This window comes from Ctenopharyngodon idella, chromosome 11, assembly GCF_019924925.1.
Source record: "Ctenopharyngodon idella isolate HZGC_01 chromosome 11, HZGC01, whole genome shotgun sequence".
Taxonomy (NCBI): Eukaryota; Metazoa; Chordata; class Actinopteri; order Cypriniformes; family Xenocyprididae; genus Ctenopharyngodon; species Ctenopharyngodon idella.
Window position 1 is genome coordinate 3,075,841 of NC_067230.1, and position 72,089 is coordinate 3,147,929.

Consider the following 72,089-nt stretch of genomic DNA (forward strand, 5'->3'; position numbering starts at 1 on the left):
GTAGTCACTCAATCTTGTTCTTATTCAACACAATGCAAAAGTTATTTCCGTTAACACATACTAAAAATCTCTACAATAGATCAAACTTCAAGCTGTCCACCAGGGATTATGAATAAATATTTCAGACCTCTTCAGATGACAAATAACAGGATAATAAAAAAAAAACTATATTTTTGCTTCATTAAGTTAATATTGTACTATTTATTCATTTCTCTTTTTAACTAGCTCCACATTTCATGTATATAGTATGTTCTTTAACTTTTAACCTATCTGATACAATGCATAAAATAATAATAATAATAAATAAAAACTCTTCAGCAGAATTATCTAAATACAGTTGTACATACTGTATCACTACAAATTTGGAACACAATACTTTAAAGATAGCAGCACACTCGATCTAACACAGCTGGGACAGAACAGAGCAGAACAGGAATTGGTTCAAAACTATCTTCACCTCATCAAAGTGACTTGGAGGAAATAGTGGCCAATAGCCATTAGTTGAATTTGTAATCCTTTTTACAATCCAATCTCCTTAATGAGACGGACATCCATGTACAAAAATAATTGCTGATGTACTGCTCTGCTTCGACACCCATTCTGACAAGATCGATTTATGTAGGAAATTAAAAAAGTTATTTAGCGTTTTAGTGCCTTGCAAGGACTTCACTATACAATAGAATAGGTCATGACCGTATAACTTCATCATCCATTAGATAAAACACTCAAAGAAAATATGTGGCTAAACACAATGTTAATTAATTTTTTTTTTTTTTTTTTTTTTTTATACCCTACAATAAATTCTACAAATTTGTACAATTTAAATTTCTGCTTTCTGGATTTAGGCAAACTTCAAATTTCTTTTAATTTTAAAAATTTATGTATTATTGAACTCTGGATCTCAGTTTAATAAATGGATCTCAATTAGTAATCAAGCAAGGCCAGTCTCCTGTTATTGTAATTGCTGAGCCCTCAACAGAAGCTTCCGCCTTAACACGAGTTGACTAAACAGTCTTTCAATAACCTACAAACACAGTCCCACCCGAAAATTACACGGGGAAACAAACAGTAGATATTGATATCAAACAGCAGTCACCCTCGCACCAGAGCACTCCCTCATATATGCTCTCTGCCCGACTGACACAGAATACTCAGAATAAAATTCAATATGCACACCCATTATTCAATATTCAAAAATTCGGCAGAGGCCTGGACTCGTGGTTCTTTCTTTGTCTGCAGCCAAATTGAAAGACCACATCCACAGGCAGATAGCTTCAAGGCTCAAAGAATTCGAAAACAGTGGACCAAAAACAGAGGATATTACTCACCTCTATTTTAAACCTTGCCGTGCATCATCTAAAGCGATGGGTCGTGAAGAACCGGGCGGAAACACCAAAACTGATGCAAAAACTTGAGAAAATGAGATCCAGGCAGTCCAACAATGATTATGTCAGAGATCAAATTTGAATAAGGAATAACAAATTTATTAATTAGAAATTATAGAGACAAACAAATTAATTAGTTAATAAAATCTAGAGTATTGTAAAATCCAAAGTATTGTATAATCCAGAGTATTGTATCTAATAGATGAAGATCAGAATATACAGAAAGAAGGAACAAAATTAAGACATTTGCAGAATGAAATGAAAGATAGAAGAGAAGAAGCAGAAGAGCAAAGGAAAGCAAAGGAAAGCAAAGGAAAAAGCAAAGGAAAAGCAAAGGGAAAGGCAAAGGGAAAGACTAAACTATCAACGACTCAGTCCATTTTATACCATAAGCATAGGGAAATTTACATCCCACATAAACTTATGTTTTGTTCTAATGAGAAAAGGTCAAATGAATTTATCCATTATGTCATAGACTGGTCCAATGTCAAAAAAAAAAAAAAAAAAAAAAAAAGAGATGAAAATAGATATAGGGGATGTTTTGACCCCCTTAAGGGAATTTTGCAGATCTTACATTATCACATGTCAGCAGAAATAGAAATGGAAATATTTTGATACAAAAGGTACATCGAGTTCAAATGAGCAACTAATTCTGAAAACATCGCTTCTGCAGTACTTGGCAGGTGTCCAATATCTAACCACAAATGTGTCACATTGGAACACTTTGAAGAACAATTGAATATAGCAAGCATACATACTCTTAAATATAAAAGAATAATAACCATAAAGGGTACAATAAAGAGTAAATACTTGAAAATATGATGAGGATTAATATATGGAGTAGGAGTACATGAATATATGAAATCAAAAGTAATATTGATAAATCATAAGCCTTAAATGATTAACATAAAATATGAATAAAATGCATGAATATGAATATTGACCATTTTGGATCCAGCACTCTGGATCCATTCACACTGTGTGAATCACGGTTTGGGCAACGATATACCATAGCGCCATGCTATAAGCACAGAACAGAAGCTGTCCTACGAGCCCAGTCCTAGGAAGCTACTACTAGGGCCCTAGGAAACATAGGTTATCTAGTGAGGCTCAGTCCACAGGGCTGGAGCCTCAGCAAAGACACACCATCCTCTAGCCTTAGTATTCCTGAAGACATTGATTAGCTTGTTCAGGTGTGTTTGATTAGGGTTGGAACTAAACTCTGCAAGACAGTGGCTCTCCAGGACCGACGTTGCCTATCCCTGTGGAGCCCTCACTCCAATAGGGCATTCAGAGCCCAATGAAGCATAAGCTAGGGCTATAGCATTAACTATCCAGTGGGACTATCTCTGCTTCGTAACTGGCAGCCCTTTACATCAGACTCCGAAGCACACAAAAAGCTGCTCTGACTGCTGATACTGGCTAGAGTGCTTCACATAAGTTCTGAGGGCCAGGACCAGGCAAAGTAAGTTAGCACCCTGTTCGTCATCCGAGGTGGGGAGAGCTAACAGATGTAACATAGTAATGACCTAGTAGAGAGCACCGCACGTATCTATGCCTGGGTTTGAGGACGATCTTACAGTCATTAGGCCCAAACTCTAAACAGGAATAAACCGCTTGACCGACGCTAAAGCAGGGAGGCGGGTTAAGCCTCCTGGCTCCACCTCAAGAACTTGATGACTAAGTCATTCCTTCCTGACTGACTGGCTATGAGAAATGATTTGCTGTGATTGGCCACCACATATACTTTGAGTGTGGAAGGGGTACGCCCCTAATCTGTCATCATTTATACTACCAGTCAAAAGTTTGGAAACATTACTATTTGTAATGTTTTTGAACGAAGTCTCTTATGCTCATTAAGGCTGCATTAATTTCATATTAAATACAGAAAAAAACAATAATATTGTGAAATATTATTACAGTTTAAAATGATGGTTTTCTATTTTAATATACTTTAAAATAGAATTTATTTCTGTGATGCAAAGCTGAATTTTCAGCGTCATTACTCCAGTCTTCAGTGTCACATGATCCTTCAGAAATCATTCTAATATGCTGATTTATTATAAATGTTAAAAACAGTTGTGCTGCTTAATATTATTTTATAACCTGTGATACTTTTTCAGGATTCTTTGATGAATATCAGCATTTATTTAAAATATAAATCTTTTGTAACAATATACACTACCATTCAAAAGTTTGGGGTCAGTAATTTCTTTTCTTTCTTTTTTTTTAAAGAAATTAATACTTTTATTCAGCACGGATGTGTTAAATTGATAAAAAGTGATAGTAAAGATTTATATTGTTAAAAAAGATTTATATTTTGAATAAATGTTGTTATTTTTAACCTTTTATTCATCAATGAATCCTGAAAAAAGTATCACAGGATCCAAAAAAATATTAAGCAACACAACTGTTTTCAACATTGATAATAACTGAGCATCAAATCAGCATATTAGAATGATTTCTGAAGGATCATGTGACACTGAAGACTGGAGTAATGATGCTGAAAATTCAGCTTTGCATCACAGAAATAAATTATATTTTAAAGTATATTAAAAATAGAAAACTATAATTTTAAATTGTAATAGTATTTCACAATATTATTGTTTTTTTCTGTATTTATTATGAAATAAATGCTGCCTTAATAAGCATAAGAGACTTCGTTCAAAAACATTAAAAATAGTAATGTTTCCAAACTTTTGACTGGTAGTGTATAAGTGAAAGTTTTCACCTAATAATTGTCTATGAGTCCCTCAATTGTCCTCAGTGGGAGATGGATCTCAAAATCATGCATTCACTGTTGAAAAGGGTTTAAATATGCAGACGATGCTGGAAAAACAAAGAATATGAGGAACCTGGAAGATGTTTCTGAACAACTGTGCTCAGTTTAACTGTTCAGGAAAAACAAGGAACTCTCACAAAACATAAAAAACTATCGCTGATCATCAGGGAACAACTCACAATATTAAAATTCTGGTTTAACTGGTTAATTTGTGTAAATTAAAGTTATTTAGTTATTGTTTTGTCTTGTGGACAACATGTGTGAAACAGCTTATTCAGGACAGTTAAGTAAAACAATAACATGCCATTTTTTATGATCCCTCTTATTTTGTTAATATTATTAACATCTTGCATATTCTGCAAGGGCTATGTAAACTTTTGAGCAGAACTGTAGAAGAGAAGTGTGTGATTTCAGACAAAGCCCTGGGGCCAGTGTTGTTCAAAAAATTTAAACTGGATCAGAGTGATCTGGATTTGGAAATTCAATGTTTTGCTATTTTGCTATCCAGGTTCAGGTAATCCATCTTACTTTTGTGCTGGTTTTTCAAAGCAAAATTGGATTGGATCACCCTGATCCAGATACACAATTTTTCAGATTACCAAATCTGGATTACTAGTGCTCTACGAAGCCCCTAAAGGGACATGGTGTTAGAAAGAATATGAGATGGGGAAAAAAAAAGTTTTGTGTTTGCGTGCAAAGAACTTTTGCAAAGAACTTTTGACTGGTTCATCTCTTATGATTGTGCCAATGTAGTTCACAAAACACTTTGATTAAAAAACACTTTAAATATAATATTTTTGTTTGATATTTACAGCTGTTTGGGAATTATTTTATTGCACCAAAATCTCTTTTTTTCCTTTACAGTAGGTTACAGAAAGGCTAAATATGTAGCCTAATGTCTTACTTCTAATTTATTACTTTAACAGTTAAACTAATCAAGAACAAAATAAAAAATAAATGTGTATATTACATGATAAAAATGTTGTATTTTTTGACCAAAGTTTTATTACATTTTTGTTCCTGAAATCCACCCTTCTGATGCGATCAGTATAATCCAGATTTATCAAAGGACTTTATCCAGATCAAAACCAAGATTAGATTTTCTGATCTAATCTGATTTCAGAATCCTTTCACCATTTTCAAGATTTGATCCAATCGGATAGCCGAAATCCGATCAGATTACTCTAGAACAACTGTAGCTCAATGGCACAACCTAGTGGTCAGTGTGGAGGAAGTTGTGTGACGCTGTGGATTGAAGACATCCAGATATGGATAATAGACAGAAAGGAATTTTGATATGATGATAACTCTGAGGGCTCTCAACTAAAGTGGCACAAACAGAGACATACGAGACCAGAGAATAACTGGTGGGAGCTCAAGGATGCTGGCTGAGTATTTTACTGGCCTTTTGATTATACTGGTGGAGAACTGGCCACCATGGTGGAGCCTGTTTTCTCCCTGGTTTCTCCGTCAAATAGAGAAACCACAGTCACCTTTGGGTTGCACACTAGGGGATTTACTGCAAGAAAGACACAGGCAGAAGAAACAATAGCTGTGTCTGAAATCGCCCATTAATCCACTAATATAGTTCACTTGAAGTAGTGAATGAGAACAAGTGAGTGAAGTCAGACACTGAGTGCGCCAGAAGGGCTGCAGCTTTTACATAGTTTGTGCTTGCTGTTTAATAATCATTTGAACTTAGCAAACTGGCAGCTGCAGTACTAATGAAAACATGAACTCTGTCATGGAAAATATCCACAACCCTTAAATAAACAATGTAATGTTAAATCAAGTAAAAAGAAATTTAAACCTATATGATATTATGCTGTAGCCACATTTGGACCAGCGGTTTGGAAAATGGATGTCTGGATGATTCAGCTGTGGACGCCATCTTCTGGCAAGACACGGGAAATCATTCAGCACGACCCAGTGCATTATGGGTATTCTCTACCCATAAAGTTTATTGGTGTTTCTCAAAAAAAAACAAAATAACGACTTATATAGTGATGGCCGATTTCAAAACACTGCTTCAGGAAGCTTCGGAGCATAATGAATAAGCGTGTCGAATCAGCGGTTCGGAGCGCCAAAGTCACGTGATTTCAGCAGTTTGGCGGTTTGACATGCAATCCGAATCATGTTTCAATATGCTGATTCATTATGCTCCGAAGCTTGTAGTGTTTTGAAATCGGCCATCACTAAATAAGTCGTTATTTTGTTTTTTTGGCACACCAAAAATATTCTCGTTGCTTTATAATATTAATATTGAACCACTGTACTCACATGAACTGATTTAAATATGTTTTTAGTACCTTTATAGATCTTGAGAGAGGAAATGTCATTGCTTCCTATGTAGGCCTCACGGAGCCATCGGATTTCAACAAAAATATCTCAATTTGTGTTCCGAATTTTAACAAAGGTCTTACGGGTATGGAACGGCATGAGGGTGAGTAATAAATGACATTATTTTCATTTTCGGGTGAACTAACCCTTTAATATAAAGATTTGTAATACAAAGTATTTTTCCAAAATTAAGTGTTAATAGTATTTTCGTGCCGTGACTGTGGGGGCAGAAACGTGTGACGTAGCCATGCACACTTACTAGTCTTACCGTCTTATTCTAGCGTTTAATGATGAAAAGGACAAGCCTCAGAAGGACTGGACTAGGGAGAAAGCAGTCTCAGCAGAATGTAGCCTTCCTTTTGAGAAGCAACCTACATTGGTTGTACACTCGTTATTGCAGTGCATTATGGGATTTAACTATGGGAGTGCACTCGATAATGTCCACTATGGTTATGGACACCACTACAATGGCTGACCCCTCAAATAGTGCCCTATTTAAGGCTATAGGGGTCAATTTCGGACACAACCAGTGACTTGAGCTTAGTGGTTAATAAAGAACAGCAGTGCTATAAACTAAACTCACTGAGAGAAGTGGATATCTCACAGGACTTTCGAAAATAATATGGCCACCAGCTCTGCAGACAAGCAGATGGTTGTTCATTCTATGCTGTTGCTTCAAGGACGTTAAGTGGAAAGTGAAGCTGCAAAACTGTAGAGCATACTCTGAAATGGAGCGCTTACCTTGACAGAGACAATAAAGCTGCTTATTTACGGATTGAAAATGGGCAAGGAAAGCTTCAACGATAGGATCAATGGTGGATGATGAAGCGGTCTGCAATGAGTGCATGATGTGAATCTGGTCTTTTGCTACTGGCCACACAGAGGCAGGATGACAGTGAACCCAATCACCAGGGCCCAGTTTTGCTATCCAGGATCACCTAATCCATCTTACTTTTATGCCAGTTTTTTAAAGGAACATTGAATCGGATCACTGTGATCCAAATACCAAATTTCAGGATTACCAAATCCTGTTTACCAGAGCCTTAAATGGAACCAACAGTGTAGCCTACTGGCTTAGCAAAGAACAACAGGTAGGCAAAATACTGGTGGCCACAAATAGCCATTGTTTGTTTTAATTGTAAGAAACAGAAACACTGTAATAAAGAAACATTTTACATTCCGTATTGTGTTATAATGTTAAATAACAAAACAAAAACAATACTATCCAATAGTCAAAAATCATTTACAGGACAGATACCAGCTCTTTCCATCTCTGCCTTTAGGAGATGTATCTCCATCTGCACTTTTTTCTGCTGCAGTTGGGTAAGCAAGATTTGTTCTTTACCCAGTTCAATTCGTACTTCTGCTCTTTCAGTTTCCTGTTTCAGAAGCAACTCATAGCTGTCACCATCCTGGTTTGTAGCTGAGGAACGTTTGCGTTTTCTTGTAGGAACGTCTTGGACTGTCTTCATTACATCCACTGGGGATCTATCTTCCTCCTCAATCACTGTAGTTAAGTCCAGGACAAACATTTCCTCTGCAGGAGAATTTTGCTCGCATTCTTCTGAAGTCCTGTAATTGTGGCCTCTCCATCTGCTTCTATGCCTTCAATGCCATGCAGAGCCTCTGATTTTTCTCCTCCTATGATATCAAGGACCATATCAGTGAAATCACCCTTCTTATATGGCTTGTTACCTGTTTGGGGGTTCTTGGCTTCAGTTAGGTCTTTTTCGTTGCCTTGGCCCTAAGGTTCTTCCATTGCAACATAACTTGTTTTATGGTCCTCTTTTGGCCAGACCCCATGGCATTGACATGATTGGTTATGTCCTCCCAAATGTTGTGTTTTCCTTTTTTGGTCAATTCTCCACCCTTTGCCGAGCTGAAACCTCCTACTATCGAGGCAAAATTGGCCCGAACACCCTCCAGCAGTGCACAGGTTTCTGCCACATTGAAATTAGGCCCTTTTGGGTCCATGGTTCCAACACTTTGGTGTAGCCAACACTGATCTTAAAAGCCTTGAGCATCATTGCTTTGGCTTGTGCTCAATTAGGCTTACACCAATCAGCTTATTGCTGGTTAATGGGTGACACCATTTAAACACATCATGTCTTTGCACCCATTTCTCTTAGCCTACAGAGGCATCCACATAGCGGGTATTGTTCATCGTTACCGTAGGAGAAGGTACCGTCAAAGGGTGCATGCTGAGCGTGCCAAACCACTCGAGCAATACACATCAGAAGATCTGTATGCATGTTTTCGCTTTGGGAGAGATGACATTAAGTACATTGCAGATCTTGTCAGGCCAACAATCCAACACCAAACCCAAAGGAGTCATGCTTTATCTGTGGAGGAACAGTGCTTAATCGCTCTGCGCTTTTACGCATGTGGGACTTTCTACCAAGTAGTGGTGACATTATGGGAGTGAGAAAAGCAACCGTGAGTAATGTGGTGAAGGCTATGTCAGTAGCACTGGACAGTCTGATCAATCAATTTGTTTCCTTTCCCAAGGATGACCAGACAGCTCAGACTAAGCACAAGTTTTTTTCAAATGGGGAACATGCCTAGCACTATTGGTGCTATTGATTGTACTCATGTGCATATCCAAGCACCTTGTGAAAGGGAGTGGGAGTATGTCAATCGAAAGGGGAGGCACAGTATCAACATCCAACTTGTGGGCAACGCCGACCTCTTAATAACCAACTGTGTTGTGAAATGGCCAGGGTCTGTTCATGATGCAAGTATTCTAAGAGAAAGTGCACTATACAGAGAGCTTCAATCCCACCGACCAAATGGCATAGTATTAGGAGACAGCGCATATCCACTCCTACCATGGCTAATGACCCCTTTTTCAGTTGCAAACACACCTGAGCACACACGCTTCAACTCCTCACATTGCAAAACAAGATGTGCCATTGAACGCATAAATGGAGTCCTGAAGAGACGGTTTGAGTGTCTTAACTACTTGCGAGTACAACCCAAGGTGGCATGCAACATAATCCTTGCCTGTATTGTTTTGCATAACATCACCACCAGGCGTCATGTCCCTCTTGATGACAATTTTGATGGACCTGAGCCTAATGTAGAACCAGAACAGCCGCCAATGTTCTTACCTAATGAAGAACGCACTGGACATGCAATTAGAGATGCAATTGTGAGAAATTACTTTTAACTAGGCTACTGAATATATTTGTTGTTGTCATTGCCATTAATATACTGTGTAATTATAGAGCTGTGAGCAACAGTGACATTTATTTGACAGCTGATAGCTTTAAGATTTTTGTTTGTTTGTTTGTTTTGTTTACCATATCTCATTAGATGTGACATGGTTCATATATGCTTCAAATATGAAGAAATGTATATATCATCAGTAAACATTGATTTTGTGATCATTCAATTAAAAAAAAAAAAAAAAAACTCTGATTTTATTTGGTTCGAAAAATCACAACTGAATCCACCCTTCTGATGGGATCAGGATAATCCTGTTTTTTTTTTTGGATCAAATAGATCCCAAACCGAGTTCAAAGTTTTGAAAAACCCAAAGGACAGGTTTGATCCAGATCAAATGTAAGATCGGATTACATGCTCTGATCTTAGTTTGGAATCCCTCTTTTGCTTTTGTAAAACCCATTTTCAAGATTTGATCCAATTCGTGATCCGAAAAGATTACTTTTGAAAAACTGGGCCCAGGAGTTTATTGCAGATTTGAACTGTGAAACAGGTACAGTTCAATAAACAGAGGCAACTTAACTGATAGATAATAGAGGTCCAATTAGATTTACACACCTGACTTCGCAAAAGTTTTTCCAGTTTATTGTGCTGTATACATCAAACATTTGATGTGTCATTCGTTGCACGTCCTGTATAAAAAAAAGTATGCACAAAACATAATCCCAAATATAGGGACATTGTTATAATTTGTGGTGAAAACATTTGTGGTATACACAAGCAAATTATTACAAATTACAAAGGAAATATCATCATCATCATCATAGTTGCTGCCATGCCATTTTCCCTCATTAATGAATTTGTATCCAATGTAGCTATAAGTGGGTTTGACTGCATCTAATTTGATCATTTCACTTCAAAATATAAATATTTTTTATGCCACAAATCTAAAAACATGAATGTGTCCACAAATCCCTCATTAACAAACAGACATGAAACCTTTTATATTAACATAATGCAATGTCACAGACCACTATTTTCCAGAGACACAAAAGATCAAATTAATTTTTGACTAAATGTTGTAATTCAGATGAAATGTCAACTTTAAGCCATTCATTTTATGTGATGAGATGATATTTGGTACCATCTATGGTCAAGAGAAAAAAATGAAGGTAGGGTGTTAGGTCATCTTGCCCCAGTGGGCATCTTTTCACATCTAATTAGACTAATTATATTATTATGAAAAGCTGTTTACATCTTCATTTACACCATTCTCCAGGGTGAACACGTAGAATAACCTCTTTATTAATCATTTGTTCCATGTTCCCACTTTTTGCTATACAATAACATTTTGCTGCTGCTGTGTTGTTACTTCACTCATGAACACTAGTGACGTTGCAGTCAGTGTGCGCGTTCTCGTGGAGCTTTTCCGGTGGCGTTTCCTGTGTTTGTAAACTGACCTGAGCTGGAATAAAAGAGCGAAATTGAGCAGTACTAAGGTAAGATTCATAAGCGCTACATGTATCGCTTCGATACAAATGATTGCTGTTGTTCTTTTATCTCTCGGGATGATGTGGTCTGGTGAGATTTTAGAGGCCTCGAGAGATAGAGATTGGATTATAGAAAGCCACGAAACACATTATCACACATGAACGCGTTTTAAATAATCTCCAGCTCGAACTAAATCACACATGACTGATACGAGACATGCGGTGACATGTTTAGAGGGGTTTAAATGAAAAAAAGCTCGCGAGAATGAAAGGATTAGGCGTGTAAAATGAGGATTGTTTGTTTGCGGGGGAGTTTAGTGAGAACATCAGCGCGCAGAGATGCTTTTCACATGCGTGATGCGTGTATGACTTATTCTTTCAACTGTCCTCATGCATTAGGCTACAATATGCATGGATGTCTTCGGTGTTTGCTTTTAAACGCATAATTAAAGTGTTATGCATGTGGCAGTAGATATACTCGTTATATGTTTCCCCCAGCTCCTCATTTTGTGTCTCTCTCACATTAGCTAACACACCTCAATCAACTCCATACTTCATGACCTGAATTGGACGAGTCAGATGAATAAGCAGGGTTGAGAGAAATTGATCTAAATCCTCTGATTTACGTATGCTTCCCATTTGAGGGGGCTTGACACCACTAATCATGGTGAGTGTGCTCACAAGGACTTTAAGTTACTCATTATTTAATGTTTCTTTTACTAGCCAATCAGGCTTTGTCTTAAAACCCTAAAAAGATGTGTAATTTGTGATTATATTTAAATTAATATATTTGTATGGGTGTTACCCATAAAAGCTTGTTACTGCCACAGATTAAAAAAAAAATTTTTTCAATACATTGCGAGTGTATATCTAAACTTTGAATTGCAAGGGGAAAAAAAAGTACATTTTAAGATAAAAAGTTGTAAATACCTTTTTATATATATTTTTATTTCATAGCTGAAACAAGTTTTCAAAGTTTGTAAACAGATATTTAAAATTTTAGAAAGCTAAAAGTGATTTAAAAGGCATTGATCCAGGAGAGCATTGAGCATAACAGTGGTTTTTCCATTGTTACGCTTAAAAATATAACTTATCTTGAGAAAATCACGGTAACACAACTTTGCATGGATTGTTGCTTTTATAAAATGGTGACAACAGCAATATGAGAAACTAGTGTTCAGTAGTTACATTTATTAATATTACTATTAGGAATTAACTATTCTTTCACCAAGTAGTAAGATGCCTAGCAATTTAGTGCATTAAAATAGAATGTGCAGGGGTTCATCCAATCAAACTCTTGAGTAAATATCCATTTTATAATTGTCATTTAAGCCCAAAGTATACATTGGTATTGACAAATGTTTAGCATATGCGCACAGCTGAACACATAGCCTTTCAGGCCTCATTTACACCTGGTATTAAGATGTGTTTTGGTCGATTGGATCACAAGTGGATGGCGCTAAATACAGATGTAAACGTTTTGAGCTTGTCCATTTTCAACCACTTCCAGAGGTAGTCGAAAACGCATTTGGATTGCGGTCAATGTCATGTGGTCAAATGTGTTCAAACAGCCACAAAAGATGGCCTACTCTCCGCCAACTGACCTAACGCGTAAACATTATTGGAAGCGCTAGCCAGATGGAATGGTTTGAAGACAAATGTACCAAGCACAATGTTCTCTTCGCACCATTCTTGATTTCTAACTGTGAGCGCAGTCTATATATTCTGCCATTAGTTCCCGTGAATAGTGTTGAGGATGATTTACTACACTTGCATTATTTATTTGCAAAATGTTGCTTGCACCAAATTCGAGCTTAACGTTAATGTAAATCTACATTTAGTTTAATAGGTCTTATGTGTATAAACTTGCAAATGCGCTGGAAAGGAGCATTGCCATTTGCCGTACTAGCCATTAGCATCTGCTTTAGGGAGTCTTTGTTGAGTTTTTGTGTGAAGCATGACATAAGGAGGCAATAATGACTCCTGGGCACTGGCTACCAACCAAAAATCCAACAAAACTCACTGTAATAGTTCAGATACCTACTGCTGTCATTACATTTTAAATTTGGATGTTCTTGAGTTGCTCCTGCATTAATAGTAGTGCTGCTGTGGTTGGCCATTTCAATTTAACAAAGCACCCAGAGCGCCATTTTGTTAAGTCCTTGTTTAAAAAATTCCCAAACTTTTGATGATGGGGATTGATATTTTTTGGATAAAGTCTCATTTTCAGCCTGACGGAGCTAGAATCATTGGGGATGAACATAAACAGTATTTACATTACTAAAGTCATTGGTTATGTTGTGTCTTTTCCGGCACTAATTTAGTCTAAATAAAACCAGGCGTGAGCTGAGTGTACAGATTATACTCAGTTAGTCCCGCATAGCCAGACCTTCAGACTGACGGCAGAAGGTCTGGATTCTATAGCAGCTTTCATTGGCCAGGGACTGCCAGAGGCCATCTGACTGACACGTAAAGCAATTAATCACAGTTCGTTTGGTTCAGCATCATGTTTAGGGGCATGCAAGTGTAAAGTTGATGTTCTTTCATTAACAGGCCGGTGTGTAAAACTCTTGGATGTATTTTACCTCACATTCTTTTGAAAACCCAGTGTGTAGTTATAATTATAAACCTAACAGCTGTCTTCTTCCATGAGGGGGTTGGCATCACGACGGCTTTGTTTCCAGGCGGACTGTTTAAGAACGTGACGCGTCTCCTGAAAATCCAATCAGATGATGACTTTGAAACTCCTGAAGTGTTTCCAATTTTCTGTGCCATACGCATCAGGCTTTCAGCCAGCGTATTTGGGCATTGGACCTAGAAAACTCCCTTTATCTAAAGCAATCTGGGTTTAAGTGCTACCTTAAAACCTGTATTGCTGTTACCCGCTCTGATCAGTCTTAGAACACTTGCTGTATTTTCTTTGTGAATGTCTCATCTTGTTTCTACTCTAATTCATCTTTTGTCACCACAAAGAAAAGACATTGCTGCCCCATGATAGAGTCCGGTGAGACTTGTGTGGCACTTGGTCTGAACTGACGTCTCATCTACACATCTCGCCTGTCTCTCAACCGCTGTCTGCCACCATGTCACACATACCCGGCAGCTCGGTCCGGGACCACATGAAATGGGTTAGTTCTCTTTGCGTTTTATACAGGACGTGTATGTTTTTTCTGTTTTTTTTCGTATATTGACTTTGCTTTTCACTTTAATTCAAGTCCCAAATCCCTTAGTGCTAACTGATTACCACACAAAGCATACACTTCTAACAACAACAGCTTGTGTTATATTCTTCCTTCTGTCTTGATGTTGTTTTCTTCAGGCAGGGCTGTTAGGTTGTGAAGCGGTGTTGTCCAGCATGGCTCTGATGCAGGCCAGTTCCATCGCTGCTCCTAAGAAAATGATGTCGCCACTGGGTCCAGCTTCAGGACACGGATCTGCCCAGAGGGATGTACAGGACCGTGGGACGCAAGGACACATGGTCTTACCAGCAAGCATGACCTGTCCTCCACTGGTTAGGAGACACCTTCAGTTTAGTGTACAGCTGAAATAGGTTGTTTTGTGCCACCTGTAAAAGTTTATAAACTTCACATTAACTAGCGATAGACTGAAATATCGCTCAGGCTGATTAATTGTCTCATAATTAGACATTTTCGTATCTGGCCGCCCAAACAAAAGCATGATAGTTGCAAAGTCTGTCAAACGTCTAGTCAATGTGTAACGCTTGATTTTCAAATATATGTTAGTGAATTGTTACGGCGCCCCACACGTGACATGCGGAGAAAAAAAACAAATTAACAATTAGTTCCCATGACTTACTATTATGTCAGCATGTTTTACTAATTTGTTCCCTCATTTTACTTAATCGTAGCCATGTTATAATAATTTGTTCCCTTATTTAATTATATCAAAATGAGGGAACAAGTTACTTCAAAGTGGCCATGATTTACTAAACCGAAGCAACGAATTAAGTTGTGGGAACAAATTCTTAATTATATATATGTATATATACTGTGTGTGTGTGTGTTTGTATATAAATATATATGTAAATATTATATTCATATCCATGGACACATTATGCATCGCAAGGTTTGTCATTTATGTGTTTGTGCCTGTAGCTTCTGCGGAAGGAGGGTGATTTTACAGCTCCTCGACTTCTGGATGAGAAGGAAATGAGGCCCAATGAAGACTTGCAGCTGAAGAAAAAGAACAGGAAGTCGGGAACACCCTCAAAAGTGAGAGAGCAGGACGGGCAAGCGGGGAAGGTCAGTGTGTGGGGGTGGGCGCAGTGTTGTAGTACTCGAGACTTGGACTCGGCCTTGAACTCGGTCTTGAGACTATATTGTAATGGTCTTAGTCTTGTCATGGACTCTTGTGCATTTTGACTTGGAATTGACTCGTAAATTCTCGTCTCGACTCGGGCTCAGCCCTCTCTGGTCTCGGTCTCGGTCTCGACTTGGACTCAGACTCAGCCCTCTCTGGTCTCGACTACAACACTGGGTGGGCGTGTAGTGTAGGGTGTCACAGTCCTGTGAATGCATTGTCAGTTGGCCACAAATCACACAAAGTTTCCTCGAATACACTGTTTTCTGTGAGACATTTGAGATTTTCAGTGTTGTTTGGTCGCATTGCAGGGTTTCTGAGAGTATTGTAGAAAATCTTTCTTTGGATATGACATTGCAAGCATTTGGACTTGCTGTCTCTAGATGGTAATGGTGTGTTTGTGGTGTTGTGGGGGAGGAGATAGCTGGATTTGGTCAGGGGGGTGGGGCGTCTGTAAGGGAGGGGAATGCTGTCGCACAATAACTGTTATTGTGTTTTCACAGCAGCAGTGTCTACTGTGATTTAAAGGGCTCTGGTGTTTTAGGAATAAAGCAGATCTGCTTCTTGTGAAATTTGTTACTTAAAGTTTAGGTTCTTCGAGGTGTTGAGTCTTTTGTTATTTGAGTTTTTATGTTGTTTTTGTGTTTATTTAAAGGAATAGTTCACTTAAATGAAAATTTACTAACGCTCATGTTATTCCAAACCTGTTTGCATTTCTTTATTCTGTGGAACACAAAAGAAGATAAAGTGTGTGTGTGTTTTTGTGACACATTAGGACACAAATTTGTATAATGACATGGGTATGACATAGGTATTATAAGGAGAGGGTGACTTATGAGGACATTACCCCATGTCCCCATTTTTCAAAAGGCTTATAAATCATACAGAATGAGTTTTTTTTTTTTTTTTTTGTGAGGAAACACCCCCCCCCATCCCCCCCCCCCCCCCCCCCCCCCAGTGATTTTTGCTGCTTTCCCCCGTGTGTGACTATTAACTGATTTGTCATTCTCCAAACAGAATGCATTGTTTCATGCATTTTAGTGATACATGCATGATATATTTGAAAAATAATATTGTAATTTTTCTAGAATTAACTCTGCAGTACATTGTAGTGCATTACAAGTCACTAAATAATTTGTACTTATTTTTTATTTTTTTTAGCATGTATTCATAGTTGTAATTGTATGTTTCGCTTTTGTTTTCTCCCACCTTGGATAAGCATATGCCTTTGTAGTAGGGATGCAAAGATACTTTTATTTATTTATTTTTTTAAGGTAGAGTTTGAGTAGTGACACTTATGTACTCACCCCAAACTTTTTAGTAATGCTGGTTTACTACTATTTCTTTCTTTCTTTCTTTCTTTCTTTTTTTTTTTTTTTTTTTCAATGAAACAATTTATTGAAAATTAAATAGTAATTACATGGAAAAGAGTGATCTGTACATTAAAAATGTCTTCCATTCATTTTCCTTATAGGCAGTTGTGGATGAAAATGGAAATTGTCCACTTTCAAAAGTCCAGAAGAACTTTATCTGTGATCACTGCTACGGGGCCTTCAGGAGTGGATACCACCTGAAGAGACACATTCTCATCCATACTGGTATGAATATCACAGATTTAGGGAGGTGTAAATATTGTACATATTTATTCATGTTAGATTTTGGTGATATGCCTGTGTGTTCTGTTGTTTTTCTCACAGGAGAAAAGCCGTTTGCTTGTGCCGTGTGTGACATGAGATTTATTCAGCGTTACCACTTGGAGCGACACAGCCTCACTCACACTGGTACGACTTCTTCCGCTATGCATCTGACATGTGTTCTGACTTGTTACCTTCAGCATTGGTGATTTGACAAATAATGTATTTTTAGAAGGCAAATTATTCGATTCCATTATTGAGCAAATTCATAACACATAAGTGTTCAAGTGTGACAAAGCACAGCTGATGTAAAATAACTACTCTGCAAGTGATGTGCAATTTCATGTTACTGCCACAGATGGTGAAAGTATGGAAAAATAAAAAAGGTAATTGCGACTTTGTCACAATTCAGACGTTTTTCTCAGAATTGCAAGATTATAACTCGCAATTGCAAGTTTGTATCTCATAATTCTGACAGTTTTCCTCAGAATTGTGAGAAACTCATTGCAAGAAAAAGTCAGAATCATGAGATATAAACTAGCAAATTAAAATGTCTTTTATTTCTCAGTATTGTGAGAGAAAAAAGTCAGTTAAAAAAAAAGTCAGAATCATGAGATAAAAAGTCGCAATTACCTTTTTATTTTTTTATTCTGTGGCAGAAACAAACTTCCATATGAAAGAGAGGTTCTGTAGTGCAGTTTTTATGCCAAGTCTGTTCCCTGTACATTAGATGTGATGCCTTTTTTTTTTTTTTTTTTTTTTTTACTGTTATTTAATGAGTATTTAATGACTTTTGTAGTTGTGGTGATCAGACACACTTTCATCACAAAAAGTTTTATGAATACTGTGCGAAACTTGACTAGTTGTTTGAGCATTTTTCTGAAGTAGGCACTAAAGCAAAAATCATGTACTTTATCTTAAAGCTGCTAAACCCTTGCGGGTGTATTAAGCTTAACATTTGTAATGAGCAGGGTTTTGATTCTGTGTAGACGATCATTGAATTTGCCACTCTGTGCATTTAGGGGTGAAGCCATATGCTTGTTCCATGTGTGACATGCGGTTTTTCCAACGTTACCACTTGGAGAGGCACAGCCTCACTCACACTGGTATGTGTCATTACATTGGACATTATTTCAAAAACAATATTTGCTTTTTACACTATTACACACTTTAAACATGAAATGGCAGAATCTTTGTTTACATGAGCTATAATTAAATGCACACAAATCCCATCATGTTGTTTTTGATCTACATTGTAAAAATCCTGTAAGGTGCTCTCATTACCCTTTTCAGTGATATAAACCCAGAATGGATACTCATGTATTTAAACAGAGTTACAGATCATAGCCGTCTACACAGAACAAAATCTTTTTTTTTTTTTTTTTAAGATTAAGGTTTTGCTTTCACACCAAGTACACAAAACACAAGTGTAAAATACTTTTAAATAGCTGTTGCACTAAAGCTATTCACAATGCATTCTAAATTTCTTTGTCTATTTTTAGCATTTGAGCCATTAGAAAGTTGACCCGCCTCTAAATGAAAAGTAGATTTAAAGTTATGGCAGGAATGCTTTTCGACAGGCTTTTAGACTCATTGGAAGTTTCAGAATATTTTTAGATATATATAGACATCCATTAAAAAAGAATCCAGTAGTCTGCTAGTCTGACTGCCTAGTTTCTAGTTAGCAAAATTGCTGTACTTTTGAGTAAGTTATCATATGATGTTATGCAGAACTACAATTTGAAGACAGCTAATTGACATTTTGTTCTACATTTAGGCGTCAAACCATATGCTTGCACCATGTGTGACATGAGATTTTTCCAAAGATACCACCTTCAACGACACAGCCTCATTCATACGGGTACAAGTCATCTCTTACCCATGCACTGCTGCCGCTGTCTGCATTGCTTTTGTTTGTTTGACTGGCATTTTTGAACCATGCAATGTTACGCTCACTCTGCAGTTCTACAGCTTTCTGCTTTTGCTGAGAATTCCTGCACATCGCCATGCACATGGGCCTCGTTGCCTCTGTTGCCTTTTTAGCATGCTAGATATCGTCTGCATGATGTCTGCTTTGTCTGTCAGGCAATCGCAAGTCCCTGTTCACGCTTCATATTTAATCTTCACAAAAACTACTTAACTATTTTACCTTTATATTTGAAAGGGGCCCTTCTGATCTTTGTTCTATAACAGCTAATTTCCATGAACAAATGTATGTGATTATTGTTGGGTTTTGGGCAGACAATGTTAAATACTGAAGGTACTCTCAAGGTATAGCTCCCTTCAACATATTGTTGAAGAATGGCATCTTTTGTATCCTCTTTTGTAATAGTCGACCAGAGGCGTGGTTGACCAAATTTTAATTGGTCCGGTTGGTCGCAAAAAAAAAAAAAAAACACACCACGGGAAGCAGCGAAGTCACACAGTCCGCAACAGACCCATTGTTAACACGGCTGGTCCATGTGGTAATTACAGTATATCGGACAGAAAATCCAAAGTGTAGGATCTTTTATAGAGGGTAAAGGATAACCCTAAAAACATGACTTACAAACGCTTGCCTGTCATTCATTCATCGACCGCAAACTTGGCTTATTTGAAACAGGTAAATAGTAGCGTAACGCTAGCCACTTTACATGGCCGCTCACTCAATGGCTTAAGCTCATTTACAAATTTCATAGTTTTACATTTGAAATGCAGCAAACAGTTGTCTACCAGTTGCCAGTCTTAAAGTGATAGTTCACCCAAAAATGAAAATTTGATGTTTATCTGCTTACCCCCAGGGCATCCAAGATGTAGGTGACTTTGTTTCTTCAGTAGAACACAAATGATGATTTTTAACTCCAACCGTTGTGGTCTGTCAGTCGTATAATGCATGGCAATGGGAACACTATCTATAAGAGTCAAAAAAACATGCACAGACAAATCCAAATTAAACCCTGCGGCTCGTGATGACACATCGATGTCCTAAGACACGAAACGATCGTTTTGTGTGAGAAACCGAACAGTATTTATATCATTTTTTACCTCTAATACACCACTATGTCCAGCTGCCTTGAGCGCACGCACGGCATCCAGTGCGTGAGGTGTGTACGCGCTCTGCCGTAGTTTAAAGGATTAGTCCACTTTCAAATAAAATTTTCATGATAATTTACTCACCCCCATGTCATCCAAGATGTTCATGTCTTTCTTTCTTTGGACGAAAAGAAATTAAGGTTTTTGATGAAAACATTCCAGGATTATATTTGAAAGTGGACTAATCCTTTAAACTATGCCAGAGCGCATACACACATCACGCACAGGATGCCGTGCGTGCGCTCAAGGCAGTTGGACATAGTAGTGTATTAGAGGTAAAAAATGATATAAATACTGTTCGGTTTCTGAAGAAACAAAGTCACCTACATCTTGGATACTCTGGGGGTAAGCAGATAAACATCAAATTTTCATTTTTGGGTGAACTATCCCTTTAAGTGATATCTTTTGCATTGACTTCATACCCAATTTGGACTTGGCGGTATGGTGATATATGTATTGTTATGATGGTATAAAATGTCAGCCTCAACAGAATTTTCTATTTTGTGTATACTGTGGTATGCAAATATTCGTAGATGTGGCTAACTCAGTTTCATGTACACATAAGACTGAGTGAGACAAAGAAACATGGAGAAAGATAAACAGAGATCAGGAGAACTAGGGTTGGGCAATATGATGAGAAATATGGTGACGATATAAAGTGTCAATCAATAGAGATGTTGCTATATTGTTTATATTGTGATATGTAAATATATCCACACATCGCAGGACTGCTTAAAGTTTTTGACATGTTAGAGCGAGTACCGAATTGAGTTACCTTTCATGACTTATTGAGCTTGAATGCTCAAATACACACAGAATTGTCAAAATTAAAAAAAAAAAAAAAATCTTCAAGTTGTTTTTTACAGTGAAAAACATTAAGGAATACTAATCAATCAAAACATCTCTTTAAAACATTCCAGGATTTTTCTCCATATAGTGGACTTCATCGGCTTAAAGGTCCAAATTGCAGTTTCAGTGCAGCTTTAAAGGGCTCTACACGATCCCAGACGAGGAATAAGGGTCTTGTCCAGCGACGCGATTGGTCATTTTCTAAAAATTTATATACTTTAACTACAAATGCTCGTCTTTCACTGCTATGCGATGGTCCATGCATGACGTAATCACATTGGAAAGGTCATGTGTGACATAGGTGGAAGTATCGTGGAAAACTCCAGCTCATTTTCTCCTCCAACTTCAAAATCGTCCAACATCGTTGTTTTGCCCTTTTTTTTTTTTATTATTTTTTTTTTTTTTTTGTAAATGCCATTTGACTTAGTCTTTGCACATTCGCTTTTTAGACACTGGATCGGTACTTTCGCCTATGTCACACGTGAATTTTCCAGTTTGATTACGTAATGCGTGGCACATCGCAGAGCAGTGCAAGACGAGCATTTGTGGTTAAAAAGTATATCATTTTTTTTTTTTTTTTTTGAAAATGACCGATCGTTTCGCTAGATAAGACCCTTATTCCTCGTCTGGGATTGTGTAGAGCCCTTTGAAGCTGCACTGAAACTGACATTTGGACCTTCAACCCGTTGAACCCCAGTGAAGTCCACTATATGGAGAAAAATATATATTTGACGAATATTTTCCTCAAAAACCTTAATTTCTTTTTGACTGAATAAAGAAAGACATGAACATCTTGGATGACATGGGGGTGAGTAAATTATCAGGAAATTTTAATTCTGAAGTGAACTAATCCTTGTCATTGCAGATTAAAATGAATATTGTCAATCCAGAGCTAATATCCACACAGCAGACAACTGTTGTAGCTTATCCACATTATGTGCATGAAACAGACGCTGAACAATTAAATGTCTGTTTCCGTCACTGATTTTGGCCCTCCAAAACCGTTTCGGCCCGTAAATTTTAGGTAGATGAATTTTCAGTGCATCCCTATTAACGTAAAATAAAATTCCTAATATTGTAAGATTTTTACTTTCATCCCTACTTCCAATCAATCATCCAATTCAGTCAAATCAACATCCATCCTGGTGTGTAACTCCCATATTACAAAATCAATTTTTGATGGATATTATTTTTCTTATTGAATATCCTATTTCACGTATTAGCACATGGGTTGTGGGTCAGTGCCCCATTTAGCTGTGTAACCATCTTTCATGCGCTTTCTATGTGCTTGCAAGCTTGCATTGCGCTCCGTTCTTATGAAGCATGCGATTTCAGCAATGTCTATCAACATGCAGCTCCTATATTGACAAAAATGTGTTGCATATACATGGTTTAAATCTTACACATGATTTGCTCTGTGCATTTAGGGGTGAAGCCGTATGCTTGCTCCATGTGCGACAGGCGTTTTTTCCAACGTTACCACCTGCAGAGACACAGCCTCACTCATACGGGTATGAGCCGTCTCTCCTTACCCTTTGAATTGTTCTACCTGACTACACCGATGCACAGCTTAGCACTGTTGCCAACTTGGCAGTGTTTGTCAGTATATTCAGACATATTTTTCTCCAACTGTTGCCTTTGCAATACAGACAGTTGTACATGTGTATTTTTTTTTTTTTTTTGAAACATGCTACAAGATTGTAGAAGATTGTAAACAGGGAACAGATTACAAACATGGGGCAACATCCAAATATTTCCTCATGTTACTAGCTCAAAAGTTGGCAGCAGTGCTTTGTACACATTACTTTTTATAGTTTATAACAACACAAACAAAACCGTTTTCAAATATAGGTTTGGCTGCAACAAACTCGAGTTTGGGCATAGTTACAGACAATGCATTGGGGTGTTGGACATACTGAAAGTTTTTATTCATCAAAACGTAACACTCCGGTACTCTGTGTTTAGGGGTGAAGCCGTATGCTTGTTCCATGTGTGACATGAGGTTTTTTCAGCGTTACCATCTGCAGAGACACAGCCTCACCCATACGGGTATGAGTCCAAGGGGGCAATGCACATTAAAGCATATTAAACACTTTAGTCTGCACCCTTTGCTATAGACATGGCAATCACACACTCCATGGTTCTCCATGTGCATTATAGCTTTTTTTGACCAAAGAAGTAAACATTTTATTTTTCTTTGTCGTCTGAGTTGCACCAATTTTATTTACTTGTCCCCATAAACTATTACTTTGTTTATTTAGGGGTGAAGCCATTTGCTTGCACAATGTGCCCCATGAGGTTTTTTCAACGTTGTCATCTCCAACGACACAGTCTCACCCACACGGGTATGTGTCATGTCTTGAAATTGCAGGCCCATTCTCAGGGGACTGTGCCATATCTCGGCACAGCATTTTTTAACAATGATTTTATTTAAAGAGGTTTCTGCTGAACCTCCAAGAAATGATAGTTTCCCACCTCTGGCCCAGTGGACAATTCTTAAACTCTAACCACACCCCCAATACTAAATTTGCAGTACAAGGTTCTAGTAATTATTTGTTGTTACTAACCCTAAAGCGCTATTATTTAAATCTTGTCACAGGAAAATTAGAGTCCTTATAGTTTGAAAAAGTTAACTGGTATTTTCACTTTGGGTGTGTTCAAACTTGTAGTTCGGTTCTCTTGGTTCTTTTGGTCTGGACCAAAAAACAAAATAATACAGTTAGTCCTGGTTTGCTTAGCGTTTGCACTGTCATTTTTAATATCAAACATAAAGATAAAAAAAAAAGAAGCTTTTATGACATATGTTTTGCAATGGAATTTACCGAACGTCCAAAACAATGCTGTGTGCTGGACTAAATGCGCTCATTGTATGCTTTTTATTTTTACCCTGAAGAGCTTATAAAATGTGCAAAGGAGTCAAAACAGTGGCAGGATTTCCTCCATTACACACAAAAAAGATCTGCTGCAAGAAGACGCATTTCAGACACCTGTACTGAACTGTAATGGCCAACATTGCTCCTATGATGACAAAAACCAGGTCACATCCTGTTTTTGGTTCATTTAGATGTCTTTGGTCTGTTGCGTTCATATTTTAGTTGGAGCCACAGTTTTGTTTGGTGTGCACCAGGGTTCGGATGGCAGCATTCACACTTATTCAAATGAACTACACTAACAGAGCAATCACACCAGAGTTCGTATTACTCGAACCAAACCTGCCAAGTGTGAACACACCCTTAGTTTCTTTGTGCCTTGAAATAATGCTGCCTTCATATGGAAAGTGGGAGCAATAATTTAGATAGCACTTCTAAAGTCATAATCATGAGTATTTTTATGTTCAAGTGTTTAAGTCTGATATAATAGAAGACATGGAGAACCCCAGGTTTGTTGTAGCATATGCATTTGGGAAATCCTATTTTGACACTGTAATGCATGTTAAACCAACAGAAGCATAAATCAGACTTAATAATAAAAAAAAACATAACTCCATTTCTCTTAGATTATTTTTTTGTACAATGATCACATACCCCAAAATGGGGTTTAAGGTCAGTGCAAAGATTTCTCATAATGGCCTTAACTAGAAAATAATGGCACACAAAATTAGTTTCTGTGCTTTGTGCCAGGTGTAAAATTAATTAAACAGATCATTGATTTTTATTTTTTTTTTCCCCTCTTGTTTTCCTTTCCCTTTAACACTGATGAAATAGCTTAGCCCAGCTGATAAATAATATAATACTGGTAAAGGCTATCAGAGAAACCTTTCTGTGAACAACGCTGGCAAAATACAATGTGGCAAGTTAGAATTATTTTAAAATGGTCTGTATCGAGATCAGCATGTCTGGTTGTTGGAAAGGAAGAATGCATGTGTGAGTGCAAGATACTGCAGAAAATCACACCATAAACAAAATTACAAATGTTTGTGTAGAGTTACTGAATTTCAAATTCAATAAAATGTTGCATCAAGCATGATCACAAACAGTCATCTTTTTGATTGTTGGTGTAACGTCTGAGTACTCGTGTTCATGCTTACTATGTCACTTTAAATATGATATCAGAATGATTAAACCACTATTTCTAAAAGTCCCCAAGAAATCATTTTTGTGCCTTTTAGTATGAATATGTTAGCCGTAAGGCTATCTGTTAGCTAGTGTGCTCCACAACGACAAAATTCGCATTTAGCGAATCAGTATTATTGTGATAGGGACTCGAGTGGTCATAAGGAGAATCACACCAAGATGTAAAAATGGGAGCAATGTTGGGGTCCAGAAAGATGTTTATTAAAGTGGATGTGCAGATAAATATGGTTAAGAGAAATAAAACGGGTTATCAATAAAAAGTCTAAAAACTAGAACTGTTAGGTGCTAAAGCAAGTACCAACTCTCCTCTTCAACTATTGAGGCCAGATTTTTAGTGCACTCAAGCAACGCTATAGTAACCTTGTTCAAATTCTTTCTAAAACATGATCCGTCCTGCAATCCTCCCTTTCACTAGTGACGGCTGCCTTAAATACACACATCTTCCTGGAGCATACCATTTTTCTAAAATTAACTCTTGCCTCACCATATGATTAATAAATAGATACACAAGATGATTAAGAGCAAGACTTAAAAAGTCAATAAATAGGATGGATAAAACCAACACATTATTTTGAGCACTCTCTCATACATGTTCTCTTTAAGGCCACACCCACTCAGCTAAAATATAAAACAGCAAACCCCACTTAAATATTATAAATGCATTGGAACAGTAAGAACACAGTAAAAACAGTGATGGAAGACAACTTCAAGGTCTTTCCATCACAATTGTATATTAGTTTTTACCACATCAAGACTTTTTCCAAAAAGATGATTCATTGGGCACAGATGGCACCATTTCCTGAGAATGAGCCTACTGTAGTGAACACTGTTTTTAGGGGACAAGTGTAGAAACATGACTTTTACCCAGTTTGCATGGAGGCTTTAGTTGTTGTTTTTTTTTGTTGTTGTTTTTTTCTTGTTTTTTCTTCTTCTCCATTTATATATATATATAATAGAGAGAGAGAGAGAATTAGCAGTCTACTATGTGGGATTTTTTGTGGCTTTTTCCCTTGTTAATGATATTGCTATTTTTGATCATGAAGTTACTTCGTTGAAGCTGATATCCACAAGTGCATTCTAATACCAGTACTCTGCATCTAGGGGTGAAGCCATTTGCTTGCACAATGTGTGATATGAGGTTTTTCCAACGCTACCATCTCCAGAGACACACCATCACCCATACGGGTATGTGTCGTCTCTTTGTACCCCTCTGCTGGTTCTCTTCAGCATGTAGAAGAAATGAACATAAAATAATGTTCAAAATGATGAGCTTTTGCCATTATATGTTTGAGATTTTTGTAAGGAGAGCAGTCAAGTACCACATTCCCCTCAACTACACCCAAAGAGCATCAGTCATGGGCATTCACATGAAGAAAGAGTTTCTTAATTTCAAGTTTGACAATTACAGTAGTTCGTGTCTGACTTGTTGTAGTAAGTCCATTGTTTTAAGAGTACAATATATCCTCTCTCTTTTTTGTACTTGTCATTTGGAAGACACTAAACTTTCAGATTAAGGTAGTAGGGTAGTTATTTTACCCATGCATATACAAATTATCTTTACATTTGAAGCCTTACCCATTCTTTACATTCATGTTCTTTGTGAGAGAACAAAAAGGTTTTCAGGGAATCATAAACAATAATCAGCATTGCTTGCTTTTTGCTGCAATGTTTTGAAAGAACATTTTCAGTTGTTATAGAGGATGAAGCGTCTTCTTCACTGTCAAGTACAACTACAGTCAATTAATGATGGGAGAGATTTCTGTATTTGGCAGTAATTATGTAAATATGAATTTCCAACATTGACCTTAATGACCTTTGTTGGAGAGTTAGTGTATAATTGGACTGAAACTCTTGCTCAGAACTAACCATGATGTAGTTGTACTAACATAACTGGGTCAGAATGTAACATTAGGCTGTTATCTTTGATTCTCAGATGGAATTTTGTTAGATTGTGTTATTGAGACGATGCGTTTGGTTAATATTTTGCTTTGGTCATTTAGGGGTGAAGCCGTATGCTTGTTCCATGTGTGACATGCGTTTTTTCCACCGTTACCATCTGCAGAGACACAGCCTCACTCACACGGGTATGTGTCTTTCTGTCTTACCCCCCTTAGATGATATCTGAGCTTCACTGCCATTGTGTAACCGAAAATTAGAATGCAATTTCATTAGTTTCGGACAGGAGAAATGGAGCGCCGGCAAATTGTAAAAATGTATTTATTTATATTAAACTAATGTGCTCTTGGGTTAAAGTTCACACTGTCAGCTTGACAGTACTGATGTATACATTTCCATATCATATCAACCCTCTACGCACACCTTGGCAATAGAATCGCCATTGGCTAATACATTTCTTTAGTTTACTTGCCAGACTGATATGCTCTATTTGTATGAGTGTGTATATATATAATATATATATAAATAATGATTCCACCAAATCAGCTTATCTTTGTAAAATGACACAGCTTTTCAAATATCTGAACGTACACTCTTAACATTAGTCAATCAAGCATTATTTTGATGTTATGGTAATTAAACACTATTTAGTGATAGAACTTTAGTATTTAGAACTAAAACTTTGTAACCATGTATAAATGCATATTTGTCATTTTAACTGAACTTAGGACTGGTGTATCGAGTTAATATTGTGCCATAATTAAACAAACAAATTCAGCATTTTGTAAATGAACACAATCTGCTTTGCAAAGGAAAACTCGACTCACAAACAAACAGAAAGTGATGTGCAAATACAAAGGTTAGTTTGAGCGAAAATGCAGATGAGTAACACATGTATTGTGCTTTACAAATATAAATAAATGAGCCTACATCATATTTCACAAATAAATACAAACCAAATGGCATGTAACCTTTGAACAAATACCAAATCCAGTGCATACAAACGCACTCCTGTCTGTTATGATTGTAAGACACTTGCCATTTTATGTGATCTCTCGGCTTGATTTTCTCACAAATGTGGTCAGGCAGATTTTCTCACAAATGCAGTTGAGCAACTTCCTCTTCCAAAACACCAGATGGCGCTTTGCTATGGGTCAATTTACGCTAGTCTCCCGAGAGAAGCCCCGAAATGTGTTTATTATAATAATAATAATAATAAACTGTTTTATAGCGCCTTTTAAAAGCTGCATCTCAAAGCGCTTTACAAGAAAATACAATGAAATAGGGGAAATAAAAGATAGAAACATACATCAAAACACATTTCAAGACGTATATAGTTATATATAAAAAAAATAATCACATATAGAAAATAAGTTTACGAGGAGTTTACAGCTGACGAAAAAGAGTGGTGAACAGGTGAGTTGGCGTTTCTCAATACCAAGTACACAAAGTTTGGTAATTCTACATTATCTGCAAAATGCAACAGCAGCAATCTTGATAACATCACTCGGCTCACTCTGGCTACTCCAGTTATCTCCGTATGTATAACCGCCAGCAACATGTTATAAAACACCAATCTGCCTCACTTCAGGCAACGCTTACATTGATTATCTTCACTGCATGTACAGTACCGGTCAAAAGTTTGTCTGCTTTGTTTTATAGCACCTTTTAAAAGTTGCATCTCAAAGTTTATTATTATTATTATTATTATTATTATTATTATTATAAACATGTTTTGGGGCTTCTCTCGGGAGACTAGCGTAAATCGACCCATAGCAAAGCGCCATCTGGTGTTTTGGAAGAGGAAGTTGCTCAACTGCATTTGTGAGAAAATCAAGCCGAAAGATTTCATAAAAAAGCAAGTGTCTTACAATCGTAACAGACAGGCGTGCGTTTATATGCACTAGATTTGGTATTTGTTCAAAGGTTACATGCCATTTGTAGGACTGTTTGTATTTATTTATTTGTGAAATATGATGTAGGCTCATTTATTTATATTTGTAAAACAATACATATATTTGTTACTCATCTGCGTTTTCACTCAAACTGACCTTTGTATTTGCACATCACTTTGTTTGTTTGTGAGTCGAGTTTTCCTTTGCAAAGCAGATCATATTTGTTTGCAAAATGCTGGATTTGTTTGTTTAATTATGGCATAATATTAACTCCATAGTGCTGGTGCTTAAGATATTATTGGTTATTCAGTGTTTCTGTAAAAAAAAAAAAAAAAAAAAAAAAAAAAAAAAATAGATAATAGTTATTATTATTATTATTATTATTATTATTATTATTATTATCATTAAAAGACAATAATACTATTACTACTAATATTACAACTAATAACAAGATACAACACACTAAAAACCCATCACTTCTCTTCAGAAGACATTTATTGACTCACTGGAGTAGTATAGATTACTTTTATGATGGATGGATGCATCTCAATTTGATCAAGAAAAAGAGAAACCTCTTCACAAAAGATAGAAATGCCTAAAACTACTAGTTTTTTAGCTTTAGTTTTTTAGCCAAACCAGAGCAAAATTATTTCCAGATTTCTAAGGTGGCAACACTGCCGTGCACTTCATGTCTTGTAGATGCTCGGTTTGTGAGCTGCTCGTAGCATTCTATGCATAACTGGCACTGTTTGGCTGATGAGACTGTAGTGAAAAGTTGTTTTTATTTGTTTTACATTCTTTTATATGTTGAGCAGTACTCATGAGTGCTTGGTTTAAGTTAACAGCTGGCGGTAAGGTTAATACACTGCTACTTTGTGCATTTAGGGGTGAAGCCTTATGCTTGCTCCATGTGCGACATGCGTTTTTTCCAACGTTACCATCTACAGAGACACAGCCTAACCCATACGGGTAGGTGAAATCTCTGTTTATGTATTTATTTATCTGTTAAAACTACAACAAACTCGAGTTTGTATTCTCCTAATAGCTTAAAATATATTCAGCAGGCATGAAATGAAACAAAAATGATCCACGCTGGCGATAATGCCACCTCCTTTTTTTTTTTTTTTTTTTCTTTTTTTTTTCATGACTGACACTTTAGTTTGGGAAACACATTCACTATTAACTACGACTTTTGCTTCAATAAACTCCTAATTTACTGCTTATTAATAGTTGGTAAGGTAAAGTTTAGGTATTGGTAGGATTAAAGGATGTAGAATATGGTCATGCAGAATAAGACATTAATATCTGCTTTTTTAAATACTAATAAACAGCCAGTATGCTAGTAATATGCAAGCTAACAAGCAACTAGTTAATAGTGAGAATTGGAACCTAAACTAAAGTGTTATTGAACCATGTTTGTAAATGAAGATGTCATAATCTGTTTTACTGGAAATGTTATAGAGGTGATTATCAACAGGCGTGGTTAACAACTAATACTTTGTGGCACACTTTTTATGTTAAATATAAAATGAATATAATACACAATTAATACATCTAATTAATGCATCTACTTTGAAATAAAGTTCTGCAGATGGACTTGCTATATGAGCTATATATATAATATATATATAATTATTTATTTATTTATTTTTTTACCTAAAATGCCATATTAATAGAAACACACACATGAACTGTTGGTGCTCTGTGCATTCAGGGGTGAAGCCGTATGCTTGCTCGATGTGCGACATGCGGTTTTTTCAGCGTTACCACCTGCAGAGACACAGCCTCACTCATACGGGTATGTGTCATCTCAAACCCCTGTCTTTTTGTGCTTAAAGTTAGTTTTGTGCATGCTAAATTACTTTCAATTCAGTTTGCGTGCCAATCATTTTCAGATTTTTAAGTCAAAGTCAACAACATTTCATAATTGAATTAATAGTGCTACATGAAGTTACTACTTTAGGTGCTATTTTATTTTGCACTTCATACTATGGTACTGAGAACAACTATCACCATCACTATGACCTGAATGAATGCTTGAGTTGATTTTGAAATGAGATTAGCATAAATGTGCTTTAGCTGCCCAAATGTTTGTTTGTTTTTTATATTGAGGTGGTCAGGGTTCAGTACAGCTCTATCGTGAACATTTGTGGCTTAATTTTGATGACTACAATTTGACTCGTCCGTTATGAACTGAATACAAAAGGATCCCTATTAGACCCAGAGACATCATTTTACTATATTGTTTGGAAAGATTTCTTTCCATTTAAAACCATTCAAGTGCGAACTGTAATGAGTAAAATGGACATCATAGTTGTGTCCCCATTCAAAGGCTGCATCCTTCAAAGTGCGCGAAGCTCGAACCTAGCCTTGTTAAATGGGACGGTCTAGCCTTTGAAGGATTGCTCTTGTCACCTAGCAACTGTGACAGCTGCCGTTGACGAGCGCCAGTAACGTTTGGTCTGGACTTTTTTGAAAGTTAGATTCTAAACAGAGTTCACAACATGTCTAAATATGTTCACCTTGGTCCATTTATGTACATAATCGCATCTTAAGGCCAATTCGCACTGCGCCGACAGTCACCAGATTATAGCACTTCACTTCTCAGACATTCTAACGCTGATTCAGCATGTTCAATCGGCGCCGACAGACTCCGACAGGGGTAATGCGCTAATCAAACCAAACCCGAAGAAGTGCCTGTTGCTATTTGACGGTGCGTTGTGAATTGACCTTTAGTAAGATATGTCAACATCTGAAACGCTTTAAAGTTTTTACATTTGTATCGTTAGATATTTGAGTAAGTTGAAACCCAATACTCAAATTTAAAAGTGTAATCTGGCGCATTCTCTCTCTCAAAAAAAAAAAAAAATACAGTCATCTCTGGCATGTAATGAATCTTGGGATAGGCGACGCTACGAAGGATGCACTCGTTCTATCCTTTGTGTACCAGGAAATGAAGGATGCATTTGTAGGCCACCTTTGAAATAGAACAGCCGCCTTCATGCCGCTGTGACGCATTCAGCTTTCGAAGGATGCAACCTCTGAATTGGGACACAGTCAATGTCAGCATGCAGAACAATTTAGGGAAAAAAAATCAATAGCATGTTCTACATTTTTAAACGGCATTAACAGTTGTTTGATACTTTGAATGTTTTGTAAAGGCATTCACTAAAAATTGACTCTACATTTAGGGGTGAAGCCATATGCTTGTTCGATGTGCGACATGCGGTTTTTCCAACGTTACCACTTGGAAAGACACAGCCTGACTCACACTGGTATGTGTCCTTTCTTTGTACCCCAATTTACTAAGTATTCCTGGATTGGAGTTTGTCTATATTGTGTGGTTGAGGTGTTTAGGGGGGGAAAAACAATGAGACAACAATGACTTATTTAAATGAATGGCCAAAATAGGATCTCTATTACTTTTGAAATATTAATTAGCCATATCCTACATCATAAAAGATTTGCATCAACATCAGGGCACTTAAAAAACGTTTTTACCTGCATTTGGGGGGCGAGTTTTGCGAGTCATTTCAGACTTGCTTGATAGCATCAGGTTTATCTATGTAGTTGCTCCTGCCCCATGTTTCTCTGTGGGGTTGGTTGTTTTTGTCTGTATCAAGTTTATTTGCATTCACTTAGCAAAATCAATTAGATGAAATGACTCTAGCTGTTTCTTTTTAACCATTTTTAAGCTCAATCGTATTTATTCTCCAAGCAGAAAGAATATAACCAAGTCTCAAAGCAGGTTTCTGATCTTTAAAACCAAAACCCCAGTGTGCCACTTTACAGTCAAGCAGTTTTTCATTCCATATTAAACATACTCTACAAACTCGAGTTTGTATGAAGTCTTCTACTTTATTTCTAAGCATGAATATACTCTGTATTTGTGGTTTCATTGAAACCCATATGACAAAAGTCTTGATCCTTACATGACAATCTGTGTTTCAGAATATTTATTGTGTGGTGTTGTGGCATGCTGTGAGAATGAAGGTGTGGGGTGCTTTAATAAAGACTGTTTTTCTCTGATAGGAGAGAAGCCGTTTGCTTGTGACATGTGTGACATGCGGTTCATTCAGAGGTACCATCTGGAGCGACACAAGCGTGTTCACAGTGGTGAAAAGCCTTACCAGTGTGAGCGCTGCCAGCAGGTAAGAACACGCTTTATAACATGGGTTTTTTAAGGCAAGACAACACCTATTGTTGATACTGTAGTTAGAAGAATACTGTATGTTGATTGTATGTTGAGTTGTTGTTATTAAAGGGTTAGCTCACCCCAAAATGAAAATTCTGTCATTAGTTACTCACCCTCATGTCGTTCCAAACCCGTAAGTCTTTCGTTCATTTTCTAAACACAAATTAAAATATTTTGGATGAGAGAATGCTGTCAGATTTCCTTCCATAGACTGGATTTGCAACTGAAACTTTGATACTTCAAAAAGTTCATAAAGAGATCAGAAAACTAATCCATATGAATCAAGCGGTTTAATAAAAATTTTTTTAAAGAGACTCGATCGCTTTTTATGATGAACAGATTTAATTTAGGCTTTTACTTGCATATAAACATTGATCAGCAAACAGAAGCTCAACCTAACCTGAATGACGTACAAGAACAAACCTCTTCCGGAAGCTCAAATGTGCTGCGTAACCAGTGAGGTTCATTTTCGTGTGTTGGACCCATTCACACCAAGAACGATAACTATAAAGATATAGTTCTAAAATTGTTCTAAATATAAAAGAATAACAGTGTCCGCACCACAGCTATAACGCTAACGATATGGAGGAACGATATGGTTGGGATCACTTTCAGAACTATTTTTTTTCCAGCTGTTGAACGATAAAACACTGACAGCCAATCAGAATCCATTTTAATTTAAGGGCTCGTGCATTTAAAATGGCAGTCGTCATTGCTGAGAAGTTAATTGCCGAGGTCCAAAAAAGCCACCACTGTTTGACAAGTCAAACCCCTTTTTCAAGGATACTTTACAGAAAATGGATATATGGAAAACAATCGGTCATACCCTTGGAATAAATGGTGAGAAGTATTAACGATGAGATGCAAAGCTAGCAAACAGTGTAACATAAAAATTACCTCAGGTATCCAGCGCTAGTTTCGACAACATTGTCCAGCTTCCTTTGAAGTTGCAGCGAAAGAGACTAGGCGTTGTTTTTATTCCGCTATATTGACTTGATTGATTACACTAGCTATTCACTCAAAACATAGCATGCTGAGAAAATCTGCTGGTAAAAGTTGTGTAAATGCAACAAGAACAGCAAAAACATGTTTGTACATGTACACACTTTGAAACCGCAGCACATGAGCTTAGAATAAACAGACCGTTATCGTTCATTGGTGTGGACACAAATATAGTTATTGTTATAGTTATTTTATAGTTATTGTTCTTGGTGTGAACGGGCCTTTACGCAGCATGTTTTAGCTTCCAGAAGAGTTTTGTTCTTGTGCGTCATTCAGGTTAGGTAGAGCTTCTGCTTATGTTCGCTGATCAATGTTTATATGCGAGTAAAAGCCTAAATTAAATCTGTTCATTGTAACAAGCAATCGAGTCTCTTCAGAAAATTTGGACTAAACCGCTTGATTCATATGGATTAGTTTTCTGATCTCTTTATGAATTTTGTGAAGTGTCAAAGTTTCAGTTGCAAAGGCAGTCTATGGAAGGAAATCTGACAGCATTCTGTCATCAAAAAGATCTTCAGTTGTGTTCCGAAGATGAACTAAAGTCTTACGGGTGTGGAAAGACGTGAGGGTGAGTAATAAATGACTGAATTTTCATTTTGGGGTGAACTAAACCTTGAAGCTTTTTACATTGAATCAAGGCTACTCTCCACAAACATATTGTCAAAGAAAATGGATCAGTGGTCGTTTGTGTTCTCCTTTGTAATCAAAGTCTGCCTAAAGTACTGCTAGAACCAGACATTATCCAGCTGCAATGACAGAGAGCATGCATTGTTACTTGTTCATATTTTATGCCTTCATTCAATTTTATATAGAATTTTTCCTGTAAGACTTTCGTTCATCTTCGGAACACAGATATTTTTAATGAAATCTGAGAGCTTTCTGTTCCTCCATTGACAGCCTATGCAACTACCACTTTCAAGCCCCGGAAAGGTAGTAAAGACATCATTAAAGTAATCCATGTGACCCCAGTGGTTTAACCTTCATTTTATTAAGCGATGCGAGTGCTTTGCTTGCTCGAAAAAAAACTAACATAATTTACCAACACAAGTTCAGGAGAGAACCACGACGCATGTGATGACGCGAGAGTAGATGTTGTTGAGAGAACGTGTTGGAGATTAATATTTTGAAAATAAAGTGGTAAATTATGTTATGGGGAGAAATCGAACTCTGGGTCGGACAAAGCAATCAAACCAAGTGTAAAAGCACCCTACATGAGCGCAAGGAAGAATAATTATTTTGATGAACCAATATAACAAAGTCAAACTTCTGTGTTTTTTACTTTAAGAACTTCTCACGGACAGACAGACTGTTGAGACATCGGCGGTTGTGTCAGGGTCGCGGCGTGGCAAAAGTCGAGGCCCAGCCGTGTTCTTTTACCCAGGAGCCTCCCCCAGCCCCTCCGTCCACGTGGAGTCCCCTTCATCCTGCCCCGGGCCGGCTCGCCGTCTGACACTATACTCACCAGACAAGCCCTGAGAAGACGGCACACCCAGACCTCTCTCTCAACGCCCCCGGCACTGCGGCCCCACCTGTTGACAGAGAGATGCGCTACAGAGAGGACGAGGGGGATTACCGTCTTTTGTTTCTTTATTGAGAAACACACAAGGTTCTCTTTTGATTATTGAGGGTTGTTTTATACTTTTTGGTAATATAATATGGGGTTAGAAGGGGTTTTATGGTACTTTTAAGACATGAGGAACAAAAAACACACCTAACATGGGAATTTCATGTGACTAACCAAAAAAAAAAAAAAAAAAATGTGCAAAGGTACAACCCATCATCTATCAACTGACACCTATTGATACACACTTTATGTAAGTTCAACAGCATTGTGTGGTTCAAATCAGCATCATATGTGATGTATAGGCCTGCTGTAAAGTGCTAAGGGTTAGTACCCTACTGTCCTGAGGACTCAGGTAATGTGCCACTACCATCGCAAGATCCGTTTGTAACACTGTACCCATGTGTGACCATGTGGAAATGCACAGTACGCTTCCATATATTAATTCAGTAAGCATTCACAGGCTTTTTCTCAATGATAAATGTTTGATCTGATATTGTAACTATGTATGAATTTGAAAGATGTGTATATTACTATGTATAACAGCTGGTTTGTTGTCTATCATTGCCGTGAGCTGGTGGAAATGACACCATTAGCTGAGTTCTGCTCACAGGAAGTGACATCACTCACTTAATGACTGGGCAAATCTCACAGAACCTCTCAAAGCTATGTGTGGGTCATTGGTCGTCAAAATCACAAATGATATTTTGCATAAAGAAAATTAGGTATTTTTTTAGGACCATTAAGTATGTTATTTTCATGACTATTAAACACATTTTGCTCTAATGCAAAAATTTTTATTTTAAATATACTTTAAATGTATATTTAAACTGGTGGTAAATATATTTAAATGTGTACTGCCTTTATGCAGATTTATTTAATGTTTTTTTTTTTATTATTCATCAGTAAGTCGTTATTGAGAATTAAAGTAAAATGTTTGGGCGCTTTATGTAATGAGAATTGAAGGGGTGAAATGTCACGGTGCAAAAGAATCTATTGGTCCTATAAATAGTCTTCATTTTCTATATGCTAAATATATTCTGATTTTTAGAGTGATATATGGCAGAGATATGTTCTTGTGAGATTCACTCAAGTATTGACTACACTGTTAATACATCTACATTACATGTTATGAAAACGTCCAAAAGACCCACAATATTATGTACAGATTTATATGTGCAACATATAATAAGATCTTGTGGCCTTAGGATGTTCATGGTTTTTTTTTTTTTTTTTTTTTTTTTTTTTAACACCTTGGTTATAAAATAATTCTATACATATTATTTTACTGAAATATTGACACGAGGACAGATACGCTGCCTTTTGTTTTCTTTCCAAAGTCATTTTAACATTATATTGCCTTGTGTTCAAGCACAGCTGTGTTGTTGTTTTCTTGATAACGAACTGATTTGTTCTTTTGTTGTTAGACTCGGTTATAATTTCGGAGTTTGACCAGGATAAAGTCAAGGTTTCCAGCGTGATTTAGCAGCGTTGTCTTACTCTAATGCGAGTCTGCAGTGTCTTCAGTACATGTGGGCCACTAACAGAGGAAAATGGCAGAGATCTGATGTTATTGTTGTACCAAATGATATTGTATTTGTCAGTTTCTTAACTTCTCATCTTATCGTTAACATATCTACTGTTTGGCGAGAGTCTCGTCTGTATTATTATTATTTTTGTTTTTTGTGCCGACGGACAAACTAGGGATTGAATTGGGCATTTCCTGCATCAGAATGCTTTCTGTTTATATGGCAACTAAAAGCAGAATATATCTTCAGAGGAATGTCTGCTGTTTATTGACAAAAGATTGCTGCATTTCTATGTAATGACTGATTTTCTTTTTCTTTTCAATGTTACATCTATGTTTATATAACTGAATTGGTTAAAACTCTTAGTTCTATAGCAACAAACTTTGTGTATTTTAAGGACCTTTTTATGCTAATATAATTTTTAAAAAAACACTGGAGAGACGAGTGTGTGAAATGATAAACTATATAGACATATATGCAGTTGAATATACATTGTGTGTGTGTGTGTGTGTGTGTGTGTGTGTGGCATATTATATGCATAACATACTGTTAAGTTATCGGCATATATTCCAACACTGACTTCACACAAATGATCCTTTTATTATTACACAAGGCGCCAACATTCACTGATGCTCAAGGCAGCACATTTTATAAAGAACCTAAATATCTTGTGTAGCTTTTTAAGGACCGTATTGAAATATGATCTTTTATCTGTTATCTGCAGGGGGCTTGTAAGACAAAGGAGACAAAAGGGTATGCACTCAACATGTATGTATGTACACATGCACACACACACACATAATTAGCCTGTAATTACTAGATAAAGCCTCTGCAAAGTGTTGGGAATGATATTACAGTTTGCATACTTGGATATCCATGAGTCCAAAGTGAAAAGAAAGAAGCAATAGAAGTCGTACCTATTTTTGGGAGTTCTTTGGATGAAAAAAGAGACTGCATCAGTAGTACTTTAAAACAGTTTGCTTTTTATTTCTTGCATGATATTGCAGACTCTGATGTAAAAACTTCACAGAATTCCTTTTCTTCATCTGAAGGTGTTTTCCTAAAACTTCTGAATGCAAAAAAAAGGACAGGATTTGTTATTCGTTACTTTAAAAAGACTTAACACTTCAGTGATACAGTGAATTGTCTTTGTGTGGAGATGAGAGAGGCTTCCTTTATGCCTAAATAAAATACTACATAAAGTATGTGGTTTTCATATTTTACTTGGTATTTACTTTTAATGCAGGATTGCTTAGGCAGAAATTGGAGTAAAATTCTGATCAGAAAAAAGGTAAAGTGTTTTTCCTTAAACATTTAATATTGTACCCCTTTAGCCACCGTTTATTTTTTTAGCAGGAAAACATCAAAATTTAAGGGATAATTTTACTTTAGTAATTACAAAAGCTTTTTCACCACTTGAGCAGCTTTGTGTTTTAATAATAATAAATATATAAAAACAAATACAGTATAGCCATAAACAGTAATCATCGGTCCAAGCACCAATGGCGCATGTGGACGATCAGCTGGTACAATTGAAATGTATCTTTTTAAGTACGAGTTCAAATGATGTTGTTTTTTAAAGCAAACTCCATCTTTAATCTTCACTGATGAAACAGGTTACAGCAACTGACATCCGGAAATCACTCCCTCTTACTAGTCTTAAAGAAACCCTCTGTAATTTTTTACTGTCATAATATACACCGATCAGACATAACATTATGACCGTCTTCCTAATATTGTGTTGGTCCCCCTTTTGCTGCCAAAACATCCCTAACCCATCGAGGCATGGACGCCACTAGACCCCTGAAGGTGTGCTGTGGTATCTTGCACCAAGATGTTAGCAGCAGATCCTTTAAGTCCTGTAAGTTGTGAGGTGGAGCCTCCATGGATCGGACTTGTTTGTTCAGCAAATCCCACAGATGTTCGATTGGATTGAGATCTGGAGAATTTGGAGGCCAAGTCAACACCTCAAGCTCATTGTTGTGCTCTTCAAACCATACCTGAACCATTTTTGCTTTGTGGCAGGGTGCATTATCCTGCTGAAAGAGGCCACAGCCACCAGGGAATACCATTTCCATGAAAGGGTGTACATGGTTTGCAACAATGCTTAGGTAGGTGGTACGTGTCAAAGTAACATCCACATGGATGGCAGGACCCAAGGTTTCCCAGCAGAACATTGCCCAAAGCATCACACTGCCTCCACCGGCTTGCCTTCTTCCCATAGTGCATCCTGGTGCCATGTGTTCCCCAGATAAGCGCACCCAGCCATTCACGTGATGATTCATCAGACCAGGCCACCTTCTTCCATTGCTCCGTGGTCCAATTCTGATGCTCACGTGCCCACTGCTGGCGCTTTCGGCGGTGGACAGGGGTCAACATGGGCACCTTGACTGGTCCGCGGCTATGCAGCCCCATACGCAACAAACTGCGATGCACTGTGGATTCTGACACCTTTCTATCAGAACCAGCATTAACTTCTTGAGTAATTTGAGCTACAGTAGCTCGTCTGTTGGATTGGACCACACGGGCCAGACTTCACTCCCCACATGCATCAATGAGCCTTGGCCGCCCATGACCCTGTCTCCGGTTCACCACTGTTCCTTCCTTGGACCACTTTTGATAGATCCTGACCACTGCAGACCGGGAACACCCCACAAGAGCTGCAGTTTTAGAGATGCTCTGACCCAGTCGTCTAGCCATCACAATTTGGCCCTTGTCAAACTCACTCAAATCCTTATGCTTGCCCATTTTTCCTGCTTCTAACACATCAACTTTGAGGACAAAATGTTTACTTGCTGTCTAATATATCCCACCCAATAACAGGTGCTGTGATGAAGAGATCACGTGTCCGTTGAGTCTAGGGTGACCCATTTGTCATTTTAGGTTTCAGAAGTGCGGTCACAAGTGGTCGATATGCGCCCTCGATGTGCACTTTTACCAAGCCTGCATTGAAGCGAGCTCCACAGCAGGCTTCTACTCAACAGTCCAAGCGGCATTACGTCATGAAAGTGTGGACTCTGAGAAAGATCATGAGGGCTTAGGGTTCCATTTGAGACAGGGCCTTACTTAAAAAATACGCACAAATGAACAAACAAGAAATACAGTTTTTGTCCAAGTGAGATAAGTAAATGCAAACGTTCACACAGCGCACACAACGCCTCTGCACTTACTCCCAATTTCTCTCAACATGAGGACAGGAGAGCTGTCAGTCAATAAATAGGAAAAGGCATTACTTATTTGAAAAAGTAACTCAGATATTTTGTTGGAAATTCACAAGTAATGCATTACTTTAAAAAAAGTAATCTGATTACGTAACTTGTGTTACGTGTAATGTGTACTGATGACTTGTTCTCCCTACATTCAATGTTTTCATAAGTTCCTTCAAGTTCCAACCAGCAATGGGTTTTTCAAATGGGTTTTGGTTAAATCCCTGAAGTAAGGACTGTGGTGAACACAAACTCAATATACAGTATGTTCATGTTTTAATCTACATCATGAAATACATCAGCAAAACCCCCTTCTGATTTTTCTGAAGCTTGTTTTGTCTTGAAAAAGGCAGTTGCTAACAAGTGTCTAAATGGGAACAACATCCTCACAGTAACTGTGATAGTCATATGCTATTCCCTGTGAAGTGACACTGAAATTACTTTGTCTCTTTCTCTCTATAGAACACTTTCATACCTCTGTTTCCCTCCCTTTAGTTTTATGGCTGTAATCTGACACAGCTTCTGTGTCCTATCAGCGCCAATGGCATAATTCATCTCAAAGAGGCCCAACAGCAAATCACAGTATGTCAGTAAATTTCCCTGTCAGAGCTCAGCCAATAGGTGGCAAGCATTAAATCACACGTCGCGTTGGCAGCCAATGGCATGGAGAAGGCAATATATCTGTCAGGAAGCAGAGCCTCTTAATGAGTGCTGCATTGCTGCTGGGGATCTGGAGGAAACATGAAGAAGGAAAACGGGTGAAAACATCCACTGCAGTTTGGCTTGTGTTTTTCTCTTGTGGTTTAAAGGTTGAGGTTATTTGATCCAGTGTGTGGCTAATAACAACAAAGTTAGGATCAGAAAACCACAGAAGTGTTTCCACTTATATTAAATTAAGTGTCTATAAGTACTATGTAATAACACTTAAATTAATCATTTGATACATTGCATTTATTGTACATACATGTTTTTACATTGTACTTATATTTTAAAATACCTGCATGTAGCTTAAATTCTGTAATTGCGCCAACTCTTGAACCAACCAATACCACTACACCTGTCTCTAACCTACCCGTATCAACCTCAATAGCAGCACACATGTTTTTTTCAATACATCTTCAACACAGTAAGTTTTTTTGTTTGTTTGTTTTTTGACAGTCAAAGATAAAAAGAAACAGAAATATTTATCCAAACAAAAGGAATGAAAAAGCAGCAACTGGATCAAATACTACCGTTCACAATTTTGAGGGTCAGTAAGATTTGTTAATGTTTTTGAAAGAAGTCTCTTCTGCTCACCAAGACTGTATATATGTGATCAAAAATACAGAAAAAAACAGTGATATTGTGAAATATTATTACAATTGAATATATAATGTAATTTATTCCTGTGATCGAAGCTGAATTTTCAGCATCATTACTCCAGTCTTTAGTGTCACATGAACCTTCAGAAATCATTCAGTAGATCAATGATGTACTGTATTCAGTACTGATCAATCAGTAGATTTGATGCTCAAGAAACATTTCTTATTATTACAATGTTTAAAACAGGTTTTGCTACTTAATATTTTTGAGGAAACTGACAGATTTTTTTTCAGGATTCTTTGATGAATACGAAGTTCAAAAGAACATTTATTTGAAGTATAAATCTTTTCATACAAATGTATTTACTGTCACTTTTGATCAAGTTATGTCTCATTGCTTGCTGAATAAAGGCATTAATTTCTTTCAAAAACTTTTGAATGGTACTGTAAAAATTACTCAGTTAAAAGCAATGACTGACTACAAAAGCGCATTAAAGTTACATTCTATAGCTATATTCTGTATTGTTAACATGGCCTTGAACTCTGTGAAACTTTGAGTCAAATTAAAGCCAACATGAAATCAGAATTGAATTGTATTCTATATTGTGCACAATGCAAATTATTGCAAATTATTACAAAGAAAAAAAAAAGGTTTGTCTTGGTCATCTTTCACTGTGATAACTCTGCCTATGAAATTTTTGGCTGACATCAGCTTTATAGTAAAATAGGTTGTAAAAGCCATGATTTCTTAACTTTACAAATTATTATTATTATTATTATTATTATTATTATTATTTTATGATGTGCATGGATCAATAATTTTTAATACTGCAATATTTCATAAAAAAAATAACAGTTGTTCATTTTGATTTCATGGTGAATTTATGCTTGCTTTTGGATTGCCTTCACGACTTAAATGTAAAATAACCCCAAAAAATAGTCTAAGTTCTCTGAGCACACATAATAGCATATGTTAGGCGGCAGTACGTTCATCCTAGACCCATTGTTGTTAGATAACTTGAGAACTATATTTCTCTATTAAATAATGATTATAAAATCTTTGCCTTAATCTTTGAAAATATAGAATCAAGTCAGTTATGGACCCCCTTATAGATCTGGCATTTTAAAGAAAAGACATTTCAAATAATATAAGATTAGTCTTAGACTTGTTGGGATACTCACATTTAAGTAATGATGATGGTTTTATTCTTTTCTTAGATTCTTATAAAGTGTTCGACACAGTGGAGCATGCTTTTATTTTTAGGTCATAAAAATTTGGGTTTGGAGACATTTTCTATAAAGCTATAAAAACAATATGCAAACTGCTCTGTTAAACTTAAAGGTGGTTCATCCTCTAGATTTTATTTAAAACGTGGCATTAGACAAGGCTGTCCCATTTCCCCTTACCTTTTTTTTCCCTTTTATATATATATATATATATATATATATATTTATTTATTTTTTTCTGTACTCAGCTTATGAATATTTATGTTACAGCAGGAGTAGTTCCTGCAAGTTTTAAACATGCCATTGTAGAGCCCCTTTTGAAAAAATAAAATTTAGATCTGAGTGTTTTATCAAACTACCGTCCCATTTCTAAATTACCTTTTTTATCTAAGGTCTTAGAAAAGGCTGTTTTAAATCAATTACAGGCTTTTCTAGTTTAAAATGATATCTTTGAAAAGTTTCAATCTGGATTTAAAGCAAACCACAGCACAGAGACGGCTCTGCTAAAAAGTATTAAATGACATTTTAACTTCATTTGACTCTGGTGACTCTGATTTTTAATTTTACTAGATCTAAGGGCAGCATTTGATACTATTGATCACAATATTCTTATTACTCATTTAGAAAAGACTGTGGGTATTTGAGGCATGGCTCTTGAGTGGTTCAGATCATTTCATTCTAATAGGACCTTTTCAGTTAATATGAGTCAGTCTTATTCTAAATCTGCTCCATTGAATTATGGTGTTCCCCAGGGTTCAATTCTTGGTCAAATTTTGTTCTTACTGTATATGCTGCCCTTAGGTTCTATTTTTAAAAGGCACGAGTGTTTCTTTTCACTGTTTTGCTGACTATTCAGGTGTATCTACCTTTACGGAAACAGGAGAAGAGCACAATTTCATCTCTACTAAATTGTCTGCATGAAGTCAAATTATGGATGTACGCAAATTTTTTAAATTTAAACAAAAGTAAGACCGAGGTTATTTGGTTTGGAAACTCTGAATCTCAAGTCCTCTCTGATTTGGGGAACTTGACTCCTTTCTGTAAATCGGTAGTTAAGAATCTTGGGGTTCAGTTCAATGCCTCTCTGAAATTTGATAAACAAAAACTCGGTGTTTAAGTCTTGTTTCTTTTAATTGAGATTACCGGTAAAATCATTTCTGTCACCTAGCAATCTTGAAAAGATTATTCATGCCTTTATTTTTGTAAGATTGGACTACTGTAATTCTTTGTATGCGGGTGTGAGCCAATCGCTGTTAACTCGCTTGCAGTTGGTGCAGAATGCTGCTGCTAGATTGCTGATGGGTGTTCAACACCAGCATATAACACCTATCTTAACTACTTTACATTGGCTTCCAATCCACTACAGGGTCAATTTTAAATTACTTATCTTAGTATATAAAGTCTTACACAATATGGCTCCCTCTTATTTAATTTATCTTTTGCATTTACATAAACCTCAAAGGAATCTAAGGTCATCAAACCAGATGATTCTAGATGTCCCTAGGACTAAATTAAAAATCAGTGGTGACCAGGCATTTTCGGTGGTGGCCCCAAAGCGTTGGAATAACTTGCCTTTATATCTTAGACTTTTACCTATGGGCTCTTTTAAAAGAAATTTGAAATTGTATTTACTAGAGTTAGCCTTTGGCTCAACACACTGAGTAAACAAAGTGGGTCTCGTTCTTTGCTATGATGTTTGTTTTACTTGCTTAATTATTTATTACTCTTTTTCCTACTGTGCTGTTGGTCTTCCTTTTACTGGTTTCTATTGTACAGCACAACCTTGTGTTGTTTTAACTGTGCTTTATAAACAAACAAACAAACAAATCAAGTCATTTAAAAGGTATATCTGTTGCTGGCAGGGATCTTATAATATTAGCAGATGATATTTGCACTGCACTGTTCCTGAAAGATCATCATCAGGTCCCAGCTGCTTTTAAAGTACATGCCTTTTCTAAAGCTTCTGGCCTTAGTCTGTGACATACTTGGGGATCGTTATCTCGAAAGATCAAAAAGCTAGATGTAAAAGATAAATTTTGATTCCATTCTAAGACTAAGGCAAAGTTGAATCATTGGCTTTTGAGGGATTTGTCCCTAAAAGGTAGAGTTTTGTTGTGTAAAACTGACTGTCAAGATTAGTCTGCTACCCAGTAAATCATTTTCTTGTTAAATTTAAAAAGGATATTGATTTGAACTGTTTTTTGTTGTTGTTGTTGTTGTTGTTGTTGTTGTTTTGTTTAATACATTGCCTGAAACCTTGTTTCATTTATTTTGGCATTGTGCTCATGTAAGATTTGACTAGATTTATAATTGATAACATTGACCCCACTTTTATATTTAGGTTTATCCCCTTAAATAAAAGGAAAGAATAGGCCTACTATATGATAAATTTTAATTTTTGCTAAATTTCTTATACATAAATGTAAGTACAGTAAAACCCAACCTTTGTTTTGGTTCTTGAAAAGGAAATTCAAATAGAGCATATATTTTTCACTCGCATAATAAGAAAGCAACTATCACTGATTCTTGAGATTAGGGACAAAACTTGTTTTAGAAGTTAGTTTTTATTATTTAATAATACATTATTTTTAAACTGATATATTTATAGACAAAGGTCTCTAATGCAGCTAATAGGCAGAATCAACATTAGAAAAAATTTCCCCATACGCAAAAAAAAAAAAAAAAAACGTATTAAATCACATTATATAGACTTTTTGAGAGCACTTGTCAACCATCAGACATAAAACCTGATGGAGTTGACGTCTGACGGAGTTGAGAAAATGGAATATTTTTCCACCTTAACCACGTGTTGTACAGTGGAGCAATTTTGTTTTCTCTCTCAGTTGTAGCTGCCTTAATAAACATATCAAAATGCCCAGATTTATCCCACAACTATTTACAGAAACAATTACACCGGGATGATGGAGTTGACATGTTAAAGCTGTGACTGCAGAGACTTCAAAAGTCAAAAGTTTGTAATATAAAAAAATATAAAACTTCCAGGATTTTGTGTCCTACTGTGAGATCCACAATGAGCAGGAAAAAGGAAAGGGGTCCTCAGAGTTAAAGATGACCATGACACTGCCTGATTTATTCAGAATTATAAAAAAAATTCTGACGGAATTGACGCAAAGTGAGGACAACTTTGATAGGCATTTTTATGGAAAATATAATTCAAGACTTACTTTTTATATTGTTTGATATATTACAGATCTCTGCCTTTCAATTTAAATGTATATTTTTGAATTTGTTGCATTTTTAAACACTTTGTCTGGCAATTTTACAGTGTGACCACTGCTGAGGACAGGCTAAATTAGGCCTACATGTATTTTCCAAGTATAGAGCATGTATTTAAAATAATGCGAACAAAATTATTTAAAAATAAAAGCAATGAATGTATCCAGATCTCCTTTTCGATGTAACTTTTTAAGTATTTTTACTTTGATTAATTAATTAATTTATTTTTTAAAAAAGAGGGCTTTTGTGAATAGGACATGTTTTGTCCCAAATATTTACATAATGTTTAGCCTACCCCTCTGGTTGTATGTTCTTCTATGCATATATGTATTATTGCAGTTTTGACTGTACATTGACTTTGTTTGTTTGAAGTTTAATAAAATAAAATAAAAAAACAGTAGGCCTAAGTTCATCCCATTCGCCATTTTCCCACTTGAAAGAACAAAGCGGACGTAGTCCAGCCCTGGCATATGACGTAACGACGCATAGTGACCTCACGACGTGCAGCCCGCGAGCGGCTGCGTACATTCCCTGCGAGACTGTGCGAGGTCTGCTGTCAGTCACTGGGAGACCGCCATGTCCAAAGAGGTAAAAAACCCTCCCGATATATTATGCTTGTAGATTTCAGATTACATTATAACTGCGAAGTTTTCTGTGGTTGTTATAAATGAAAATGCAAAAGAGCAAATTAATTTATTTGGAAAGATGAATTCATGATTAAACCCCCGTTTCTTCTCGGCTTCAACTCGTTTCTTTGTTCGCAGCAGCGGCTCGTAACGATGCACGAGCTGAAACGCATATATATATATTTCGAATTGTTTCGACCAGTCATTCTGCATTCATTTTGGCTTTATAAAGATCACTGTTTTTGTTTGTGTACATCTATTTTACCGTCGGCTTTTTGAAAATCCATTTTATTTGTGGTGGCGCTGTAGGCCGCACGATGCGCTCGTGCACCACAAATCGAAACAACATCGGCAGCGCGCCCAGCAGTGGCGATTTTGATGTGGATGAGTAAACAAGATGGTTCAATTTGCTTCTTTTCTCTAAAGACAATAGTTTTTTGGTGTTCATTAGGATTGTGTAATTGCAATACGGGAAAACGCCAAGATACCTGATTAAATAGATATGCTGTTTCTGTTTGATTATGTAAACAAATGCAGAGTTGTTCGTAGCGTTGTTATTACACATATTTACTCTAATGGTTTTGTTTCTCACAGCAACAGACCCCCCGTGAGCCTGAGCAGCTCCGAAAGCTCTTTATCGGGGGTCTCAGTTTCGAGACAACAGATGAGAGTCTAAGGGCCCATTTCGAGCAATGGGGAACTCTTACAGACTGTGTGGTGAGTCCATCTGCGTGCATTCACATGCTAATGAGTGAGAGCAGGCTCTGAAACCAGCTGCTTAACCCATCTCTACTCATAGGTGATGAGGGACCCCAACACAAAGAGGTCGAGGGGTTTTGGGTTTGTGACCTACAGTTCGGTAGGTGAGGTGGATGCAGCGATGGACGCTCGTCCGCACAAAGTGGATGGAAGAGCTGTTGAACCCAAGAGGGCAGTTTCTAGAGAAGTAGGTTGTTTTTGTTGTGTGTATTCTGAGAAATGTTACACGCACAACCAGTATTCCAGTTTTTATAAAATAAAATTGAACATTCTGGTAATTACCACTAAAAATCTCTTTCTCTCTTTTTATATATATATATATATATAATATATAAATTAGGCCTATACACACACACACAGTAGTGGCTAAAAGTGATGTCTGAAGGAGATGTATACCATCAAATATGAGGAAAATATTTGTATATTTGTTTTTTAAATATTTTAAATATGAGAGACGAACAAAACACTAAACTTGGTTAAGGTATTTATCTGGAGAAAAAAAAAAAAAAAAGGCAAACTACAGCTACATATTTTGTTCTACTATATAAAAAAAAAAAAACCCAGGAAAACCAAGCTCACAGGAAAAGCATACATTGACTACAACATAATCGGGTATTGATATTTTGTTGGTTCTCTCTTATTTTTGCATGTTCATAATTTCTTTGTTTGACAGCCTGGCCAACAATTAAGTCGCACAATTTGGCGTTTCTTTGCATTATCACAGATAACACAATTGACTCCAAGCACTATGCAATATGCATTAAAAAATATTTAACACTTTTTTTTTTTTCTTTTTTTTTTAAATATTTGAATATTATTGAAGATGTCAGTTTTTATAGTTTGAACATCACTTTTGGCAATATATATATATATATATATATATATATATATATATTATGTAAAATATACATTTTTTCCAATTTAAAAAAAAAAAACTGTTTACCACTAACAGTTTAAAAATCGCTGTCATATATAAAAATTCTAGTGAAATTTGTAGACTAATAACAATGGGTTTTTGTCTTCTATATGCATTTGAATAATTGCTCTTACGCTGATTTCAGGACTCGTCCAAACCAGGCGCTCACTCCACTGTTAAAAAGATTTTTGTGGGCGGAATCAAAGAAGACACGGATGAGGAACACTTGCGGGAATATTTCGGCCAGTTTGGTAAAATTGAAGAAGTGAACATCATGACAGAGAAGAACAGTGATAAGAGGAGGGGTTTCGCCTTCATAACATTTGATGACCATGACTCTGTTGACAGGATTGTCAGTAAGTGACTGCCACTCATGTGTGTGTCAGCAGTTTTTTATATTAATATATTTCTTTTAAACATTCTCAATTTTTTCTTTTTGTTTTTCTTTTTCCCACAGTTCAGAAGTACCATACGGTGAATGGACACAACTGTGAAGTCAGGAAAGCTCTGTCCAGAGAGGAAATGAACAGAGTCTCAATGAATCCACGAGGTGAGAATTACTCACTGGAAATGGAATGCAGTAAAATATACCTCAATGCAAATAAAATGTACCTCAGAGTCAACCTTTTTTTATTTTAGCTGTGTCGCGTAGCTCTGTGATGTTTTATTCTGACTAAAAACATCTTTCATAAAACCCATCTTAGGTGGGCGAGGGGGTGGTGGCGGAAACTTTGGCAGAGGAGGTGGATATGGAGGAGGTACCGTTTTGCATATGTTCTTATTTTTATTTTGTAATTGTAGTGCTCTATAGCAGAGATTCTTCAACTTTTTTTTTTTTTTCCCCCCAAATATTACTTTAGTAAACAAAAAATTTAAAGTACACACACACATTTTCTCAAAATACAATTGAGCACATCCTTAAATGTGAATAATTGTACAAAATTAGTTCTAGTGCTGTCACAGGGAAGGAATTTCCCTAACAGTGATTTTGAGTGGCTAAATATCGTGATTATAATCCAAACACACTGAATGAACACGATGGAGAACAGCGCAAACCACACAATGCATAAACAAGAACTGACCAAGAACAACTGAAAAGCAGGGCTATATAAACTGGGGTATAAACAAAGGAAAGTAAACTAGACACATGTGAAGCTAATACATAGCTATAGCAACAAACGAGAACATAATCCGTAACCAATAAAACTGAAACTAATTGGGTGCGTTTCCCAAAAGCATCGTTAGCCAACTATGGTCACAAGTTCCGTTGTTATCAGCACAGTTCCACGAGTCTGTGTTTCCTGAAACCATAGTTCCAACGAACATTCACAAACAGCATTGCAAAGTTGCATGGTTGGAACGACAGCTCTCGATCTGTGGTTAGAAACACAGTTTCTTGTTTTTATGAAATGTGGACTTAATAAATCCTTATCTTGAGCAAAATAAGCAAGCTGACATTCAGTACAATCTATATCTTACTGTATGTCAAGAGATTTAAAGCACCGTTTTTGAAGAGTGCGCATGTGTGTACATGATCTAGTACATAAGAACGAGCCTATGATTGAATCTGGAAATACAGCAAAATAACTGAGAAAAATGAGAATTAGCCCTCAGATGACATGGCATTAATTTATAGCAAAAATCTAGCATTAATTCGATCTCAAATGGATAAATTTAAAGAAGTTATTATTCCACCACCTGCGTGACATCAATAACCAACGTGGCTGAACAGGTTTGCAACAATATGGTTTCGGGAAACAGTTGTGACTAGGTAGTTGATTTGCTCAACGATGCATAGTACTATGGTGGTGAAGCAGCGAGTTACATTGTTATACGGGAAACGCACCCCAGAGCGGTTACATTATGGCACTAGGTGGCAGCAAGGGAGTGTCTTTGAGTCATTAAACTCGCTGTCTGTTTAGGCTTGGTTAGTGCAATTCTACGGAGCCTATGTACAAATCACAATGGTACAAAGATTCTTAATTAGTAAGGAGCCAGCTGGTGGAAAAAATTGGATTCTTCACTTGATATCATTATTAACTTGACATTCAATACACATGCATGAATTGTAAAGCGAGAAGGGCGTAGCCTTATGAAAAAAGAAAACATGAACATTGCGGTTGCTTGCATTCCTCCTGTGGTATTGTGGTTATCGCGACAACCCTAATTAGTCCTTAATCTTAACATTTTAAAATACAATTTTGTACCATGCATATTTCATGGAATAATTGGAAAAGGTTATTTAGGTTGTAAGGACAAATTCTGTGGTACACTGACCCACCTGTTTGAGAACTACTGGTCTACGGTGTTCTTCATGAGTTTTTAATTTTGAAATGTTTTTCATTTGTAGGTGGCTATGGAGGAGGAGGAGGCGGTGGAGGAAGAGGAGGTTATGGAGGAGGTGATGGTGGATATAATGGCTACGGAGGGAATGGTAAATCAATAGGCTTTAAAAAATGTGATTCACGTTACACTTGACAATTAAACAGTGCTTCCATGATGATGTTTGATTTATCTCCCATCTGTTTATCAGGCGGCTATGGTGGAGGCGGACCTAATTATGGTGGTAACCGCGGTTATGGAGGTGGCGGCGGCGGCGGTGGTGGCTATGGAAACCAGGGTGGAGGCTATGGTGGCGGCGGTGGCGGCTATGATAACTACAACAATGGTGGTGGAGGCAACTTTGGAGGAGGTCAGTTATCTTGTTGTTGTTGTTTTTTTTTGTTTTTTTTTTAGGTTTACTCAGCAACTCTTGTTTTAAATTTTAATACTAAGTATATAGTGTAAAAAAATACTGCTTCTGTAGCAAAAAAAATTCATTGATCCTTTGAAATTTTTCGCAGGCAACTTTGGAGGTGGAGGTGGTGGAGACTACAATGACTTTGGCAACTACAACCAGTCTTCCTCTAACTATGGCCCAATGAAGGGAGGAAACTACGGAGGTGGTGGAAGGAGCGGCGGCGGTGGCCCATATGGTGGTGAGTGAATATTTTAGAGTTGTACATGGTATGATAACATTATATTTGAATTCAAACTGTTGCATTAACTCCGTGTTTTAATCAGATGCGATAAAATTCCAGCAACAGGCAATTTGTCCGTCTACAGCAGACGAGACGCAACTACAGGACATGACAAAATCAGTCAAAAATCACAGCCAATCAGAAGAATTGGTGTGGGCGGAGCTCTTTCAGCAAGCGCACTGCACTCGCACATTATCAAATTCAAATGTTACATTATTTTAGCATTATTAAAAAAAACGTAATGAGTGACTGAAAACATCTTTGTCATAGAATACACTTGTTTGTTTTTGTTTCCTTTATTTTCAGTATCTGAGGTGAATTATCCATTGACACTTTGAGTATGGCTCTAAAGGTCACACTAAATGATAGTCAAACTCACTTTATCTGCTTTATTTAATGTTAAAAGAATTTAATCAGTACCTGATATTATCATTGTCATACTTTGTATGTTGTTGTTCCAGCAGGGACGTCGCAGAAATACAAACCACTTTTAAAAGAGAATCCCCTGTCGTTCCTTTCACATTGCCGTCGAGGCTAGTTCAGACAAAAAGTCTGGTTAAAATGGAAAAGATACCTTTTACCACGTGTCGCATGTGGTTAGGACACGGTGTAGGGCTCTAAGTTGGGATGTTTTGAAGTTACAAAAGTATCAATAATGGAACTATTATGATTGAAATTTTGTCATAGCTCGATCATACTTCTTTTTATAGGTGGTTATGGAGGAGGCTCCAGTGGTGGTTATGGAGGCAGCTCTGGCGGGCGAAGGTTTTAGACTCCAGGGTAAGGAACTGCCCCGCTTATGGAAAAGGGCTCTGAAGTTAGCCATTAGTTTGTTTTAGCTCATCCAAACATCTCATAAGATGCGTAACCTATGTAAATGTTAGCCCCTAATCACTCTTCAATTGGTCGGTAAATGAGTAAAACCATTGAGTTTTCAGTGCAGGGGATCCAGCAGCAAACCTTCAAATCTTGTTAAGCTAAGATTCAGTATCAGACGAATGTTGATTTGAGTTGCTCTCCAAATCTTCTGGCTGCAGCACATGCAAACTCATCCTCATTGTCCTAACCATGCAGTCTTAGCTGACCTGAAGGTTTGCTTCTGTGCTACTACTACTCATTCCCCTCCAGTTCAGCTCTTGATAACGACAAAGCAAGGTTGCAAAGTGTAACTGAATTTATGTTCCGTATTGTCCAACAGGCCACAGTACTTAGAGGAGAGCCAGAGAGAGATGACAGGGAAAGGAGAGAAGCAAGCAGGTTTACACCTAGATCTGCCCAGCCAAGCAGCGTGGTGGCGATTTTAACGTCTGCCACGCGAAGAGAACGAGTTCAATAGGGGAGGAAAATCATGTGGGAATGGGGTTGGGGGTCTTGAAGTTGTAAAAAAAAAAAAAAAAAACAAGAAAAAAAGGAACGTTTCAAAAGTACTCTTGTCCTGGAAGACATTTACTAGTTTGTAGTTTTCCCTTTTTTTGTCTGTGAAGTGCAAAGCATTCCAATGAGGTTTTATGCAGGGTTTAATTGTTGTGTTGGCTTTTCTCTTGAACCAGTAGGGTGTCTGTCTTTTGCTTTTCTTTCTTTTTCTTTTTTTAAATGTAAACAGTCACCAATCAAGATTAAATAAACCGCTCCAGTTTTTTTATTTAATTGCATTCGTCAGTGTTTTGATTTGGTAAATGATGTTCTTCAGTACTCGCCCAGTTGCATGATTGTGTTTCACGCAACGGACCCACAGCGTATTCTGATGCCGTTGGGTATCTCTGTCTTTTGTAGCTTTACCCTAAAGACACATTGAAAGCTATAAGCCTTGGTTGCTGCATAATTAATATAATGTTGGTCCGTTTCAACTTCCATGTGAAGTGGCAGTAATCAGATTGCATTAACAAATTTAGCTTCAGCTAAACCTTAATCAGCTTGCTCATTTACTTTTATAATTGGGCCTAGCACACGTTCTAGTGTTTTTGTATTGTGCAACATGTGGGTAGCACGTAGTTCATCTTTTGGACAAATGATGCTTCTTTGTTTGAGTTCCTGTGGTGAATGAAATCCATGAGAGGATTTTTAGCAACTCTGAATTGCCACCAGAAGGCAATCTCGCACGTAAACGGTCAGAAGTGCCAGCAAAGGAGGAAGGAGCCAGCTTAAAGGCTAGCCAAAGAGAAGAGACTGTTGAGAAGCGCTCCGTCGAAGAGAGGCTAGCCATTGGGATGAGCCAGCTGAGAGGCTAGCTTATTGGGATCGCCAGCAGTCTTATTGAGAACAGATGATTGCTGTTGTAAGACTAGCGAGAAACAGCTACCAAAGTAAGGTGTTTAACATGCCAGACTGGTAGGTAAGAGGAGAATTTTAGTTTTCTTTCATGTGAATTATTTGTGCTCATCAAAATGAGGTAACAGTGTAAAGATTTTGTTGCTTGGTTGTTTTCGTGGTTGTGGTGAAAACATGACTGCCGAACTATCACAGTGACCACATTTCCAACTGTGTCTTAAGTAAGGTTCGGTACCTAAATTTTATGTTTTAAAAGTAGTCTTTTGTGTCAGTGGTGCATGAGACACTTATGACTTCAATCTTTCTGTGCTTGGCTACATGTCTTTTTGTTTTGCTCCTTGTTTTGGTTCTAAGTCGGTTCATTCTTTTTCCAGGGATATAAACTGGTGGATTTTATACCTGTGACAGTTACAGCAAATACAAATGGCTGGTGACCTTGGAAGGTGAGTTCATTTCATTAGATTTATCATTTTTTGGTTCGTTATTAAAAGTTGGTTGCCAAATGATCATTTTCTTTACCTCTAGGGTAGTTAAAGACTGTCGAACAGAACAGAACATCTAAAACAGCAACTGCGCAAACATTTTAACATTGATTCCTATTATGAGACTGTGCTGTTTTACCCACGTTTGCAGATGGACAGACTATTTGAAATGGTAAGCTAACTTATAGCTTAATTGATGTGTGCTGCAAGTATTTATTTTAAATATATTTGTTATTATTATTTTGTGTTGTTAAATTATTTTGTGTGGGAATTTTGTTGTTACAGTATAGATGCATCTGAATGCTTAATGCCAGGCAATAACAAGTGAATCATTTAGTTTAAGCATGCAATTGAAACTTTTGACAAGTTTTTCCTCTTCTTTCCCTCTTCAGGTTATCAAATCATGGAACCAAGCAATGGCTGCAGGACAGCATTAGAAATATTTTAATTTTTTTTTAAATGTTACTTTAAATTGTGCAGTTTTTTTTTTAAAACTGTCTTTTAATAAAAGTTAACATTATGGCGTGGAATGTTGAATTTATTAATGCAGTGTTATAAAGGAGGGCTTCACAACTAATTATATTTCGCCATGTCTGCTATCAACTGAGATTAAAAGCATAACATAGGCCATAGAAAAATGACATCAATGTCGTTCAACCTATCCAATATGGTCCAGTGATAAGGGATAGGATATGTCAGGTGATGAATCAGATGAATTGTCTGAGAAATGTGAACAATATACATTTTGAATTAAAAAAAAAAAAAAAAAAATTCAAATCAAACAGATTCTTGGAAGAAATTCAAAACCAGAACAATGTAATAGTATTTCCTGCATTTGGTTTCAAAGCTCAACTTCATTAGTTAAATCACGGGCACAACTTACTTTGAAGCATTTATAACCTCTGCCATATTTGAAAAGCTTTGTTTAATTCATGGCTAGTCTTTGGCCAGCTGTTTTAGTTTTATGCATGTAGAACTGAATATAAAGGAACCAAGTTTACTTGCCATGTTAAAAAATTAACGTAGTAGATACCTTGTATTACTTGTTACTTTCTTGGGTAAGTGCACATACTGTAAAATAAAGCACAACCCATTTATCAATCATAGACACAGCTGTACATAAGCTGCATGAAATTGTGTGGATTGCTAGCTAGATTAATGTTAAAGTGAATGTCAAAATTATGGATTATCATTATTAATGAGATTGTTTTAGACTATGTACAGGTAATGCAGCACATAGCTATCCTCATTGACTCAACATTTTACTAAAGGGGGATGATGATGGTAACATGATATAATGAGAAGCCTATAGAATAAAGACGATTGTTTTAATCAATGTTGATATTTGTTGTAAGAAGCTTAATGGATTCTGGTAGGATTATATATGTATACATGGCATACGCTCTGTACCAGGAGAGATGGAAGTAAGTAGAGAAGAAGATTCTTATTTATTACTTGGGTCATTAACGCAAGAATGCCATCATGGTGGTCTGGCAAGAGGCCTCGAGTTTTGACAAAGCCATTCCTATTTTCCTCTGATGGGTGAGAAATTACACAAATTCTAGATGGGGCAAAACAGCTGCCTGGACAGCCACATTTTCAGCAGGATGAATGAATGTGGTTTTTCATTCCTCTCGGTTTTTCCATATGGTTTGTGTTTCTGTCTATCCCTCCACTTGAGGCTGAAATGAGACCCGATTCCTCATCTGGGAATTACAAACCTGACTACATTAAACAAAAATTTAACAAAATAATAGACAAGCTTGTTAGGCTATATATGGTATGTTATTATATGGTAAAGAGAACAACTCTTGTGGTTTCTATTCAACTCAACAGCACTTTTCTCAGTGTGTTTTTGGCAGTTGTAGAGTAGCCTAGTTCTGTAATTCTTTAGTTTTAACCATGGTTTATTTATTTATTTTTTTGTGATATCCATAATTTAAATCCAATTGGAAATTTCCATAGCTGCAAGCAAAGGTTGGTAGATGCTAGATTCAGTAGATTGTTTTTGACAATTCATAAACGGGATTTAGCTATTCTTCAAATGTCTAGTATGTTAAAGTGACAGAAAATAATACAGCCAGATGTCTGCTTTAGAATGTTGGAGCATTTCTTCTATTCACACAGCAATACATCATTTCATACTGTGACAGTACAATTTGTGTTTTTCCTTTAAGTAGTGAAAAGACTTTTATTAGTGCGTTGCGTTCAAGTCATGCCGGAAAGATCGTATTTACGAGTTGAACACGCGTAAAAGATGCGTTCATGCCAAAGGCTAATTACCGTAATTATTCTGAACTATAAAAAGCCTTACGTGCTTGTAGAACTTGTAAATGCTACGCGTAGACAATTCAGCAACTATTTGACATTGTAAGACATTTAGCAGTGACATTGTAATAGAGACATGTCGTGAACGCAGCACAACGCCACTACAAACAATAGTGGGAAACTCGGGATTTTCTTTGAGCTCCGAGTTTACGAGTTGAGGGCGTTTCAGTGAGAAATATAATGGAATGGCTATAGGTATTTAGCAGTGACATTGTCAGTTTTTAGGCCTATAATGTGTAAGATAAAATTTACAGTGGCTTTATAAACTAATTAAAAATATTCTTAATTAATGTATTAATTAAAAATAAGCTAAACCCACCTGATGCACATTCTTTGTTCTTCTTTTTCTAGAGATAGAGTTTGAAAACCTTGCTGTTTTGTGTAGTACAGCCTATAGTATCGCCATCTTGCTCCGACGAAACGACGTGACCTGCACACCTGACTTCGTAAACACGACTTTCCAGCTCATAAAAACAAACTTCCCAGGAGGACTTGAACACACTAGACTATGTCTACAGGTAATGCAGCACAAATATTCTCATCGACTCATTTACAGTCCTAAAAAGGGATGCACTGATAGGATTTTTGGGAGCGATATCGATTTTAACAAACCATTATTGGAGAATTCTGATACCGATATTTGTCACTTGCTTTCTTATTTGAAGTTCTGTCATTAAAATAGACAGTGTTTTGTTCATGTTTTAAATTAGCAAAGCTCAAAAACGCATGCATTAAGTTTTACTAGCTTGTTTATTGCTGCATCATCAATAATTTCTAAAGAACTTGGATTGGATCCATTTAACGTTCAGCAGGCCAACATAATACAACAGAAAAAGATACGAAAAAAAAAACAGTGCTATTTAAGTAGGTTTAACAGTAGTTTTCAGGTACATAAATAGAATAAACATGTAAAATAACACTGCATATTCTTCACTGTATAAATCAAATACATATTAATCCTTATTAGAGTTAAAAAAGTTATTTAGTCGAGTAGTGAGCGATTTTTTTCTGACGTGCACACTGCACGAATATACAGAGTATCCAGCTGTTTGCATAATAATCATTCTCCTACATTAGTTCTTTGTTTGTTTTAAACAGCAGACTTAATATTTATCCATTTCTGGATATGAACCGATGTTCCATGCTGCTTATCACACAGTAAAAGTGCCCCTCTCAATCAGATTAGAAAAGGAATAAACCACTCCTTATTCCAATATGATCAAAATTTCATTCGGATCGAGCTTAATCGGTTAATTTACATGAAGGCATTTCAGTCCGATCGAGCCGTCAATCCGATTACTAACAGATTATTTGGTTGCATGTAAAAGTAGCCACAGTGAATTTGTTCTCTTTTGTGTCTTCTTGCACTTGAATATTTAAATTCGCAAAGGCGAACCACATGCAAAGGATAAACTTTTGCGAAGACGCAGTACTGGCCTGATCGGGACTGTGACAATGTCGGACAGTTCAATTGTCCTGAGAATTATTCATGCTTACCCCAGGGCTGTCCTTATTGTTGAGCCCTGTTGTATTTTGTACAGATCTCATTTTGTTTTGGCAAATATTTAAAGCTGCAGTCTGTAAGTTTTGCCTCTCTGTTTGAAACCTGCAATTGCAGTTATTTGCAGGAATTATAATCTTTACATGGGTTGTGCTTTGGCACGTCTCCTCAGCGCGGATGAATCTAATGTTTGCTGTCAGTCACCACATCAGTGTGGATACTGTACTTCAGAATCACAGATTCTACGTCTTGGAAGTATGACTAAAATAAGAATTTTCACTGGAAAATGTCGTCTGAACAAGTAAGTAGCATGTCTGCCACTTTTGTTCTGACCAATTGGGAAAAAAAAGCATTACAATAAATCGCGCTACAATGGTGATTAAATCTAATGATCGCTTAGCTCAGATCATGTCAAACCATGCAAATTATTATTATTGTTATACTTTGTTCTCAAATTGTTAATATTAACAACATCAGCATTGCATTACTGTGTATTTAGTGTGTATTAGCGTTACCTGTAGATTTCAATTTCTGTAGCCACTCCGCAGTCTGAAGTCTTTTGCTTTTGACTACGGGTGAATCTCCAGTTGTCACTGATGATTGTCATTTGGACCTTTCTGGGTTACAATCCGCCATCAAAATAAGTTTAATTATTGCAGCTGCTTTGATGAAAGGCTATAAATGATCCGTCACCTGCAGCATCCTCACATGATTTAGCCTACTAGCTGGGACTCCTTCTTTATGTAAACAGACGTGACATAATGACGCAAAGACGAACGGCTGCATGCTCAAATTTCCTGTGGAAACCCACCAGTACCGCTCTTACTATAAAACATTACTACAAGCTTACCGTTGTGAATCGGGCTAAGGTAAGGATATAGTTTTGAACACTGGCTGGTTATGTACTTGCTTAAAATTGATTTTGGATCATTTTCAACCCAAAAAAGTTACGGACTGCAGCTTTAATTATTTTACCCAGAGAAAAATGTTGGATTATGCAACAGACATTATACAGCTCAGTGTCTTCACGCATTTAGTTAATAAACCACCAGTTTGTTATATCAGCCTTTTTAATGCTATAGCCGATACGCCAATGGTTGTAAATTGATAAAAATCGGATGATAAATATCGCCTGCTGATACATCTGTGCAAGGGATGTAGGCCTTGTTTATGCTGTTCTAACTTAGTCTACTAAGGCCTATCAGTTAGCCTAATTATAAGCAAATAATCTAAAAGAAAATCCTAAAGAAAATCCTCAAATAGGCTATTGCTGTATTTTGGTTTAATTTGACATTTAATTTCTGAAAACAATATAACAATTAAAAAAAAAACTTTAACTGCTTTTATTATTTGTTCTAGTTCTCTAAACCAAGAAAATGTTATGTGTCCAGTGTAATGATGGGAGTCATTACACATACTGTTTGCACACATTTACACATACTGTTTGTATGTGTAAATGTGTGGCAGATGTGTTGGCATGGTGACGGGAATAGCAGCGCTGGCCCCAAACAGCCGCTCCATCTGTTTCCTGTTTGAAGTGGACAGAGATAGCAGGAAAAGAGTCTGTCAGTGTCATCACAGGAAGCCTGGGGTGTGACTATATAAAATGAAAAGGAATATTGTAAGATGTCGCCAGCACAATGAGGGAAACATGCAGAAAAAGACCAAGAGGTGAATTCATATCAGGTAAAAAGACTGAGATGCAGGACACTATAGTTCATTTATGTAAGTGAGGACAGCAAAATAAAGTAAAAACTGTGACATATTATACCAAAAAATTCTTCATACAGTGGACTACCAGTAAAATTGATAAAAATTTGGAAACAAAAATTATTCAGACACTTTGGCTTGACCATGTTTTGCTTAAGTGTTATCTGACATAATTACTGAGATCTTGTCATATTTTATTAGCTTTTTTTTTTAAACTATAGTGAATAAACTGTATTAATGAATGAAATGTTCAAGGTGTCTGAATAAATTTTGGTTTGATAGTATGTTGTGTTTGTGATGCATGTGATTGATACATAGAGTGAATATTTTCAGTAAGAGGTACCAATATAGGCCCATTATACTGTTGTATTATGTATTATACTTTCAGACACAATTTAGTGACAGTGTGTTGCTGGGGTTCGACACAGCAAAACTTCACAGATAAGAAATCAGTGACTAGTGGCTGAGAAAAATCTCCAAGAGGGAATTGTGGATTGTTAATTAATACTTTCCCAGGCACTTTTTTCTACAGTTTACTTGCACTTTCTGTTTTCAAAAAGTACAGAAGAAACAATGATCTGGCATTTTGATAATGCTTCTAAAAATAGCCTAGCAATTTTATTGGAGGCAAAAATGCCACCCAAAATACTAAAATCATTTATCATTATGTCCACGCGGTGGCGCCAGAGATCTTTAAAATGCTTATTGAGATTAGACATATAAATGCTAAAAATAAGCACTATTAATAACTTTTTTATATTACATTTCAGATTTCTACTGTGGCATTGTAAATGTTCTGTATCAATCTTTGGCTAATATCTCAGTCAACAAACTTGATCAGAGCAAAGTTGGTTTGGGGAACAGATGTTACTTTACCACTTGTATGAGTTATAACAGTGTCCCGCAGCAAGAGGAGCCTGTATTTTCTGATTCATTCATGAGCAGTGGGGAGTGTGGGATTGCATACTGACTTCATTTATCTCTGTCAGCCTCAGTTACTACTGGTACACACACATAAATAATTTTTCAAAGAATTGTAGTTCTGTCAACTTAATACTTTGCTTATTATTAGAACTAGCAAGTGCTTGACATCTTCATATATAGCTTCTGCAGTTACAAGCGAGAAGATTTCAGGGTTTCTGAACTTGATGTCAAACAGACTCTTTCTTGACTTTAGTCCTAAAACAAAACTGCAATAGGTTATACACTGGTCAAAAAAATTAAAGGAACACTTTGAAAACACATCAGATTTCAATGGGGAAAAATATCATGCTGGATATCTATACTGATATGGACTAGGTAATGTGTTAGGAATGAAAGGATTTCACATCGTTTGACGGAAATGAAAATTGTCAATCTACAGAGGACTGAATTCAAAGACAGCCCGAAAATCAAAGTGAAAAAATGATGCAGCAAGCTAGTCCATTTTGCTGAAATTTCATTGCAGCAACTCAAAATGGTACCCAGTAGTTTGTATGGCCCCCACGTGCTTGTATGCATGCCTGACAACGTTGGGGCATGCTCCTAATGAGACGACGGATGGTGTCCTGGGGGTATTTCCTCCCAGATCTGGACCAGGGCATCACTGAGCTCCTGGACAGTCTGAGGTGCAATCTGGCGGCGTCGGATGGACCGAAACTTAATGTCCCAGAGGGGTTCTATTGGATTTAGGTCAGGCGAGCGTGGGGGTCATTCAATGGTATAAATTCCTATATCCTCCAGGAACTGCCTGCATACTCTCACCACATGAGGCCGGGCATTGTCGTGTACCAGGAGGAACCCAGGACCCACTGCACCAGCGTAGGGTCTGACAATGGGTCCAAGGATTTCATCCCAATACCTAATGGCAGTCAGGGTGCCATTGTCTAGGCTGTAGAGATCTGTGCGTCCCTCCATGGATATGCCTCCCCAGATCATCACTGACCACCAAACCGGTCATGCTGAATGATGTTACAGGCAGCATAACGTTCTCCACGGCTTCTCCTGACCCCTTCGTGTCTGTCACATGCTCAGGGTGAACCTGCTCTCATCTGTGAAAAGCACAGGGCACCAGTGGCGGACCGGCCAATTCTGGTGTTCAATGGCAAATGCCAATTGAGCTGCATGGTGCTGGGCAGTGAGCACAGGACCCACTAGAGGACGTCGGGCCCTCAGGCCACCCTCATGAAGTCTGTTTCTGATTGTTTGGTCAGAGACATTCACACAAGTGGCCTACTGGTCATTTTGTGGGGCTCTGGCGGTGCTTATCCTGTTCCTCCTTGCACAAAGGAGCAGATACCGGTCCTGCTGATGGGTTAAGGACCTTCTATAGCCCTGTCCCAGTCTCCTCTATGCTCTTGAGACTGTGCTGGGAGACACAGCAAACCTTCTGGCAATGGCACATATTGATGTGCCATCCTGGAGGAGTTGGACTGCCTGTGCAACCTCTGTAGGGTCCAGGTATCGCCTCATGCCACCAGTAGTGACACTGACCCTAGCCAAATGCAAAACTAGTGAAAAATAGTCAGAAAAGATGAGTAGAGGAAAAAATGTCAGTGGCCTCCACCTGTAAAACCATTCCTGTTTTAGGGGTCGTCTCATTGTTGCCCATCTAGTGCACCTGTTGTTAATTTCGTTAACACCAAAGCAGCTGAAACTGATTAACAACCCCCTCTGCTACTTAACTGACATGGGGTGCATTTCCCGAAAGCATCGTTAGCTAACTATGGTCGTAAGTCCCACTGAACTCTGTTGGTAACGACGGAACTTGTGACCATAGTTCGCTTTGGGAAATGCACCCCTGAACAATATCCCAGGAGTTTAACTGACTTGATGCTATTTTCTGATTAAAAAGTGTTCCTTCAATTTTTTTGAGCAGTGTATAAAAAGCAATACAGGCTTATATCATACCATATATAGGATTTCTATAGAAATAATAATTTAATATTATAAATGCAATGCTAGGTTAAAATATGAACAATGAGATTTGGTAAAATAAAGTCAAAGAGATTTTAGAAAATGCTTTTGTCTCTGTCATTTTTTCCTTAAACATTTAATTTTCCAGCATGAGGATTGTGAAATTGCATTTCTGGCTTGCACCTACTTTATAATTTACTTGTGTGTCACTTTGTTTAAAAGTGTTTGCTAAATGAATCTTTATTCTACAGAATTGGTTCAAATTTTGTTCAACGTCTTGAACAAAATGTATTTTTCCACAAATTTTGTATGTATGCAAATTGTATAATATCAAAGGTACACATTTCTAGTAATTGTGCAGTTAATTCTCATATTGTAATTTCAGAAAGTTTTGGAATATTTTTTTGTCACTATCGAAACAATAATAAATAATTTAACAAGAAGGGTTACATTGACCTATTAAGAGTTTGTTTACATCTACCTTGTAAATATATTTTTTTGCTATTTAAAAAAAAAAAAAATTCACCGGTAAATCAAAAACAATTAAAATTTTAACAATAGTTCATGTGTAATTTATGAGATTTGTTGTATTTTGAATCCAATCTTTCTTTGTAAAAAGTATAAAGTTTATTATACTGATTTTAAAGTTAAGGATTCATTAGTTTGAATATACATTGAACAAAACACTATAATAACATCTTAGGTGATAATTCAGTATTCTTTATTTTGACAAAACATCCCATGTTTCAGTCATGACTGCACATTTCCCCCAAATAAACGGTTATGTGTTCCCTTTTGTCACTACCAAAACAGTGATGTCACTACCAAACAGTCACGACCGAAACGTGGTGAAGTTTCGGTAGTGACAATTTTATTGAGCCTAGCTCAAAGATGCTAATCAGTACATGGTTACCTAGAACAGTTCTGAACAGTTTTACACACGTAAAAACTAAATTTTATGGAATAACACCCAAAAAAGTTTGCTTAATTGCAGAAAAAAGGTGTTTGGTAGTGACGTTCCTTAAAGTTACACACAGATTTCGAGACTTTTGAATACATTTAACTCAAAATGATGGTACCGATCTACTATGAATGAGAGGCTATGAGAGGAAGGGAAAATATTTCCTGACCAAAAATGTAGGGGTGTGGTTAAAATCAGTCTCAGCCAATGGACTAAAACATACACTGTTTCGGTAGTGAGATGGAAATGCATTTTTTAACAAAGTTTCATGATTTAAAAATAAAATATACATATATTTTTAACTTCACTTTTTAAAAAAATCAAAAATATATATTTAAAAACAACAATGGAAAAAATTGCAAAAATTATTTCACAAGTTTAAATTTAGGGGTTAGGGTTTGGGACAGCCACCTCCCAATTGAAAGTACCCAATAAATGATGATTTTATATATATTAAGCTTACTGATATTTACATATAAATGTGGGATTCAATAATAGAAGGATCTTAGTAAACATCTAAAATTTGAATACGTAGATGCTTTTTAAATGTATTTTTTGGTTGTGGGACATAGTTTGCACCAATTCTGTAGATTGGCCCATATATTATTATTATTATTATTTTTTTTTTTTTTTTAAGAACATCTGTGTGCAAATGGTGAGGTTAAACACCTCCAGGTGTTCTTAAAGGCATTGCTATGGGATTTTCTCACCAACTTTTTTGTACATTGTAGACAGAAATCAAATTATTTGCACATTCTTTCACCCAGCAGTTCATCTGTGGCCCGTTTTCTGAGGACTACAGAAACACATTAACAAATTCACTTAACATCACCATGCAGGCCTCTCTGTGCCTCTTTGAGACATGTTGCCATTGCCTCATAGTGCACTCTGTGGATATGAATAATGATTTACAGGCCCCAGTGTTCATGTAAGAGATACTGGTCCAAATTAAGCTCCTGTCGCTGTGGAGCTTATTTATGAGCAGCTGGTTATGTGCTGAACTGAATTTGTTGGATTAAAGTACTAACTTTCTACTTAGTCCTCTATTCATCTCAGATTTTATGATGCCTTTGTGAATGCTTCTGGGTATATGTGACATGGCAAGTGTACAGTACGCATATTATTGTAAAGTCCACCTCTTAAAGGGATAGTTCACCCAAAAATGAAAATCTGATGTTTATCTGCTTACCCCCAGGGCATCCAAGATGTAGGTGACTTCGTTTCTTCAGTAGAACACAAATGATGATTTTTAACTCCAACCGTTGCAGTCTGTCACTCGTATAATGCATGTCAATGGGAACTCCATCTATAAGAGTCAAAAAAACATGCACAGACAAATCCAAATTAAACCCTGCGGCTCATGACGACACACTGATGTCCTAAGACACGAAACGATCGGTTTGTGTGAGAAACCGAACAGTATTTATATACGCGCTTATACTTCAATGAGTGCGAGAGATCATTTCTGTTGTCAGAGTGCGTTCAGACCTCACACACCAGATGCTCAAGGCAGTTGGACATAGTGGTGTATTAGAGGTAAAAAATTATATAAATACTGTCCGGTTTCTTGCACAAACCGATCGTTTTGTGTCTTAGGACATCAATGTGTTGTCACAAGCCGCAGGGTTTAATTTGGATTTGTCTGTGCATGTTTTTTTTTACTCTTATAGATGGAGTTCCCATTGACATGTATTATACGAGTGACAGACTGCAACGGTTGGAGTTAAAAATCATCATTTATGTTCTACTGAAGAAACAAATTCACCTACATCTTGGATGCTCTGGGGGTAAGCAGATAAACATCAAATTTTCATTTTTGGGTGAACTATCTCTTTAATGTGTGTGATCAAGAATACCAAGCACGGTTATCAGTTTCAATGCACTACAGGCAATCTAAGATTAAAACTGTTTATTTAAACGCACTCCCTTACCTGCAAAGCTTTGAATGTCCTGTGTCTTACCAACTGACAGATTTATGACGCCACACTCACACAGACAGGCCCTTCTGTGATGCTGCAGATATTGATTGCATTTATCTGTGTTTGCATTCTCATGAATGTAAATGTTCTGATATATTGAACTCTTGTTTGTACATTTGTACAATATGTCATGTTTGGCTGCAGTAATATATGCACGACGCAGGAGATACAGAGAAACAAACAGTATTTAATAATACATCCAATACATCATGGAATGCAACCATATTAAAACAGACAATACCAAACAAAGAACTTAATGAACTGAAGGTTTATAAGGGAGGATAATCAACAGAATAGGGAACAGGTGTTTAACTAATTAACAACTATGGAAACTAACAATGACACAGAACTCAGGCAAACAGGAAGAGAACCAAAACCAAACTAAAACACAAAGAAACTAAACCCTAATAAAACTATTATCTTCTTTTGTGAACCATGCAGTTGAAACTAGATAGCTTATTTATTATATTTAATATGGTTATCTACAAGTTATATTTGATCTGTTAATCTTTTACTTTTAAATATCGTTTAAATACTCTAATGCTGAAAACAGGAAGTCAGTGCTTATAAGTAAAGAATGAATCCTTCTGTTGAAAGTATATTTCCAAAACACACCCATAACTATATATTCTTTTATGACATTCTATCATATTCTGTTCTAACATAAAAAGTTAATTTACTAGATGACGATGAATAAGCATTTATAGGTTTGTTTTCTTTTCTGGTCGAGGATAATTTTAGATGCTGCATGAAGACCATGAAAATGAATGAAGGAAAACAAAAGAAATATGAAAATAATCATTGTATTTGATAAGTTTGTTTTAGGCCACAGCTGCCCATGCCCTTGACGGTCAGATGAGGCGGGCCAGAACTTCATGATGTGCCTCTTCTGGTCAACAGCCACACCAGTAAGGAGCATCAAAGCATTTATTTTATGAAAGAAGCCTCATCCACTAAAGAGAAAGATGATGAGGAGGTACTGAACCGATGCTTTACATTAACTACTTCTGATAACAGTATCTCTTGAAATCCTTAATATCAACCAACAAACTAAAACATACCAAAAGTGCCATAATAGGGGGAAACAGAACAACAATTACCCCCATTATATACCATAGACTATTTTTCCCTATAGCAGACGAAAACAACCCAGAAACAACACGATTCTTTTTGCGAAAGGTATGGCTGAGTCAGAACAAGAATTATATAGAGTTCTATCAGCTGCATATGCATCATATATTGTATAATATTTGATTATACTTTGTACAATTGGAATAACTATGAACTTTGTTGGGTTTCTAATCCATCCTAATTGTTTGAAGTTACTGTAATCCACTGTGTGTGTGATTACTTTTTTAATATTATTAAATGGGTATTTTTTTAAATACCAATGTAAATCTTGTTGTAAGTGTAATGCATCATCATTATATATTTCTAATTTAATATTAATTGCATTATAATTATTCATATCCATTGGCTTTATGGCAGTGTAATGCAATTGAATTAGTTATTATAAATGAGATGACTGTTCTTGTTCTTGTCATTGTTTTTTAATTAGTGACGTCAGTTTGGCTGCATGTCTATACTAGTAAAAAAGTTTTGCAGTCAACCACAAGGTGACGCTGTTGAGCTACTTGTACATGATTTTTATCATGATTTCTGTGCATAGAGCTCATGTTGCACCTCTAGTTTCCTTTTTTTTCTTTTTTTTTTGTACCTTACAGCTTTCATAGTCAAGTTAATTCGTTGGCTAACGAATATCTCTTGACAAACTGCATGCATTTGTCATTTAAAGAAGGGAACACAAGGAAAAAAATCCAAAACAGTAACAGATGAAAATAAGGATGAATTTAAAGGTATACTATGTAAGTTGTTTTGTTCAAAATTAACTAAATTTAAATAATGAGTCAATACTTATTCCAAAACGTGTTTTTGTATTACCCTGATTCACTATGGTAAGCCTATTAAATAGGTGTTAATATTTTAGATCTGACGGGATGGTTTTCGCGAGAAAATGGGTACATACGTCACTCGCCCGTAAGTGTCTCGTCAAATTAGTAAATAGTGAAAAGTTGCGTACAAACGTATGTGAATGCATTTTTAGGAAATGTTCTGTGTTACATATTTTTACCGATTTATGGCGTATTTACACTCAAATTGTATTTTATGCTTACGTCGCTGTACTTTCACGTGAAAAGCAACAACAATAATGTCTTGCATAACGAATCATGGCTGAACATTAGACTCGTTTTTGTCAATTTCTCACGCTTGACACACTGATTGCAGCTGCTGTCTCTTTTAAACTCTTTTTGGACAGATTTATTGCCATGTGTGGATCGTTTAGTGGCTGCTGATTCCATTAAAGGCTAGCTTCTTTGTTTTTGCTCATATAAGTGTTACATTTAGGCAAGACAGAAATGCAAACAATATCAGACTTTGAGAAAATATAAAAAGCTTATTTTTCAGAAAACCAAAGTGTGAATCCTGTGACTTTACTTCCACATAAAGCTTGAGTGGATCTAGATTAGGCCATGGACTATTGATTCCTGACAATTCCCTTGATTCTCTTCTAACACAGCATAATAATAAGAATTTGTGTGGGCTTGTTTACATTGAAAATGTGACATTTAAAATCATTAGGCAAGTTTATTGTTGCCAAATCAGATTGAGAGGCCATTCAACTCAATAACGGACATTATGAAGTGGCAACATGGGACTTTAGAGTGTCACATTGATTTCAGAGGAGCACAGATGCTTTTAAACAGCTGGAAACATGAAACATACACACTAACAAGAATTTATATCCTCTAAACACACCAAACAGTTTTGTTACACAGTGGGTTTCAGAACTGACACTAGTTCCTGCTTCTTGTGTATTACTGCATTTGTGTACAAGTCAGAATTGTGATATAAAAAGTCACAATTACCTTTTTTAATTTTAATTTCCATGGCAGAAACAAGCTTCCATCGGTCCTTTCTTTGATCCTGAGCAGTGAAGCTGCTCCCAAATGCTGCACATTCTTTGGTTTTCAAGCATTTTCTGCACATTTGAGCTCTTCCTTACAGTGGCATTGATGCTCAAGAAGGTGACACAATATACTAAGAACCAAAAGGATGTAAAATATTTTATTTAATTAGGAGGATTGGTGTAAATTGTTAATATTTTATCCTGTGGGAAACATGTAGCTTCTGAAGACAACATGTATGTAGCATATTCACAAAAGCACACATACACAAACAGTTCACTGAAAGTAAAGCAAGCTTGCAGGGATGTTGAACTGTGGTGTGGCGGATCTGTCTGATCAATGAGCTCTTACTGCAAGCCCTGTATTACTGAGTTCACACAGAGGGGAAGGTTATTCATCAGAAGAGAAGAGAAGAGGCAAGAAAAGAGGAGAAGATATGCTACACTCTTAAAAATAAAGGTTCCAAAAGGAGGTTTTTTGTAGAGATGCAGTAGAAGAACCAATTTTGGTTCTCCAAAGAACCTTTCTGAAGAGTTCCTAAAAGAACCATTTTCTTAGTGTGGAGAACATTTTAAAAAAATCTAAAGAACCTTTCTGCATAAAGACCTTTTGTGGAAGGGAAAGATTCTGTTAAAGGTTGTTCATGGAACCATGCCAATATAGAACCTTTTTTTAAAGAGTGTACAGGACAAAATAAACCACAAACAAGATGAAAACAATAGAGAAAGAAACTCACGAAATGCCAACAATGATCAGAAGAGAGAGAGATCAACTCTAAATTAAAGGAGAAAGACTCTAAGAAGAGTTTAATTTCAAAGAGGAGCAGATGCTTAATGTGAAAGACATCTCAATAAAGAATCTGGGAGAGCAGAGAGGAAATACACACAACTACACTGTGTAAAAAGAGAGAGAGAGAGAGAGAGAGAGAGAGAGAGAGAGAGAGAGAAATGGTCCATTGTTGAGACTATAGAATGAAAAATAGGAGTTACAAAGAGAAGCGGCATTAACCAATGATACACACAAAGATGAAAACAGCAGAGGAAGGGGATGGATAGAAATAGAAAGAGATGGAAGAAAGGAGAGAGTGTGTGTAGATTAGTGTTTAAAGAGCTCCGGAGGAAGTTTTCTGTCTTGTCTCTCTGCGTTGCATCAGGTACTGAAGCACATCTGAGATATCAGACATCTGCTGTATTCAGAGAGAGGGTTCCATGTATGACTTAGGTATAATCAACAGGACATTATTTGATAGATTTAACTCTGTTTAGTGTGTAATGCAACAGTTTTAAAAAAAAAAAAGGTTTGTTTTCTTCTGTCAATTTCTCCATATCCACATTTATCAGTACATTTTAATTGGTTATAAAGAATGTACAGAAACAACGATGATATATACACTGTGTGCTGAAACATTAGGCAAAATGATTTTCTGATCATATTTTTTTTCCAAGCACATTTTACCAATTCCAAACCACATCAATCTTAATAACTACTATTAATTTTGTATTTAATCACTTATAAGTAATATATAATTGTTCATGAAGGCTGGAAATGAAAAACGCCTTATATTCAGGTGTGCATAATTATTACACAGGTTTTCTTTTACAGGCAAAATGAGCCGTCTGAGGCGCTGTCTGAATTATCTGTTTAATCTCACTAATTGTCTATTATGGGTTTTATAATTAGTGTTTGGGTTTGAGCAAAGCCTATGATCCTAGACTAAAATTTAAATACAATAAATAGGTTTTACAACACTGCATTTTCAATCTTTTCTCTTCTTTAGCACAAAAAAGCCTGGCTTTTTCTGCGGTCCTGTCTATGAGCCACTAGGAGGCAAAGCAACCATCATGGATCTCACTGTAGGCCTTTATGAAAATATTTGAAATTTCAGTACATATGAATGCTGACAGACTTTTAGATATTTGAAATATACATGTTCAAAAATGTTAACAAATGAGTCACTAATAGTCACTATGCCATTGCTGTGAACTTCATATTTTGCAACTTCTCTTTTTATTATTATTATTATGTTTTTTATGTTCAAAACTTCCAATTCAATAAGGTGGACATGTCAGTGTGGTCTACCTAGAGCGCTCTCACTTTCTTTCACATTTTTGGGCTCACTTAATTGGCCTACATAAATAAGTCAAAAATACCTAAGGTGAATTCAGATTGATTAGGACACTTTTTCCCAGTCATCTCAAAGGCAAAAAGTGTCCCAATCAATATGCACCAAAATGTACATATACAAAGAGATTTGCACACAGGCTCACAAATATCCCAGATAACAGGGAACGTTCTCAGAACTTTGGCTAACATTCAAGGTTCTCTCAAAGTTATGAACAAACATTCTTCCAGTAATGTTAATAGAAAGTTTGTACATAGTTATCTGGTCTTCAATAATGTTCTCAAAACATTAGCACAAAAAATGTTATTTAACCATCGGGTTAGAATTTATTTCGATGGTCCACTTTAGACATTCAGCTACTAGTAACTTTGCAACTACGTGCCAACTAACTGTCATTAGAGTATTAGTAGACTGTTAGTTTATGGTTCAGGTTAGTAGAATAATTTGACATTGTAGTTGCAAAGTTACTTATAGTCAGTAGAGTGTCTGTTGAGGAGCATCAAAATAAAGTGTTAGCAGATATTAATCAGACAGTCTACTAATACTCAAATGACTGATAGATGACATGTAGTTGCAAAGATACTTGTAGTTAATAGAATGTCTAAAGTGGACCATCGAAATAAAGTGTTACCATATTGTTTATGCAACGGTTTTTCTGAAACATTTTAGCTGGATGTTCATCTAATGTTTTTTTTTTTTTTAAATGTTACTACTCGTTTCATAGAACATTTAAATGTATCGTTCCCATAATGTTTGCAGAATGATAACATGGAAACATTTTTAAAACATTTAAAAAACTGGATGTTTTGAACATTCAGAAAACACTCAGAAATAATGTTTTCATAACTTAATGGGAACATTGACAAAACATACTTAGGACATATTTTTGTTAGCAGAGATGAAATGTATGACTGAAATGTAAATGAGAAAAAAAAAATGTAGCAAAAGAAGCAGACCGAAACACAACAAAACAGGGCTAGCAACATGTGATCCCCATTTTTGAGTTACAATAATTTCATGTTGAGTCCCACCGCACCACATCTGTTATTCCTCTGCCTCGTCTGCATGCTACTTCTCACCCTTCACTCTCTCTTGTTCTTCCTCTCTCTCATTTTCTGCAGCTCTCATCACTCACTGTCATAAAGTGCTCAAAGCTGTCACCCTCTGACCTCAGGCAGGTTCAGGTGGAGGTCAGGCTCAGAGAAGTGTGACTCTGTCTCTCTGTGTGTGTGTGTGTGTGTGTGTGTGTGTGTGTGTGTGTGACTCTCTCCCTCTGCCAGTGCTGCCATGGCAACAGAGGCAGTCTGAACGGAGACCTGGAAGTGTTGTTGAATGCAACACAGCCCAAAATCATACATTTCTGCTCTTCACGCCTTCCCTTCTCCTCTCTCTCTCTG

General features: G+C 36.7%; 2 protein-coding genes and 1 pseudogene across 30 annotated transcripts; all 3 read left to right on the top strand.

Moving 5' to 3' along the window:
- The first annotated feature begins 8,611 nt into the window (after positions 1–8,611).
- Positions 8,612–9,676, top strand: LOC127523035 (putative nuclease HARBI1; annotated as a pseudogene).
- Positions 9,677–11,048: 1,372 nt separating this feature from the next.
- On the top strand, positions 11,049–38,393 carry znf740a (zinc finger protein 740a). Of its 25 annotated transcripts, none has more exons than XM_051911933.1 (19): positions 11,053–11,171; positions 11,690–11,829; positions 14,136–14,290; positions 14,482–14,673; positions 15,278–15,424; positions 16,957–17,080; positions 17,180–17,263; positions 18,139–18,222; positions 18,894–18,977; positions 22,465–22,548; positions 23,003–23,086; positions 23,299–23,382; positions 26,212–26,295; positions 27,111–27,194; positions 29,787–29,870; positions 30,616–30,699; positions 32,093–32,176; positions 32,934–33,052; positions 35,384–38,393. In XM_051911933.1, the coding sequence occupies exons 3-19, from the start codon at positions 14,246–14,248 to the stop codon at positions 35,546–35,548; spliced, it is 1,716 nt and encodes a 571-aa protein (XP_051767893.1). In that variant the 5' UTR covers positions 11,053–11,171; positions 11,690–11,829; positions 14,136–14,245; the 3' UTR covers positions 35,549–38,393. The 25 variants fall into 25 exon arrangements, with proteins under 25 accessions (XP_051767894.1, XP_051767893.1, XP_051767896.1 ...); XM_051911936.1 differs by having other exon boundaries at positions 15,278–15,394; XM_051911934.1 differs by lacking the exon at positions 11,690–11,829 and having other exon boundaries at positions 11,049–11,171.
- An 8,187-nt stretch (positions 38,394–46,580) lies between these two features.
- Positions 46,581–54,760, top strand: hnrnpa1a (heterogeneous nuclear ribonucleoprotein A1a). 5 transcript variants are annotated; one of them, XR_007932543.1, is made up of 13 exons: positions 46,581–46,747; positions 47,380–47,502; positions 47,585–47,731; positions 48,606–48,816; positions 48,918–49,010; positions 49,165–49,218; positions 50,811–50,894; positions 50,994–51,152; positions 51,304–51,438; positions 52,191–52,260; positions 54,123–54,191; positions 54,274–54,402; positions 54,623–54,760. XR_007932543.1 is itself a non-coding variant. In XM_051911963.1 (11 exons), exons 1-10 carry the CDS (start codon positions 46,736–46,738, stop codon positions 52,250–52,252), a joined length of 1,080 nt encoding a protein of 359 aa, XP_051767923.1. In that variant the 5' UTR covers positions 46,582–46,735; the 3' UTR covers positions 52,253–52,260; positions 52,679–53,127. The 5 variants fall into 5 exon arrangements, 3 of the variants coding, with proteins under 3 accessions (XP_051767920.1, XP_051767921.1, XP_051767923.1); XR_007932544.1 differs by lacking the exon at positions 52,191–52,260; XM_051911963.1 differs by lacking the exons at positions 54,123–54,191; positions 54,274–54,402; positions 54,623–54,760 and adding an exon at positions 52,679–53,127 and having other exon boundaries at positions 46,582–46,747.
- Positions 54,761–72,089: the final 17,329 nt, after the last annotated feature.

Excerpts from the sequence above, each read along its gene's own strand:
- znf740a (XM_051911934.1), top strand. The coding sequence starts at position 14,246 with ATGTCACACATACCCGGCAGCTCGGTCCGGGACCACATGAAATGG. Across the intron at positions 14,674-15,277 it reads GCATGACCTGTCCTCCACTG|CTTCTGCGGAAGGAGGGTGA; the intron begins GTTAGGAGACAC and ends TTGTGCCTGTAG. Across the intron at positions 23,383-26,211 it reads ACACAGTCTCACCCACACGG|GGGTGAAGCCATTTGCTTGC; the intron begins GTATGTGTCATG and ends CTCTGCATCTAG.
- hnrnpa1a (XM_051911960.1), top strand. Across the intron at positions 50,895-50,993 it reads TAATGGCTACGGAGGGAATG|GCGGCTATGGTGGAGGCGGA; the intron begins GTAAATCAATAG and ends TCTGTTTATCAG. Across the intron at positions 51,153-51,303 it reads TGGAGGCAACTTTGGAGGAG|GCAACTTTGGAGGTGGAGGT; the intron begins GTCAGTTATCTT and ends AATTTTTCGCAG.